This window comes from Rhincodon typus, chromosome 8, assembly GCF_021869965.1.
Source record: "Rhincodon typus isolate 14 chromosome 8, sRhiTyp1.1, whole genome shotgun sequence".
Lineage (NCBI taxonomy): Eukaryota > Metazoa > Chordata > Chondrichthyes > Orectolobiformes > Rhincodontidae > Rhincodon > Rhincodon typus.
Genome location: NC_063339.1, coordinates 27,862,744 through 27,920,454, shown reverse-complemented (window position 1 = coordinate 27,920,454; position 57,711 = coordinate 27,862,744). Strand labels below are relative to the sequence as shown.

General features: G+C 38.8%; 2 protein-coding genes across 7 annotated transcripts in view; one reads left to right on the top strand and one right to left on the bottom strand.

Annotated features, from left to right (window-relative positions):
- The window catches only part of dhrs7 (dehydrogenase/reductase (SDR family) member 7), a 45,904-nt gene extending 35,747 nt beyond the window's left edge, over nucleotides 1-10,157 (bottom strand). The window contains exons 1-2 of the mRNA XM_048599681.1: nucleotides 10,088-10,157; nucleotides 8,853-9,003 (exon numbers count right to left, since the gene is read on the bottom strand). Of these exons, the coding sequence (XP_048455638.1) occupies nucleotides 8,853-8,952 (100 nt within the window). The 5' untranslated portion in view covers nucleotides 8,953-9,003; nucleotides 10,088-10,157. The remainder of the gene's footprint in view (nucleotides 1-8,852; nucleotides 9,004-10,087) is intronic.
- An 8,140-nt stretch (nucleotides 10,158-18,297) lies between these two features.
- On the top strand, nucleotides 18,298-45,170 carry ppm1aa (protein phosphatase, Mg2+/Mn2+ dependent, 1Aa). 6 transcript variants are annotated; one of them, XM_048599677.1, is made up of 6 exons: nucleotides 18,298-18,479; nucleotides 23,198-24,056; nucleotides 28,188-28,251; nucleotides 32,380-32,491; nucleotides 35,599-35,653; nucleotides 43,657-45,170. In XM_048599677.1, exons 2-6 carry the CDS (start codon nucleotides 23,220-23,222, stop codon nucleotides 43,738-43,740), a joined length of 1,152 nt encoding a protein of 383 aa, XP_048455634.1. In that variant the 5' UTR covers nucleotides 18,298-18,479; nucleotides 23,198-23,219; the 3' UTR covers nucleotides 43,741-45,170. The 6 variants fall into 6 exon arrangements, with proteins under 6 accessions (XP_048455634.1, XP_048455632.1, XP_048455631.1 ...); XM_048599675.1 differs by having other exon boundaries at nucleotides 18,299-18,479; nucleotides 28,134-28,251; nucleotides 44,783-45,170; XM_048599674.1 differs by having other exon boundaries at nucleotides 18,299-18,479; nucleotides 28,134-28,251.
- The last annotated feature ends 12,541 nt before the right edge of the window (nucleotides 45,171-57,711 follow it).

Sequence of the window (57,711 nt, the reverse complement as noted above, 5' to 3'; positions counted from 1 at the left end):
TTTCCCTGCAACCGCAGGAAGTGCTACACCTGCCCCTACACCTCGCCCCTCACCCCCATCCCAGGCCCCAAGGAGACCTTCCACATCACGCAGATGTTCACCTGCACATCTGCTAATGTGGTATACTGTATCCGCTGTTCCCGATGTGGCCTCCTCTACATCAAGAAAACCAAGTGGAGGCTTGGAGACCACTTTGTGGAACACCCATGCTCGGTTCGCGACAAACAACTGCACCTCCCAGTCGCAAACCATTTCAACTCCCCCTCCCACTCCTTGGACGACATGTCCATCCTGGGCCTCCTCCAGTGCCACAACGATGCTACCCGAAGGTTGCAGGAACAGCACCTCATATTTCGCTTGGGAACCCTGCAGCCCAATGGTATCAATGTGGACTTCACAAGCTTCAAAATCTCCCCTCCCCCGACCGCATCCCAAAACCAGCCTAGCTTGTCCCCGCCTCAGTAACCTATCCATCCACTCCTTCCACCTCAAGCTCCATCCCCACCTCCTACCTACCAGCCTCATCCCGCCTCCTTGACCTGTCCATCCTCCCTGGACTGACCTATCCCCACTCTAACTCCCCACCTACACTCACCTTTACTGGCTCCATCCCCACCTCTTTGACCTGTCTATCTCCTCTCCACCTCTCTGCTCCTTTATCCATCTTCTATCCGCCTCCCCTCTCTCTCTATTTATTTCAGAATCCCCTTCCCCTCCCCTATTTCTGAAGAAGGGTCCAGACCCGAAACGTCAGCTTTCCTGCTCCTCTGATGCTGCTTGGCCTGCTGTGTTCATCCAGCTCTACACCTTGTTATCACAAATATGATGGCGTTTCTTTCACACTCTATAAATGTTTTTACCAAGATCTATCGAGCATTCAGCACAATTTGCATTCCGTGCACTGTTTCTTCAATGACCATTCTGACTGCCTTCGTTTGTCTTTTGTATCTCAGCGTCAATTTTTCACACAGCGAATTTAAAAATCTGCCTTTGAAGGTCTGATGTTCTCTGTGTTATGGATTTTCCCTTTCCTGACCTTAGTTTGAATCTGGCGCCAAATCAGTACAATTTGTAGGTATCCAGTTAGCAGTGAAGTCATTAAGCAGAGATAGCCGTCAATGCCATTGAAGTATTCTCATAGACAACAAACTGGGAAAAGTCACCAGTCTGCAAGTTAACTGTATTTTTCTTTTCACAGTTACTGCTGTGCCTGCTGAGTTCGTGTAGCATTTTCTGCTGCTATAATAAAATGCACTTCTTATTCTTTCAGTTTAACTAATCTTAAAATAGATTATTGGATATACATGTGGCTTATGGTAGAAGCTTAAGTTTCATAAACTTTAAATAGTATTATTTTAAATAAAAAGGAATTTGGTAGATTTTCCACTCCCTTGAGCAGCCTAGGGAAAATATGGCAAATATGGGGAAATCAGATTCTTGACATTAAAAAAATTCCAGTTTTTCCCCTCAGTTTAAACAGTGAATTCTGATTTTCACTATTGAGCAGCAACTACCTTATTTCCATCTGCATTTGTATCTCATTATTAGCCAATCTGACCACACTTCTGTGCAGTTCCCAATTCTCTCCTTCCCCAATAAACTAGACAGCACCAACTTCTGAAATGAAAGTCATAAAAGTCATCTTGCAACAGCACTGCTTACTTCTCTGAGTCTATATCCAAGTCTGTCTTCATAGCAATGTAACCATATGCTCCATGGACATTGCCCTGTTCCACCCTTCCTCCATACAAGTGGGCATCTCCACATCATAATAGATGCTTTCAGAATAACTCATTACTTGTACTATCAGAACTTTATTTCAGAGGTCAGGGACACTTATGACTTACATGCTTCTTCCAGATTACTTTACTCACAGGGTAACACACACTTATCATGCATCTATACAGGATGCATCTTACAGCTCTTAGATTACTTTCTCAGTACTCACTCATATAGTGCTGAATTGGAGGTTCCCCCCCCCCCACAATGTGGTAAGCACTGCTTTTTAGTGCAGACGGAGAGGCAGGCAGGTTTTATTTGATTTGATTTCTTTGATTTATTTATTGTCACATGTATCTTGTTACAAAATACAGAGAAAAGTGTTGTTTAGTGTTGCCACGCTCCATTGTTATCTTAAAACAAAGAAAAATAAACCAAAACACAATAGAAAAATGAAGAAATAAAGAAAGTGTCCAACTTTACAGTCCTGCTTGTTAAGTGCTCTGTCATGGGCTATGGGCCTGGTGGCATGAGTCCCCTTGATCACGCTACCACTGTCACTGAAACAGAAGTCACCACTCTTTGGTGCCATCTCACCTCCACCAACACCCTCACCACTATGAGTCCTTGCTGGACCTTGCCAAGGCAGACACCAGATATTGCACCGGCCCAAACTCGACTCCACTACCATGAGTTTGCTTCAGGCCCACTCACCAATGCAGCCACTGCTGATGCCGCTGGATCTCTTACTGGGCCAAATCCATCTCTACTGCCACCTCCATGAATCTGCGCTAGAAGCCAATGTCGCCGGGAACCCAAACTTGCCTGTGCAGCACCAGAACTGGCTCAACAATGCAGAAGCTGCCAGGAACCCAGTTTGTGTTTGATGCCGCCGCCACAAGTCCACACTGCTGGGCCCACTTGCCACTGCTGTCGCCACAACTGAGCTCTTTACCAGAAGGTAAATAAAATAGAAAGAGGAAAAAGGAAGAGAAAAATAGAATGAAAAGAGAAGCGGATGGAGCAGACCAGCCCCAGGCACAGAAGCCTACACTACCCCCATCATGGTTGTCAACCTGTCATAGTTTGGAGCACTGAATAATCAAGGGAGTGAAAATATTACCTAATGTAACATTGGCATAGCATGGTGCCACCTTCAATATGTTCCGGCATCTTAAGTGGTAAATAAACATCATGTGCTTCAACCAAATGGTCATGTCTGAATTTCAAGGGGTGGAGGGGGCGGCAAGTCAGTCAAGAGCACAAGTGCAAGGAATTGCCCTATTTTTCTCCAATAACACAAAGAAATGGGATTTAGTTTGATGTATGAGTTATTTATGGTGATGCATGAACAGGACAGGACAGGGTGTTCCCCAGTAAGTTAGTTACAAGTGCAGAGGGTGGGAACATTAATAGCTTTGGACGATAACATGAGCAAGACACATTGAACAGACATGATGCAGGTAATAGTGAGCGTTGTAGTCCATGCGCCTTGGTGAGGTGTATATGCAGTTGCAGAGTTAGAATTAGTGCTGGCTCTGAGAGTGTGAAGTAGCAGAGATGATGATGGAATTATCTTCGCAGAGTACAGAAGATCATCAATCTTTCTCCTTGCACAGCTGTGCATTGCATTTCACCCAGAATGCAACTGACAGACCCCACCACCCCCCACCACTGACTTGGTGCAGATCGACTAAGTCCATTCACCTGGCCTTCTTTGCCAGTCAGCAGGATATAGGATGGCTCACCTTTCTACCAGAACCTCTCAATCTCTATTTATAACGTGATGTACTAACTTGCCTTCCTGGGCCATTTCCTCAGATGTAATGCTGGAATACCAGTGTGGAGGGCAGTTCCTGGCTTTCAGCATCTGAAGTGCTGTGAATGTGGGACTTAACCAATGGCATGAGCATTATAAATTCCTTACAGCCAGAGAACACTTCCACTTCTCCTGGTTCATGATTCCATGGTAGAGTGGCCAGTTGCACAATTAATAAGCTGAAGGAGGAAGATTGCACAAGAGAAGCTGATATGGGTCACGGTGGACCTCCTGCTGAGAATCTCACAGAAAAATACATTGCCAACAATGTAGGAAAATTCAGCTCACAGTTTTATTTTAAAAACAGTTGAACAAATTGATATTATGCAGATACCAAATTAGACTTTTTGGGATCAGAGGGTTTTTTCACCAGTTATTATGAATTCAGGGCACTGTTTAGAAATGATAATTTATTTTTCAACAAGCTCTTATTTTCAAAGTTTTTAGGAATGAGAGTAATGCTGTTATTACCATTACAAAATCCAGGCTATTGTATGCTTCAATAATACTTGGGAAATTTGCAGTTAGGACACCAGTGTCAAAAAGTAAGCAGTAACCAGCTGGTCCAAAAGTGTTGAGGGGATTGAATTCTGAATAATATAAGTAGTTAAACACTTTTCTCTTTCCCTATATTGCTAGAAATGTCCAGGTCTGAAATGTTGATTTCTATTTTTTCCCCAAAAGGTGTAGGATGACCTGGTTACTCCAGCATTTCCAATAACTTCAGTCTGTTTTTTTTTTCTCTTTTTACAATGATTCAAATTTAATTGTCTTATTTCAAGAGAAAACATGGCAAGTCGAATGTGAAGTTATTTTTTGCATCATTCCTAAACTTGCCTATCGTACACTCACTTTCCTCAAAGTCATTAATACATATTGTAAATAACTGCAGCCTCACTGATGCGGCACACCACTACTTGAAGGTTTCTCCCCTGAAAATGCCCCCCTTATCCGAACTTTTTGCCTTCTATTAGTTATTAGTTAGTCAATCCTCTATCCATATTAATATATTACCTCCAACTTCATGAGTCTTAAGTAGCCAATGTGTGATATCTCATCAAATGCCTTCTGGAAATCCAAATATATTAATTTCACTCGTTCCCTTTAACTATTTGGCTTGTTACCTCCTCAAAAGAATTCCAGCAAATGTGTCAGGCATGATTTCCCCTTCATGAAGTCATGCTGACTCTGCTTGATGATATTATGTATTTCTAAATGCTCTGCTATTAAATCCTTTATAATACTCTGAACATCTTCTCAATAACAGATGTTAAATCAACTAATCTAAAGTTACCTATTTTTAAATTTTTTTTTTAAACCAAAGGCATTACATTAGCAGTCTTCCAATCCTCTGGGACTTTTCCAGAATCTAAGGATTCCAGGAAGTTTACTACCAGTGCTTCAACTATCTCTGTGGCTACTTCCTTTAATATTGTAGGATGCATCCCATCAAGTCCAGGGGACTTTAAACATTAGATTCAACATAAAATGAGTCCAATTAATGCGGAGTAGTAATTGATGATGCCAAGAGAATGTTTACTGAAATAAGTAAACATCAAATTTAGCAGCAGCGAATGCTTTATTTAAGCTGTACTTAGGGTAGACTACAACTGAGTCATTTCAAACTTAAAACGTTAACTCTGTTTTTTCTTTCTACAGATGCTGCCAACTGCTGAGTTTCTCCACTGTTTTCTATGTTTATTACAACTTGAGTTAATGTCCTGAAGCAAAAGAGACATTCAAGCATTGTAGAAGCATTTTAAGAGGCTGACATCAGGTGTAAAGGGTTTGAGTTATAAGGAAAAGACTAGTGATAAGTGTGGCCTTTTCAGTGAAAAGTAAAATGAGAAAAACAAAGCTAGTACATGAATAAGTTTACATAAAATTAAGCAAAATATTTTAAGTCACGAGTAGAATGAGGAGACATAGATTTTCAGACTAATAAAGGTAAAATTGAAACTGATATCAAAAGGTTTGAGTGAATGAACAGGGGAACATGAAAGCTAATGCTGGATGTTGAATCAAGATCGGTCAAATGACCTTCCTCACCTGTATTTATATGGAGTCCCCAGTGTAATGCAGGGCTGGACTCAGTTCAGACATACATGATTGAACAACTGGCAGAAACTCTCATTTTAAAGTTTCAATTGGCAACAGAGGCAAAATAAAAGTGAGCGACTGGTGCCTGCAGAACTGGTTTTCCAACATGAATCAGCAAAAAGGAAAAAAAATTGAAGGAAAAGTTTTGACTTAGATGGCTTCTTTAAAAATGTCAAATATGCTTCGGATAAAATTAATGACTCTGAAGTAGGGGATTTTGTATCATTCCAAACTTCTAGAAAGGGTTTAACAAATTTATTGAAGTGTGACACCTCAGAAAATGAACCTTGCCTGAAGGTAGGCACTAAAGTGGGACATGAATAAAAAAATTGCTGATACTGGAAAAAAGCTCCAAATAAGCTATACTCACACTGGATTGGAAAATTTTTCTTGGTCAATAGGATGTTTACCGAAATAACTAAACAATAAAATTTAGCTGCAGAGAATATTATATTTAAGCTGTACTTAGGCCAGACTGCAAGTGAGTTATTTCAGACTAAAAGCTGTTTTTCTTTCTACAAATGCTGCCAACTGCTGAGTTTCTCCATCATTTTCTATTTTTATTACAACTTTAAGTTAGTAATAGGCATATATTAATAAAGGGAAATTTCTAAAACACAGGTTTTTTATTTTATAGAGTTGAAATATATTTGTATTAATACAATGAAATATAGTAATGAGTAGTTTTCATTATTATTTGATCATGAATAACTTTGCTTACAGAGCAAAGCAGATTTTCTGCACTGGTACAATGGGAGCAAGTAAAATAGCATAACATAGTTCAAGTGATCTGAATGTCAAGGAAGTGAGTGGCAGAAACCAATACAAACTGGTCTGACAGCATATACTGCTGCTGACAGCAAATTAGCGGCCTGCTTTTTGAAACCACAAAAGGTTTCAATCATTTTAAACAATATTGATGATTAAATGTACATTACATGATACATTGTAGAATGGGGTTGGTTTCTAGAAAGTGCTGAATTTAACAGGATTGGTGATGAAGTGCCATGATTGGCTTTTAAAAGCCTAAGCTAAGGGGAAGGAGGGAAAAGAATGGACCAAGATTCTGGCTATCTAAGCAGTTATCTCTGTTTGAAGTCTAGCAGTGTGAGCTAACAGGACCCAGCTCAGTTAGGATACCTTGTATAATTAAACATTGTTTTCATGATTGAGTGTGAAAAGTGGTTCATTAGCAAGAATACTGTGGATATGTGACATTGTCTACCCTGTCATAAGTTAATAATTTCAGGGGAAAAATATGCATTTGAAGAGTAGATATGAACATATGACAGAAATGGATAGAACATGAAACAGCAGGCTTTCAACTACTTTGAAATTAGATATCACTCTGACATCACCATCACCACCATAAAAATCTCCAAGACAAACAGTGGAAAAATATTAAATCAATTCAAGAAAAATCTGTTTTCCATCCTACTAAAGACCTTCCTTTTGCTTCTTTTTCTCTGCCTCCCTATCCCAACCTATTGTTTCATTGAAAAGCTGTTATATTTTCAGACTTTTCCCATTTCTGCTGAAAGTCCATTGACCTGGAATGTTGGGCTGGATATGTTTAAAATGGTATGCAGGACCCAGACGGAGAGGTCCTGCCTCTATTTCATTCAATCAAATTTTAGTTAAAACTCTTCAAAACCATTTGAACTTAATGCTGAGTTCAAACAAACAATTCCATGAATCTTAATCCAGCGAGTGTGTAAGGATTTGATGCAGTAAACGTCATGCTGTTGATGGGCAGATGAAGTAAACTGAAGTGTTGATTTTTTTAAAAAATCCCATACTCTTTAAACTTTGAAAAAAAAAGCCTAACCTGTTCATGAGAATAAAAAAAAAATCAGCCTGACAACTCTTACTGTCAAACCATCTGGTGTAGGTTAGCTATGTGTTTTTCTTACCTGTTCCACAGATTCAACAGGGTTATTTAGATCCGTTATATAGGGCACTGATGAGACCACATCTGGAATATTGTGTACAGTCTTAATCATCCTATTTAAAGAAGGCCAAAATGCATCGGAAGCAGTTCACAGGTTTACCAGACTAATACCTGAAAAAGCAGGTTGCCTGTAAGGTAAGGTTGTACAGACTAACCTGGTATCTCGAACAGCAAGAAGTGACTTGAGTGAAATACATCATCCTAAGGAGTCTTGGCAGGGTAGATGTATAGCGATGTTTCCTCTAATAGGAGAATCTAGAACTAGCAGTCAATATTTAAAAATAAGCATCACCAATTTAAGATAGAGATGAGGCAAAGTTTTAATCTTCTAGGTGGTTTTCAGTCTTTGAAACTTTATTCTTGAAAAGGCAATTGAAATGGAGTCTTTGAAACAGAGCTACATTCTTCTTAATAAACAGTGTAAAAGATTACCAGGGTAGGCAGCATGTGGATTTGAGCTTACAATTAGGTCAGCAATGATCTTATTAGATGACAGAGCAGTCTGGAAAGGCTGAACACTTGCTCCTTGTTCATATGTCTGTGTGTTCATTTCCAGTGTTTTGCTTTTATTTCAAGGAAAATAACATTTGAAAATTCTTCTTCAATCCCCAAGACAATCAAAAAATATTTTCGGAAGATAAAAATAATCCAACATCCTACCTTCTGAATACAGCTCTATCAGCTTCTTCCAGAAATTTGTCCAGTTCCCTTATGAGCATTTTCTGTAAACCAGTAGCAGCTGCTAATGCCAGCAGCATTTTCCAAAAAGTGAATAACCCTCTGGGAAAAGAAGAATCTCCTGACATCTGATGTAAAGCTATATTTACATAATTTGTAAGCATGTGCTCTTTATTTCTACCTGACTTATCTAATTCCAATAACCCATCCAGATGAATATTCTTCTAGAGTAAAACAAACTAAGTCCCTGAACTTATTGTGATAATTTAGGATTTTTAAGCTAGTCATTAGTGAACCCCTAAGAATCTTTTCCAGCATCTTCAAGCATGTGCTAAAATGAACACTGTATTCCACATAGGAATTAACTAGGGTCTAGTATACAAACATGGTGGTGATCTGACCTGGTTTATTTTAAACAAGTAGCTTAAGACTATTTATTGTTGCCACTGGCTGTTGTCAGTAGTTTTGGAAACTCCGTAACATCCATTTTTTTTTTGCTTCATAGGTACGGGAGTAAATTATTCAGCCTCTTGAGCCTTTGGCACCATTTAAGTAGAAGCTGGCTGATCAACTCCAGCTGCTCACCTTTGTACTTAATCTCTTGATGTTGATAACTCAATGTATTGTATTTTGTTATGTCTTCTTGTTGTTCTTCTTGTAAGAATTCACTCCTAAATTTAAACATTATGACTTGTCCTGAATTCCTTCATTAGAGGAAATTGTTTATCTTTATCTACTGTAAAATGAACATAATAAAATCGGTCAATAATAAGATAATATATAATACTAACCTGTTAGTATAGTATTAGAGTTATTATTATTATTAGGGTTAGGTAACCAGTGTTGGCCTTGGCAGTGATGCCCAAATCCCAAGAAAGAATTAAAAACAAAAAGTAGTGACATGTACCTCTGCCTTTTTAATCAGCACAATAAAACATAATTTTTATTTTCCTAAATCAATAAGTCTTTAAGAATATGACAATAAATAGTAACTTAAAGGCAAGAGAGCAGTAAAGATGCATTCTCAAATTGGATTAAAATCTCTATTTGGAACTTTTTGTTGCAAGTTTAAAGAAACTTTATAATGTACAGTAAGAAGTATCCAATAGAAATAAATCTTCATCATTCAGTGCAACTTAGATACAAATAGCTTTCAATGCCTTGGAGATATTTTAAAATGGAAACTTGTTGCATTGAGATAGGGAGCTAATGTAAGTCAGCAGGAACAAATGTTAATGGTGTATGGGACTAAATGTAGGACAAGTTAGAGATGGCTGCGTTTCAGCCAGGCTAGTATTCATAGCAGATAGGAGAGGGGATACAAAAACAGAATATTTGAAATAATTGGTTCTAAAGAAGGCAGGCACACTTGAGGGCTTCAGTGGTGGGAAGTTTGAGTTAGGAGCAAAGACAACTCACATTGTAAAAGTGGAAATGTAGTAGTTAATGTGAGGATATAGGAAAATTAAGACAGATGACATCTTGCATTTAAATAATGCTTTTGACAACTAATATAGTACCTCTGAAATGTAGTCCCTGATGTAATATAGTGAAATTTGTGTACAGCAAGGACTTTCAAACAGTGATGTGATAAATGGCCAAATAAACTCTGAGCTCCAGAGATATGAATTTATTCCCTGTTAAGCATAGCACTAATTTGATTTAAAACTTTAATATGTTATTTTCTACCATAATCCCAATGTGCATTTATTGTTTTAAATTGGCTGCTCATTCAAAACATAAAATAAGTCTTAGTTTCAGTGTCAGTGTCAAAGCAATTAAATTATTTTAGATGTATTGACCAGAAGATAAATATTTACCAGGACTCCAGAACATTTCTCCTTTCTCTTCCCCCTCTGAGTAGTCAAATGATTACAATCCATGGCATCTAGATCGGATATTAAGGCTAAGATAATGAATCAGACAATTTTTTGAAATTTGACTTATTGTAGTACATGCACCTAAGTACAGTGAAAAATTGTTTTGGGAGTAGTACAGGGACGTCATAGTAATTAAGGACATACAGATCATAGGGTGCTTAGATTTACATTACTTCAGCCACAGATTTTACTGGATGCTTCTTACCTTTGAAATACATTATAGAAACTCCTACATTGAAATATAATTTACTTTAAATGCTAAGCAAGTTTATTAAAATGTAAACCAAAAATTTCAAAACAGAAAGTAACTCTTGCAGTAGTTTTGTGCTAAAACTGTGTAGAGAAGAGAAAAAAGTTCATAACTCAAACTAACTTATGGCCATAATTATGTTTTTATGCAGTTGCTTTTGAAACACTTTCTTCATGAATTATGAAAGTTGTCCATGTTATATTTACCTCTTCAAACATATTAGTCAAGTAGCCTTTCTTCAAAGAATCAAAAGCAAAATTAAAGATCTGAAAAGTCAGGGTCAATAAGTAACCCCAACGACAGTAACCAGACATAAGGAATTATTTATTTAATGTTTTGTTCAATTAAAATGCAACTGTCAACAGCACAGATATATTGAAACAGATCACTTAGCATTTTTATACTTGAATCAAGTCTGTCACCTCCTCTTCAGCTATTTGGTAACCAACTGAATGATAGCTGCAACACTAAGTTTAGTTAAACTGGGACATGATTTTGGTAAGTAAAATTTGTTTTCCTTTATTAAGAAATGTTATGACAGAACTGAAGAGATTAAGATCTTTCAGAATAAAAGTCTCACCTAAGAGATTAAGATCTTGAGAGAGGAAAAAAAAAAATCACATGCCTTATTATTCAGATGCTTTTCTGAACTGGGTATACTTTACTAAATTAGTTAATAATTCAGATATGAACTTTTATAATTACTTCAAACTAAAATCTTGCAAACTAAAGAAAAAGCAATGCCATTATCCTTCCTGCATTTCTACACAAGATATTGGAGCAGGCAAAGGCCAACTACGACTTTAAGTGTGCTCCTCCACTCTATAAGATCATGGCTGATCTTGAACCTCTATTCTATTTTCCAACCTATGTCTATATCCATTGTTTCCTTTAATGCTGAAAGTTTATCAATCTCAACCTTAAATGTACTCACTGACTGAGCATCTACAGCCCTCTGAACTTATCCTTTCAAATTCCAGAGAAGATAAACTCACTCTACTCAATCTTTCTTCATAGGACAACAATATCATCCCAGGAATCACTAGCGAGTCTTTTTTACACCACCTCTAAAGCAAATGCATCCTTCCCTAAGTACAAAATCCAAAACTATACACTTTTCCAAATGTAGTCTCACCAAAGTCCTATAAAAATAGCAGCAAATTTTCTGTCATATTCCAAGTCCTTTACATTAAAGACTAACATTGCAGCTGCCTTCCTTCTGCTTGCTGTACCTCCATGATAACTTTCTGAAAGTTTCTGAAATTCCTTTGCAAATCAACAGGTAATCTTTCATCATTTTTAAAAAATGCTTATTTTGCTCTCCCTATAAAAGTGAAAAATTTCACATTTCTCAGCATTATACCTATTTGCCACTCTTTTGCCCAATCTCTTATTTATATTGTTTCACACTACATTCTCCTCACTGTTTCTGTTCCTTTCCACAATCCATAACCTGCTACAAACTGTTTTCTCTACAGAAAATATACAAAACCAAAAGCTTACCCACTGCCCCTTCCCCGCCTCTGCAATGAGGATGGGTTCAGCAGGCTGCAAATCAAAATGAGTACTAATATTGATAACATCAAATGGCATAACAGATTGATATAATTAATTCAAATTGATTCAAGAAATTTACCAGATATTTAATTCAGTTATGTAGGAAACAAACTTGTCACCTGATGTGAGCTGATCATTTCTCTATTTTAACAAAGCTGCATGCCTCACATTTTTGTATGTGTTTAACATAACTTTTGTGTTTTTCAATTCTACTTCTCATTAAATGAACCATAATTCTCTGGTTTCCATTTCTGAGATAATTAATCTGGACTACTCTTCATGATTTTGTATGTTTGTTTGCATCCCCAAATCACGCTATTCCTCTTGTTCCGTTGAAATTAATTGTTTAATTAGGACACAGCCAAATTATTCTTCCTATCAAAAAGTACTACCGCACACCAATCTATATTTAAGTAAATTTGCCAATTGCACGATTCTGCATAGTTCAGATTGTTTCCTGTATTTTGTCACTGTCTTCCACTGTACTTCCCAATTTGGTTTATCTGCATATTTTGAAATTGTGCTTCTAATTCTAGACTGCAAATCTTTTACATAAATGGTTAACAATAAGAGGCCCAGCACCAATCCTTGTGGGATATCATTTTCCACTTTTAACTCTGTGTTGAGATTTCAATTTTATACAGGCCTCAAAGAATTGCTTCTCTATAGGACAAAGCATAAATCAGGAAATAATTAAGTAGTATAACAAAAATATTACAACTGTCATGGGTGATTTTAATCTGCATATCGACTGGACATGGGTATGGGTAATATGTAAGTTGAATTTCTCAAGTACATCAGGGATTATTTGTTAAAATAGTATGTTGCAGAACAATACCCAAGAACAGGCGTATTTTAGATCTGGTACTGAGTAATGAGGTAGAATTAATAAGCAATCTCATACCTATTGATCCTCAAGGTGGGGTAATGATTATGTCATGGTAGAATTTCAAATTCACTTTGAAGGAGAGTAAATTGTGTCTCAAACCAATATTCTCAACTTAAATAAAAGCAATTATGGAAGCATGAAAATAGAATTATTTAAAGTAGGCTAGGAAAATAGACTAAGTGGAAAGTCAGTGGATAACCAGCAACAGACATTTAAGCAATTATTTCATAATGCTCAGCAAACAGTTAATCCAGTCAAAAAGAAGGACTTGATGAGAAGGATGAACCGCTGTGATTAACAAAGATGGTCAAGGAGATTATTCAATCAAAAACTAAGTCTTAGAAAGCGGTGATAACTGGTAGTGGGCCAGAAGATTGGGATTTATTTTCAGAACCACCAGTGGAATGACTAAAAAAGCTAATAAAGGAGAAAATTGATTAAAGTAAATAGGCAAAAAATATTTTAAAAACAGTAAGAACCCCTACAGATATTTAAAAAGCACTGCAGCCAAAGTAAATGTTGGACCCTCAGAGAATGCAATTGGGGAATTGATCATGGGGAACACCGAAATAGCAGATAATGTAAAAGCAATATTTTACATCATTGTCACAGTGGAATATAAACATTCCAAAGATAACAGAGAAGCAAGGTGCTAATGAGAGGAACAATTTTGTAACAGTCTTTACAGGAGGTACAAAAGTATTTGACAAATTAATGGGACTAAAGGCAGTAGAGTCACCAGGAATTGAAGGCCTGCATCCAAGGGTTTTAAAGGAAGTGACTGCAAAGATAGTGGAGGCATTGGTCAAAATATTCCAGAACTCACTGGATTCAGAGAGGGTTCCAGTGCCTTGGAGAACTGCTAATCTGATGAAACCGGTACAAGAGAGGAGCGAGTCAGAAAACAGGAAACCGTAGGCCAGTTAGCCTAACATCTGTCATCAGAAAAATGCTGGAAGAAATTGCAGGACATGTAGAAGATCTTAATGCAATCAAACAGAGTCAACATGATTTGTGAAAGGGAAGTTATGTTTCACAAAATTGAGAGAGTTCTTTGAGGATATAATAAGTAGAGTTTAAAAAGGGGAACCAGTGGATGTAATGCACATGGATTTTCAGAAAGCATTCAATAACGTCTACATAAAAGGTTATTGCACAGATAGGAGCTCATGGTGTTGGGGCTAACATGTGTGCATGGAGTGAGGATTAATTAACACAGAGGACAGATGTGGGATTAATGGGTCTTTTTTAAGCTGGGAAGATGTAACTAGTGGAGGCAGAGGATCAGTCCTATGGTGTCAATTATTTACTAGCTATGAAAATGATACAGAAGAGGGGGGCAAAGTGTAATGTATCTAAATTTGCTGATGATAAATAATAGGTTGGTGGATATGTTGTGATGAGGGCATAAGGAATTTGAAAAGGGTTACAATCAGATTGAGTGAGTGTCAAAAATGTGGCAGATGGAGCAAAACATAGGAAAATGCAGGGTCATGCTTTGGCAAGAGGAATCAAAAGGTAAACTATTATTTAAGTGGAGAAAGATGCCAAAACTTGCAGTGCAGAGGATTTGGGTGTTCCTGCGTGTAAGGCACAAAAAGTTAGCATGCAGTTGCAGCAAGCAATTAAGAAAGCAAATGGAATTTTTACCTTTATTGCTCAGGGGTTAGAGTTTAAAGACAGGGAAATTTTGTTACAACTTTAAGGGTGTTGGTAAGGCCACATCTGGAGTACTGTACCACAATTTTGGTCATCTTATTTAAAAAAACTATATAGTGGCATTGGAGGGTGTCCAAAGGAGATTCACGAAGTTGATTACTGGGAAGAGGGGGTTGACTTAACAAGAATGGCTAAACAGGTTAGGTTTTTATTCATTAGAGTTTAACAAGAATGTGGGGTGATTTTATTGAAACAGACAAGATTCTAAGGTGGCTTCACAGGGTAGATGTTGTTTCCACTAGTAGGGGAGTCTCAAACTAGGGAACATAGTTACAAAATAAGGAGGACAGTAATATAGAAATGAGATGTGAAGGAATTTCTTCTCCCAGACCGTAGTGCATGTCTGGAATTCTCAACCCTAGAGAATTATTGAGGCCAGATCACTTAAAATATTTAAAAAGCAGATGGGCAGCTGTTTGAAATATCAGAGAGTTGACAGCTATGATGAACTGGCATGAACGATGAGTTGAGATCTGGGGCAGATCATGGTTGAATGGCTGGCAGGCTTGATAGGCCAAATGGTCTACTCCAGCTCCTATTTCTTATATACAGTGCACGTATCCATTCTACTACCTAGTTCTTGTTTCCACAATGTCTGTCTTTGTCATCTTCAGAACCAAATACTTCAATAATGTCTAGTTCCTATCCTTAACCTCCTTAAACTACTTTTTTTATTCACTCTTGGGAGGTGGGCGTTGCTGGCCAGCACTTATTGCCTGTTCTTACTTGCCCTTGAGAAGGTGGTGGTGAGCTGCCACCTTGAACCACTGTGGTTCAAATAGTGTAGGCTGACTCACAATACCCTTTAGGTAGAGAATTCCAGGATTTTGACCCAGTGTCAGTGAAGGATTGGCGATATATTTCCAAGTCAGGATGGTGAGTAGCTTGGAAGGGAACTTGCAGGTGGTGTTCCCATGTATCTGCTGCTCTTGTCCTTCTCGTGGGTTTGAAAGGATCTGTCTAAGGATCATTTGGTGAATTGCTGCAATGCAGCTTGGAACAGTAACAGCAATCTCTACCAAGCATCAGTGGGAAAAAGAGTGGATGCTTGTGGATGTGGTGCCAATCAAGTGGGCTGCTTTGTCCTGGATGGTGTCACGCATCTTGAGTGTTGTTGGAGCTGCACCCAGGTAGGCAAGTGCAGAGTATTTCATCACACTCCCCATTTGTACCTTGTAGATGATGGATGGGTTTTACGAACTCAAGTGTTGAGTTTTTTTAAACTACAGTATTTCTAGCCCCTGACTTTGCTCTTCTAGTCACTGTGTTTATGTGGCGAATCCAGTGGAGTTTCTCATAGTCAATCACATCCAATCCTTCCTTCTTACTGAACCCATTTAATCTTGAGGATATGTTTTTAAAAAGTCTTACCCCCTAAAAAGGTAGCGAAGCACAATTTACAGAATATCTAACATTTCCCATTTATTCCACATATTTGCATGGATCAAAACTTTTAGATTATATCCAACATTTCCTTTCTGTATCTGTACCATCCTCTTAACCTTGAATTTTATAGATTGAAATTTTGTTACCTATATCCTATCCCAAACTATGCTTAGTCAATCTCACCATGTCCTGGAGTGCGAGATTCAGCTCACGGTTAACGTTTCAGGTTGACGATCTTCCTTCTTATTCTCATATTGCCTCACAAGGTAACTCAATGTAGGATGTAATCAACTAATGTGACCTTAACTTCAAAATGTAGTTTTTAATAATGTCTTCTAAAATTGCTAACTAATGTAAAATGGCACAAAAATAATAAAACCTTTCTGAGATGGGGAAAAAAATGCACTATAAGAAAAGGTAACTTGCCATAGATTTACCAGACCATGGGACTACTCTCTCAGTAGAGAAAGATAACTGATGGTAGTTGAACTTGAGGGTCAGCACACCTCAGGTGAAGGGAAAAGTTGAAATGGACAGTTCTTCACGGTAACCTCAGATGGTCTGGCAATTTAACCCACTGAGTTCGCATTACTCTGCATCACACACCACTGTTCAGCCAACTGAACTATAATAACAATGAAAACTCCATTTCTGCAAATATCTGTGAACTACCAACCCTTCTTCAGAACTGATTGTAGCTAGGAAAAGGTTGGTATACGTGCTAAAGATGAAGTGTGGTGAGAGGGGAGGAGTCAATGATGGGTGGATATTGGAGCCCAGAAAGACAGAGAGAAACACAGTTGGGCAAACAAAGGAATGGGTAAAGATCAACCTGGGAGAATCTATTGCTGCTAATGAGGACCATTGTAGTCAGCAATGTGTTGTTTGTGGTGGTATCCCACGTGATAACAAGACCCAGTGTGTGAAGGTTGGGGTATAGGCAAGGACATGAGACACTAAAATTGTTAAACCTGATATTGAGAAGGCTTCAGGGTTCCCAAGTGGAAAACGAGGTTCTCTTCTTCCAGCCAACACTGAACTTTGCTGCAGCAAACTGAGACAGAAACGTTGGCCACGTAACATGGCGGTATGTTGCAGTGGCATGCAACTGGAAGCTCAGGTTCATTTTTGCAGATAGAATTTAGGTGTTCTGCAAAGTGGTCACCTAGTCTGCACTTCATCTCCCCAATGTAGAGGAGACCACATTGTGAGCAGCAGATACAGTACACGAGATTGGGTGAAGTGCAGGTAAATTGCTGCTTCACCTGGAAGGTGTGTCTGGGGCCTTGGATAGTGAGGAGGGAGGAACTAAACAGACAGGTGTCACATCCTTTGTAATTGTAACAGAAGGTGCCATGGGGCTGTGGTGAGGTGTTGGGAGAAGAGGAGGAGTGGACCAAGGTGTCCCAAAGGGAACAATCCCCACTGAAGGCTGACAAGGGAGAGGAGGTAAATGCGTGTCTGGTGATGGCAGAAATGGTGGTGAATGATCCTATGGATATGGATGCTCCGGGTTGGTAGGTAAGGACAAGGGAACCCTATTGCAGTTGTGGGAGGCAAGGGAGAGGGTGAGGGCCAAAGTGTGGGAGATGCGTCAGATATGGCTGAGAGCCCTGACAACCACAATGGTGAGGAATCCTTGGTTGAGGAAGAAGGTGAACATGTTGGAGGCCCCCTTGTCAAAGTTACCATCGTCGGAACATGAGGCAGAGATAAAGCAACTGGGAGAATGGAACAATCTTTATAGGAAGCAGGGTGTGAGGATGAATAGTCAAGGTAATGTGGGAGTCAGCACATTTGTGGTGGATATTTGTGGCCAGCCTATCCCAGTCGAGGAAAGGAAGGGTAGAGTCAGATGGTCGAGGTGAAGGTAACAGCAGGGTATAAACTGAAAACAAAATATGTAAAATTTTCCAAATCCAGATGCGAGAGGGAAGCAACACCAACGAAGTCATTTGATGTACAAAGAGAGTTGTGGGTGGAGAGTGGAGTAAAGTTGGAACAAAGAAACGTGCAGGTGGAAAAACACAGCAGGTCAGGCAGCATCAAAGGAGAAGGAAAGTCGACATCCTAATGTCTGACTTGTTATGTTCCTCCAGCTCCACACCTTATTGACTCTGACTCCAAATCTGCAGTTCTTGCTGTCTCCTTAGAACAAAGAATGTTCCATGTACCCCAAAAAGAGACAAGCATAATTGGGACCTGCGAGAGTACCCATACCTATACCTTTAACGTGAAGCAAGTGAGATGAGTTAAATGAAAACTTCAGGAGCAGTCTTCCTAAGATCACTTACTGTTCCGCACAGCCGCAGTTTTGCGCAGGTCACCGGCCAACCCGCGCAACCGCAGTTGTAGCCAGGAAGCCGGCAGTTTAGCGCAACCGCAGTTGTGATCAGGGAGACGGGAGTATGTTGCCGTGATTCTGTCGATTGGGCAATGCATTGGCTTCTTTTTGTCACTCTAGATAGGGTCTCGGCTTCGTGTTGAATGTGTTCACGGTGAAGGCCGTTCTGCTGTCTGCCTTAGGGTTGGTGAGTGTTCGAGTCTGCGCCACACATGCCGCGATTATCGCAGAGTCGCAGGAGGCGAAAGAGGGCGCCATGTCCAAACATAGGCCTCAGCTCTGAAATTTCGGGTTGAGGCTGTCATTTTTCCTGGTTTTTCTGTCTCTCACGCTGATCCGAGACACCCAGAATCATTGTAGTTCTTCTAACTATTATTTGTTCATAGTGTTTTTGTTTTTAAAGATGGGTTGTTCCTGTGCATGATATTTGATTATTATTGGATTAGGAAAGGGGAGATGTTTCATGGGTGTGTGTGTTTAGTGTTATGTAACTGCGTTTTTTTTTGAGCGAAAATGCTTTGCCCCTTGAACTCGACTGGAAATCGCATATTTGTTATCGTACCATTTCTACGATGACTTCATTCAATGTATTAATGTTCACCGGGTTATCAAAATTCAAGCTGTATATGATTGTAAATGTTATTATTGGGTTTTTTAAAGCTACTCAAGATTTTTAAGTACATTTAAAACAGTGCTGAAGGTTAAGTGATATAACAATGTCTTCAGATGCTCGGAAGATGCGTTCATACATTATTGCCATTTTCAGCTGCTAAAGTAATTAAAATAGTCCTTATGTTGTAGTTCACTATTGGAAAAATATCTGAAAGAGGTCAGACAGACTTAAAAAAGATGAGTATAATATTGTACATTTTTGTTTTCCTCAGCATCTTTGCATGCTCTGGATGGGCAGAGGGATTTTAATTCTCTCCACTTATAGTGAAGGTGTTAATTAATCTGTTCCTTTTTCTTTGCGTTTTCATGTCCAAAGATGTGCAGGTTAGGTGGAATGGCCAAGCTAAATTGTCCATAGTGTCGAGGTTGGGAAATGCAGGGATAGCATAAGGGTCTGGGTGGGATGCTTCTTGGAGGGCTGGAATGGACTCGATGGGCTGAATGCCCTGCTTCCACACCATGGGGATTCTATGTTATCATTTTACCAATTATTTAAACTTCTATTCTGGCTTTGAAATGGTATTTATTTCAATTAATAGACCAGTGAGTTTTTGTGATCAAAATGAATTTAATCTTTGGGGTGAGGGGGAAGAAGCTTGGGTCACTTTTAAAACAGAACATAGGTGTTCTGTAAAGCACTCACCAGAACTGTTTTGTCTCCCCAACATAGAGGAGACTGCATTAATTGCTCCCAACACCTGACCACACACCCATGGCACTTCACTATGCAATCACAGAAGGAGCAACACTTGTTTTTTGCTTCCTCCCACTAAGGCCACAGACACATCCTTCAGTTGAAACAGCAGTTTATATGCATTCCATTCAATCTTGTCTACTGTATTTGCTGCTCAATATGGTTTCTTCTACATCAGGGAGATGAAATACAGTTTGGGTGATCACTTTGCAGAACAGCTGCAGTGTGTCCGTATAAATGACCCTGAACTTCCAAGTGCTTGCCACTTCAGTACACCATTGTTTTCTTGTGCCTGCATTTCTGTCTCAAGTTCTTTGCAGTAGTCCAGTGAAACTCCATGCAAGCTGGAGAAGGAACACCTCATTTTCTGCTTAGATGCCTTACAGCCTTCAAGACTCAACATTGGCTTTAATAATTTTAGAGCGTGACCAACCCCTTCCTTGTCTATTACCTAACGCCACTACCCCAGATTCTGTCATGAGATGGGTTGCTTTCAGTACAGCCAATCCATTTTAAACTACTCTTTTCCCCATTATCATCTATTTAGCTTCTGCTTCCCTGGCCAGCTATTCACAATCTCTTTGTCTGCCTACCACTTTTCTGTCTTTCTGGGTTCCCTCTCCACCTGTCTGCTCAATGCCCACTCTATCTTCAGCTTAAATACTACCTTTTCTGAGTTGCTTCTAGTTCTGAAGGAGGGTCACAGGACTTGAAATATGTTTTCTTGCCATAGATGCTAGTGGACCTGCCGAGTTTCCAGCAATTCTGTTTTTGTTTGTTACCAAGTATGATCCTGTTTTTGAAGAGGAGTAATGTTAACATCTATATATCAAATATTTATGTCTGAAAAGACAGTATGTTACTGTTTGCACTAGGTAAGTTAGGTTTTAGTCTACTTATATTTGCTCTTCTGAACTGCTTTGTAAATTAGCTAGTCAAATTCCACAGATTAGTAGAATTTGGCACTGGTAGTATTCATCAATTGATTCAAAGGTAGTGAGTTCAAGTCCTACTTCAGAGATATGAATACATAATCTAGCCTAATACTTAAACGTAATACTGAGGAAATACTGTGCTGTCAGACGTTTCTATTTGCATTGTCAGTGAGCATTAAAAATCTGTGGCAGTACTCAAAGTACAGGATAGCTCTTCTGGCAACCTGGCCAATATTTACTCCTCAATCAACATCACTAAAAACAAATTAGCTGGTTAATCATCACTTTGCTATTTGTGAGGCCTTCTGTATGAAAATTAGCTGTTTTCTCTAACATTACAACACTGACTCATCAAAAGTAATTAGTTGGCTGTAAGTGCTTTTGGATATCCTGAAATTCTAAATAAAGCTGTATATGCAAGATGAGGATAAAAAATGCTAATAAAATATTTGTGCATTTGCTAATCGAACTATCTCCTTCCTGTACATGCATACTAATTATCTCTGCATTTGTCCTTTCTGGCTGAGTCATCACATTCTATAAATAAACTGGGGTGATGGTGGGATAGTGATAATGTCTCTGAACTCGTAATCCAGAGTCCACGAGATTTCATACCATGTGGCCTGGCTAAGAGCTATTTGGATTGTAGATTAGAGTCTATGACAGCCAGTGCCAAGACATAAACTTTGTATGATCACCTTTGTGTTTAATCTTAAATACTTTGAAGTATTCCTAATCCTAAAAGTCCCTAACAAATTTTTGTTTAAATTAGGGTGAGCTTTTAAAAATACAAATAGATTTCCTTCACTCCAGTTTATGCGGATGTAGTGTTGACCTTATTGTGTCTACTAGATTCACAGGCAGTGCCTGGTACAAGTCAGTCAGCGGAGAAGAGTAATATCAGGACTGGATTGCTGAAATTCATTTTTTTAAAAACTTTGTCAGCTTATTTTTTTGTTTGGAAAATTACAGTGATATTAGATATTCTACCTCAATCTATTGCCAGTTAACGGCATACATTTTTTCGGAAATGTTGTCTCTTTCCTATTTTATTTCCTCCCTTCCTCTTTATCTTCATCAGTTCCTGGCATGGTAATAAAGTCTCATTTCCTATTAATCAAATATTCCATGGAAGTAAAACTAAGATTAACAAAATAACTCAAAGAACTGTGGATGCTGAAGATCTGAAACAAAAACAGAAGGTGCTGTAGAAACTCAGCAGCTCTGGCAGCACCTGTTGAGAAAAAACATTCTGAAAATGATCATTCTGATGAAGGTCACTGGACTTGAAACGTTTTTCCCTCCACAGATGCTGCCAGACCTGCTGCATTTTCTGTTTTTGTTTAAGATTACCAAAACTGGCTTGTTAAAGGACTATCTGATCAAGTTAGCACGTATTGTGCAATAAAATGGATAGTTCCGTTAACTGTGTAAAGTGCCAATGTTTATTGTTGGGTTGGGGGGGGTGGTGGTGGGGTTGGTGGGTGGTGGGTGTGGTCGGTTAGTTCAGTTGGCTGGATGGCCAGTTTACAATACAGAATAATGCCAACACCATAATTTCAATCCCCACACCGTCTGAGGTTCCCACGAAGGCCTCTTCTTCTCAACCCCTGTCCTTGCCTGAGTCATGGTGACTTTCAGGTTAAACCACCACCAGTCATCTCTCTGAGCGAGCAGCCCTATGGTCCAGATAACTTTATCTTTTTATGACTGTATTGAGCAGTCAAACATTTGTTTTTGTAACAGTTCCTTTACAATGAATATGGGTAATTCTGCTGTATTTCTGATTCCAAAATGTGTAAATACTTAGGCAAATCTGCCAACATTTGCACGGAAAGGTGATTGTTCATGTTTTAGAAATTACCATGAAAATGCAAATCCAAAAATAACTCCAAGAATTTCCCTTTGTTGCCCAGTGAGGATATATTTCAACAGTTACTAGTAAGGAAAAAGGTGAAAGACAGCAGAGAACAGCTTCTTTCTAAAGATGCTTGAGAGATGTTATATTGACCTTTAACAATCAAGTTGTTTTGTACCACATCCTGTGTAGAAAGCTTTTTACTGAAGTGACACTTTAATGGATGATCTTTTGATGTTTTAAAAATAAAAACAACAATTGTTCTAAGCGTATATCAGATTTTTCTGAATATGAAAGAAAGCTTAACATTTAAGGGATGTTCCTTTGGAACAGTTCAGGTTAAATTCTAGTATTTACATTTTGCCACCAATGATGCTTGTGAATAAAGAAAGAATGCACCACACTATATTTGTACTGTATTTTCACTACTGTCTTATTTTTATATCATGTTTTTATGGTTATGCAGATTAACCAGTAAATTAATATCTCATCAGTTATCTAAATGGATCACTTATCTGTACAGACTATTTGGATAAGCTGTATTCATTCAGAAATTGTTAAAGATGAGACTGCCTTTCAAAGGTGTCCTGCTTTAACCTTGTTTGGGAATGTTTTTTTTACTGAAAAAGTTTCTTCTAAGTGATCCACTTTTCATGAGCTGCTGGTCAACTGTAAGAGAGATTATACTCATGTTTCTGCTGTTGTAAGTACATTCATTCAAAAAAAATTCTGTTTACTTTTTTCAGTGCTGAACATATTGGCTGAAAAATGGGAGCATTTCTGGATAAGCCAAAGATGGAAAAACATAATGCCTGTGGTGCGGGAAATGACCTACATTATGGACTGAGCAGTATGCAAGGTTGGCGAATTGAAATGGAGGATGCGCATACAGCTGTCATTGGACTACCACATGGACTTGAAGCATGGTCTTTCTTTGCAGTCTACGATGGGCATGCTGGATCCCAAGTTGCCAGATATTGCTGTGAGCATTTGTTAGATCACATCACCAACACCCAAGATTTCAAAGTTACTGATGGTATGACCGAGCCCACAGTAGAGAAAGTAAAAAGCGGAATCCGAACAGGTTTCTTGCAGATAGATGAGCATATGCGAACAATCTCTGAGAAGCGCCATGGATCAGACAGAAGTGGGTCAACGGCAGTGGGTGTCATGGTTTCACCCAAGCATATTTATTTTATCAACTGTGGAGACTCTCGAGGTTTGCTGTGTCGGAATGGGAAGGTTCATTTCTTTACGCAAGATCACAAACCAAGTAATCCACAGGAGAAAGAACGCATCCAGAATGCTGGTGGCTCAGTCATGATTCAGCGTGTGAATGGTTCCCTTGCTGTTTCAAGGGCTCTTGGAGACTTTGATTACAAGTGTGTCCATGGGAAGGGTCCAACAGAGCAGCTTGTCTCACCAGAACCTGAGGTTTATGAAATTGAGAGATCGGCGGATGATCAGTTTATTATCCTAGCGTGTGATGGTATTTGGGATGTCATGGGGAATGAAGAGATCTGTGAATTTGTTAAATCCAGATTAGAAGTTAGCAATGACCTTGAGAAAGTGTGTAACCAGATTGTTGACACGTGCTTGTACAAGGTATATCTGAAGTCCTTCCCATTTTTACTATACTTGATCTTTTCTTTCGTCTTTTATCCATTGGTTAAAGGGTCATCGAGTAAAGCATTTGTTACCCTGCAGTCCTAAATTACACCTTCCTATGCAAGTAACCCAGTTGGTATTATGTTGTATGTGCCAGGAAAGTTCTCTTTGCAGTTGTATATGAAGTTGTATTCTCCTTAGTCTAGTTATGTACTACAAAAGAACACTGACTGGGGCACATCAGGACCAGGTAGCTGAAATTACTTATTGGCCGATTGCTAAATCTTTAAGAAAGGATCCATACTTTCTGTTGAAATAGACCTCAAAATTAATCTGAATTATTCCGAGCATCAGTGAATATAAATTTTATGTCTACTAGCTCAATGTGTTGGAGTGACTTGCATCAGTATGCAGTGAATGTGAAACTGTAGTCATTCTTTTTCAACTAGCAAGTTAGGAGCTTGGACAGGTCATTAATGGGGCATATTGTACGGATTCTCAATTCAAAGGAGTGGAAGGAAATGCTAATTGTCTTTGAAGGCAATCTGCACAGTGTTGTATTTCTTTATAAAGCTGCATATTTATAAGACTAGATTTTATTTATAAAATGAGATTTTAAAAAGCTACAGTTGCTGTGCAATCACTGATCATACATCTTGTTTCAAATGAGCAGGTTAACTGCTGACAGCACATTTTATGGAGTAAAGGTACAGTAAATGGCTACATTTACATTTGGGTGGTAGCCAAGATTTTCCATGGGCTTAGCTAGAACTTTAAAGTTGTTACCTAGTGTGCTGATCATACTGAAACTGGAATATTTAATCAGTTACATTACTAATAGACTGCAACCTTATTTGAACTGGAACTGGTTGCCGTTGATATAGGATTTCAACAAATGTAAACTGGGGCGTTGCTTTAAAATCTTTTAACAGATACTTCTTTTTAAAGAAGTAAAAGACATGTAGTAGAAGCAAAGTCAAAAAAGCACAGAAGAGCCTCTTCAGCACATTAATCCCATGCCAGTGCATCTGTAGAATAATCTGGTCAGTCCTGGTCACTCGCTGTATCCTTGTGAACATAGAACATAGAATCCCTACAGTGTGGAAACAGGCCCTTCGGCCCAACGAGTCCACACCGACCCTTGGAGCATCCCACCCAGACCCATCCCCTTATAACCCACCTAAGCTATGCAACCCTGAACACTACGGGCAATTTAGCATGGCCAATCCACCTAACCTGCACATCTTTGGACTGTGGGAGGAAACCGGAGTACCTGGAGGAAACCCACCCAGATACGGGGAGAATGTGCAAACTCCACGCAGTCAGTCACCCAAGGGTGGAATTGAATCCGGGTCCCTGGTGCTGTGAGGCAACAGTGCTAACCATTGAGCCACCGTGCCGCCCCGAACAGATATCAGAGGCTCTGTTAGTAAAGCTTAAAATCCCTGGTGGTCTGCAGAAACTTTGAAATAGAACATAGTTTAAGTGAAAATGTTCTTCACTATGTGAAAGAAATGTTTACCTTTTTGTTTTGAATAATCAACCTGTTCAGAGATGTTATTACACCCTCTGGAGAAGGTGGGACTTGAACCTAGGCTTCCCAGTCCAGGGGTAGGAACACTACCACTGTGCCATAAGTGGGCCCCCTTGCCACAAGTGGTCTTACTAGTTTATTTCCCTTGAGTACATACGCAATCTAGTTTTAAAATTATTCATCGTCTCCCCTTAAACCATGCTTGGAAGCATGTTGTTGAAGATAACTACCATGTGCTGCATAAAACTAGTACTTTCTCTCATTCCCTTCTGCATTTCTTGCTCAGAACCTTAAATTAGTGTTCCACAATATTTGTACATGATAGGAACTGTTTTTCATTGTCTCTCTTACTTAAGCGTGTCATAATCTTGTACACCTTTGACGCATCTCCTTCAACCTCCTTCACTCAGTGGAAAACAGCCCCCAATTATTTGTTATTTCATGCCAGCTTAGAATGGATCAAGATGTTACTCACAGTCAGTTTTAATGAATCTTTAAAGCAAACCAAACCTTTATTTAGAGATAACACAATGTGGAGCTGGAGGAACACAGGAGATCAGGCAGCATCAGAGGAGCAGGAAAGTTGACATTTTGGGTTGGGATCCTTCTTCAGAAAAAACCCATGTAGCAAACCTTTGTGTTATGTCTTTAATTATTTTTGATTTAGAAATTCATAAAAGATCAAATTTCAGCTATCCTACTTTTTAAAAAAAAGTGTATAATTAGTGAAGCCAATGACACATTAAAAAAAAAGAACTTGCAATTACTTAAGGAAAATACAGCAGAAACTGGAAGTTTGAAGTTCAAACCCAAAGATGGAAATGGCCAGTGAGTCAGACACGATGTCTTGAAGGAAAGTTACCATTTCAAATTGATAACCTTTCATCAGAACCTTGAGTTTTTAATATCTTTAAGGCAGAATTAGCTCCTTGATTAGCAGTGGAATCAAGTGATACCGGGAATAGGCCACAATATGGTCAGCCTTGATCATATCGTGACAGAGCAGGCTCGAGGGACCGAATGGTTTACTCCTCCTGCTTTGCCTATTCATTATATATGCAGACAATTGAGCTATGCTGGAGTGTCATTTAAACCAGCAAACATCGACTTGGGCAAGAGTGGTACCGTTGAATCAATAATGATATTAAATGCTTATAATCTGAGTGCCATATGATTAGTGTAGTTTTAGGATTCATAATAAACACACCAATTTATATCCAAACATTGTGAACTCCATAGCACCAAATTTTCTTCGAATCGGGTATTTCTTTAGTTGAAGGAAGTGCAGAATGAGAAACTGCATTCCTCATTTGTTTAGTGCACATTTTTTTTTTTCATTACTGTCACAAGCATGAACTTTGCCCAGAATTTTGAAAGAAGGAAGACTAATAGGATACAGTTGGATTTGAGCAATTGTTGTATTAATGTAATAGGGGAAACTGAAGCGAAGTGGATAAGAAATGGGTTAAAAAGTAGATTCTCAAAAGATTGAGAAAAGGGCAAAGATGACAATTGAATATAGAAGTTAGAGTAAAGGTAAAGGATAACGGAGCTATCCATTGTAGTCTTTTCTCATCTGTCTTAAAATGTTATTTGAAGTTATTAGTCTGGCTGGTAAATGTTTGGACATGCTATACTGTGCAACAAGCATTACCTCCCATAAAGATCCGATCACTTTAAATGTTTTGCTTTTCTAACTTGAGTGCTGTGTATAGTCCATGTGTAAATTTGAACGTTTATCAACCGTGAAAACTATCTATTAATATTCCTGTCCTTCTGCACACATTTACATTTAGTTATGGAAACTGCCTGCTTAAGTATATGATAGCATAGATGAATGTTGCTGGAGAAGTTTATAATGGATAAAAGAAATAGGATAGAAAGTTTCAATTTAAAATGGAACTACATCATGTTTGATTCTTGTGGTCCAATTAGTTTGCACCCTTCAATTCAAATACATCTGAAGACAGCAGTTAGTGTTACCCACTCGGGTAACATCAAGGTGGATTGACTGGCATTCTTTAAATTTACAGCAGCTGTCAGACTAAAGGCTAGTGTGGGTTAGGAATGGTAAATGCGTGGTAACAGGGAAAGGGTTAGGGGGCTGGCTGTAGGTAGGATGTTCTTCGGAAGGTTAGTGCGGTCAATGGGTCGAATGGACTCTTTCTGCACTGTAGGAATTCTGTGACTCTACGGTTCAGAAGTGTTCATTTTTTAAAACTCTTTCATTTTAGCAAAAATGAAATGGGAGTAACTGGGTCCTTGGTTGTATTCCCAAAACAGGTGCCCAGAATTTTCTTATTCTTTATGAATATATGTTCCTCTGTTTATTAATATTAGCAAAAGTCTTTACTATGAGCATAAAACACATTGAAGGGAAACTTGCTTTCTACCCGAATTTACTCATTCCACTGAACAGCAAAAGTAGACAAAAACCCTTCATACAAACGATTCAATTGGAGCTTGCTATATATCTTGCAGTTTGTGCTTTTATAAAATAATTAGTATATAACTGACATTGTTTTCTCCCCTTCAAACAGGGGAGTCGAGACAATATGAGTGTCGTGTTGATTTGTTTTCCAAATGCACCAAAGGTATCGCCTGAAGCAGTGAAGAGAGAGGCTGAGCTGGACAACTACCTGGAGAGCAAAGTGGAAGGTGGAGCATCTAAAAAAACACTTGCTACTAAGTAAAATAGCTTAAATTAAGGTGTTAACCCTCTAAGTTCATTAATATGAACTAGCCAACTAAATTCCATAAATCTTTAACTTCAAGGAGCAACTGAAGATGTGATCCTGTCTTTCATTACATTATTGGATATGATGTCAAATATCTGAGATTTTATTACAATGGTATAGTTTTAAAATTGTGCTTTTGTATAAAACATAATCCCCTGTAGTCATAAATACAAGTCTGAGCTTAGAGGGGTAACTTCTACAAAAGTACTATGCTTTCAGTTGCATATCTTTTAGCATATGTTGTAGATTAATCTGAGCTCTTGACATTTTGGTTGTGGGGACCACATCACTTGCAGGACAACCAAACCCCAATAATTCAAATCTGCAAGGTTATGTGCCAATGTGCATTGTTAAATTAACTACAGAAAGCTATGGTGCTGCTAGTGTGATGATTTATTGGTCATTTGTTCAAGGTTTTTATTTGAAAACTGCCTTGATAAAGTGTAGCTCTGCCCAAGAAATGGTACTGCTTTGGTTCTGCCAGCCAAAAAATGGAACTGTCTCTTGTTTGTCTATATACTGTATAATTCTACAGCAGAATGTTGTATGAGGTTGAAATAGAACACCCTCTCTGTAATAGAAGTTTATGAATTAAGGTGTCTGGGTACAAGTCTGCCATTTTGAAAAAGGTTTGTGTTTCTATTTCAAGTTTTCAAGAGCTCGAGTTACATGCAGTATCTACAATCTACAAATCTACAAGTTGCTCAGCTAGACAGTAATAAGGAATGACTATAAACAATATTTATCCATAGCTAATAATTCCAATACTACTTTATGAAAAATGTTGAAAGGAAAGATGCCAAATAACCAGATACCATTTGGCACTGAATCTTAACTACGCCTACACATCATTTTACTTGAATTCACTACCCGCAGATCCATATAATTGCAAAGTTGGCCCCAGAGCCAGGTTTTTTTTTCTTTTCTCTCTTCCCTAATTGACTGGTCACTACAGCTTGTGATCCTTCATGTAGGTAGGGGATTTTGATTATTGAGCTATCCATGTTTTAATATTTTTGTGATAGGTTTGTTTCCCAAGCCCTGTGGATAACAGGAATTTGGTTTATTAAAAGTGCAATCAAAAATGTAAAATTTCAGACTATCTGATAGCTGCAATCAAATTTCAGATTACTAGATTTAAATCCTAGTCTGTACTGTTTTCCCACTAGATTGTGCACATCATGCGCAATTGAAGGGGAGACGAAGCAGGTGTAGAGGTGCTTGCATAATACAGATTGCTGTGGTTTCGGTATGTAGTTTGTCACCATCTTCTCAAGGGCATTTTGGTATGGACATTAAATGCTAGTCTTGCCACAAAAACCCTCATCTCATGAAATTCGAAATAATTAAAAAATGATGAGACATTATGCCCTTCAAAAAGCTTTTTCTAAAAGTTAGTGTGAAATGTGTTAAATATGAAATCTGCATCCATGAGTCCGTGAGGTTATCCGACTTAGTTTATACTCTCAGGGCAGCTATATACTAAATAGGAGGCATGGCAATACTTGACAGCAGTGTACCAATTCTACAGCACACTACAATCTGACAGGCTGTAACTAAAATGATGAACTTTAGGTTTGAACTTTTGCCTCAATTGATGCCTGCATAAATCTATGATTAGGTTTATATTGACGTCAGTTCAGATAGTACATATCAGCCTAATAAGAGAATACTTCAAAGGTCAAATTTCCTGCAGTTTCAGGCTCAATTCTGATTTCTGAAACTTGCCTCAGGGTTGTTAGATAGCTTTATTCACTGAATGACATCTGAACATTTGAGAATGGTTAATATGTGTGCAGTTAACCAATGTATGTGCAAGCCATATTCTATTTTTGTAAGTATTCAGTTTTAAAAATGTATGCATCATTTTTTTGGAGATGTTATTTTCATCTTGAAATATGTTGGCAGTGTTATCTCTATGTTGCAATCCCTGTTAACTACATTTTATACATTACATTCCAAGTGACACTTATTTTCCTTTTTGATACAAGAAGAATGCTATTTATTTACTGAATAGAAAATAAGCCTATTTGAATTCTGGGTGGATGATGTATTTGGAGTTGCTGGGATCTGTCATTTTTAATATACCTGGTGAAGGCCTTAGGTAAAGCAATAATGAACAAAGGTGTGTATTGAAAAATGATGCACAATACATAATGTATTATTTAAAGTAAGATCAAATGTATGCTAATAACTGGGTTACCTTCTGATAAACTGCATTGTGCACCAATAACAACACATTTTAATTGGTTACTTCTATTACATAATGCCTGATTTTTTTATCTTGAAATACTAACTTTGCTTAATTTCATGAAGAATCTGTCTCTCTTATATTCTGGAAAATGTATTTAAAATGTTTTATGCTACAGTTATAAAGTCATCCAGTTCCTAGAAACCATAAGACCACAAGATGTAAGAGCACAAGTAAACTATTCAGCCCATGAAATCTGTTCTGCAATTTACTGAGCTCATGGCTGATCTGCTAATCCTCAACTGCATTTTCCTGCCATTTTCCCATAACCCTCTGTAACAACTTGATTTGGCTATTCAGTTCTTTCACTTTATCTTGACCATACCCACTCTTGCCTCAACTATTCAGCTACATCTGAAAATTAGTGTGGCGGAGCAGCAAATGAATCTTTGAACTCATACAAAATGAAATGTAAATAGTACACCATTTAATTCACCTTCATTTTGGGGAAGGTTTATGAATAGAAAATTGATGCCTACCTTCCTGTGCTTCCTAGTTATCTGCATTTTTTAAAAGAAATTTTCTTTAAGTTAATTATTTCTCACCCTGTTTTCACCCCTCCCTCCTCCCCAGAGTGTGAATAGCAGGAATGATTTGTATTTAATAAACTCACGGATTTTAAGACAGCAAAAGGCATTATGTATGCTTTGGAGTAGGTGATTTTAACAGCAATTTTTCCATAGCAGTGATACTTTAGGTAACATTGAAACATACAATTGGTTAGCACACTGCAGATAGATAGGTACAATGGACATACACCTAGGAATAAATTAAATGATGATGATTATTTGCTAAAATTCATGCCTGTTATATTGAACTTCATTCTGTGGAAGTACATTTTGATCACCCTTGCCTGTGCCTCGTAAAGGCTGTTTGTTTTGAATTGATTACAGAAGAAAGGATGAGGTACTAAGTTTATCAACTTGTTGGCATTTTTGTCTCAGCATTAGTCAAATTAGAACTGTAAGAAGGGTGTTTAAGGAAATACTTTGTGACAAAAGTTATTAATGTAATGCAGTCACATGCTTAATGTTTGCACACAAACTCTAGTGTCACTATTATCTGATGTGCATAATATCAAGTAATTTAGTTATGGTTTAAAATATATGGGTAGTAAGTGGCTGTAAATCTTTTATTTTTGTATAGTAAATTATACATATAGGATGATTAAAATTCAACATACTGATGTAGATAATATGTTAGCCATATTTATAAAAATATGTTAAAAGCTTCTAATAAAGTCGTTTACTGAATCAATTCTGACATCTTTGATTTTTCATTTGGCTAAGTCTTAGGAGGCATTTATGGACTATTACGCTAAATTTGTTCTGCTGTCAGTTAGTCTCATTAGAGCTGAAGTCTTCAGATTGTTCCCAAATTAAAAACTGTACTGTAACTAGTATTTTTTTTCTTTTCTATTTATATTGTTCTTCATGTTAAGGAGCCCCAATAAATGTGGGATAGCGATACTAAATCCAATCTAAAACATTCAAATTGCAATGCAGTATTTAAAATGTTAATTAACCATTTGTTATCTGTGTACAGATCTGATCAGAATTAAAATATTTTTTCTACTGACAGAATGTTGCACATATGCAGCTGATAATTGTTAAACAAGAATATTGCAATTATAGTTAGCTTATGCAAAACTACATTAAATTTTGTTTTGACACAATGTGTTCATGTTTCACAGTTGCTGCTTGTTTGTTTTAGTGTTTACATTTCTGAAATTCTGATATATGCATACAACTTTGATATGCATGTCCCACTGACCTGGAAGTCCTTCTGATTCCCCAGAAATCTTTGAGAAGCAGGGTGCTGAGGGGGTACCAGGTCTAGTCCAGGTGATGCGTGCTTTGTCGTCGGAGAGCATCCCAAACCTCCCACCAGGAGGTGAACTAGCCAGCAAGTGAGTGTACAATGTATGGAAATAATCTTTAACTAAAAATGTATTTGCACTGTTGAAAGGACCTTAGTGGGGGCTGCTAATCACTTGCAAATATGTTTTTCTTTCCAGCCCAACACTTGGCTCTTTAACTGACTTTTTTTTTAACAGTAAGAGTGAACACTTACTTGAGCCAAGCAAATAAACTTTGACTCAGCATTTCAGTACAGCATCTTTGTTGAAAAGTGGTGATGAATAAATTGTAGGTGATATGAAAGCATAAGATGGAGTATGTTAATTGGATGATATAACTAGTTACGTTTTGTACGTAGTGATTAACAGTCCCATTTTAGCTCCTTGCAGTGCGAAATGAAATGAATTGTCTTTTATTGCAGTGTTGATGCTGAACATTATAGGTGCCACAATTGGTGTTCAAAACATGAAAATAACACCGAGACTAGCATACACACAAATATGCCAAACAGAACTAATAAATTTTGACTCAGGTGATTTTTGATCCATTGCATCCTTAAAATTGGGAATTATGATTTTAAAACTGTAATATCCTTTTTTTGTTTTGTGCTTCTTGAGTTGTATTGAATGCTTTCAAATTAAACCTATTGTTTGTCTTCATAAATATATGGCCTTTTTTCATTTAAGTTCCATGTGCATTTTTGTTCATAAGACCATACAATTCCTGTCCAAATGGAATAAAATTCCATGTAAGATATGAAAAGATATTTAAATGAGATTTTGCCTGGTTATGGTTGGGTACTAGTTTCATTTCTGTTTGTAACCTTTGATTAATAGTACAGTGTAAATATACTTTAAAACTAACTAATGACACTAAAGCAGTTTTTTTTTGTATAAGGTTTTCAAAATTGGGTAATATATTTCTAATGCAGTCAGGAACTTCCTGACATTGCCACACTTGGCCATGTAATAGCCTCGAATGCAGGGTTATCACTTTTCAATTTTTTTCTTATCTGGTATTGTTGTGGGACACAATGAGAAAATTTCAGAGAAGTAAGATTTAGCACAACACTAAATGTGAATTTAAGAAAAAAAATTTCCAAAGCAATCATGATTAATTTAAGTGAGTGATTAAAAATGACCATTAAAACTTGCCAGACAACAGTTAACAAATAAAACTGCTTTTGCATTTTTGGTTAAGAAGCAGAGATGGAGAGAGAAAAACACCAGGGCCCCACGCCCTGGATATGAGGAAGTGGGTGGAGATTGGGGGAGGACTAAGGAGTTAGATTTAACTAATGCTGAAATTAGCTCATCTCTGGTGGTACACACTTCAAGCTGGCCTATACAGAATTCTTACAAAAGCCAGACATTTCAGCCTGAAATTTCCTCCTCCCCACAGCATGCTTTATGAATAGATTTTTGCAGAAGGAAGAGGGCAAGGCTGGGTGTGTATCTGCCTTTGTTATTCTCTGGGTTCACATACACACACACTCTTGCATGCATACTTTGCCCCACTCACATCCCCACATCTGTCCCTTTCTCCCAGCTGCACAGCCTGTTACTCTTATTTCCTTAATGTAAAGTCAGTTAGGACGTAGGTCATGGTTTGTAGAGTGTGGAAGGTGAGAAGCAAGCTGAAAGAGCATTAAACAATTAAGACTGTAGATGGCAAAATCATGGGTAGAGTTTTGGCAGCACATGAGTGAGCTATAGGTGAAGCTGAGCCACAGGTGGAATAGGCAGTGTCATGGAGTTGAAGTAAGTGGTCTTAGTGATGAAGTGGATGTGTCATGAGAAATTTAGCTCCTTGTTGATATAACAGCAAGGTTGCAAGTGGTCTGCTTCAGCCTTGTGTTTGCCAGGGAGAGGGATGGAGTCATTTGTGAGAGAATTGCATTTATGGTGGGAACTGAAGACAATGACTTTGGGCTCCCAATATTTGAAGAAAATTCTGCTCATCCATTACTAAATGTTGAGCAAGCAGTTGACAGTGGAAGAGCCAAGTGAAGTGAAGGTGAAGTAGAGATTTTTTTTTCTATGTACACATAAAAGCTGGTTTTGCATTTTGGATGATGTCTCTGAGCAGCAGCCTGTAGTTGAGAAATGGGTAGGGCTAGGAGTAGATTTTTTAAGGACCCCAGAGGTAATGAAGTTGGAACTGAAGCCATTGCAGATGATTCTTTGGCTATATATGTAAGGGATTCAGGGAAGGGTAGGCCCACTTAGTTGAACAAAAGCAGCCTTGACAAATATTCAGTAAAAGAATATTTTAGTTTAAATTGGAAAATAGTGTTATAAAGTAAGAATGATTTTGGCTAAAATAGTTTGTGCTGTAAACCCAAATGATGTTTGCTTGAATGAACTTTGCTGAAAACCAGTTTTCCTTTGTACATCAATTTTGTGAAGCACTTAAACATAAGTCATATTCCATTGACAACTAACTTACTGTTGCAATTTATGATGGTTTTTTAAAAAAATCAATAAAATTCTGAAATAGATTTGGTTTGCCACACAAAGGCAACAAAAGTGAAGCGGTACACATCGGTTCTCCCATGGCAATCAAAAGTAAGTGTCATTTTCAATTGCTATCGTAATGTTTTTTTCACAAACATTTGATAGTTCAGTCATCTGGCGTTCTATTATAATTACTGAATGACTCTGCAGTGTGAATTTTGGAAAACTGCTCTTACAAGTAAAGAACCATCAAAAACTTTTTGAATGTTGCACACTTACAATTCACTTTAACAATATTAGTATGTGTGAATCAAATGAAGAGTTCTGGATGATTTGTTGAAGCTTTAATGTTGAGAAAAGCTGCCCTAATGGTAACCTTTAACTATTTGATTGTCATAAAAACCCATCTGGTTCACTGATATCTTTCAGGAAAGAAAGTCTGCCATCCTTACCTGGTCTGGTCTTGTAACTCCAGATTCACAGTAGTTCAGTTGACTTTTAACTGCTGTCAGGGCATTTAGGGGTGGGCAAATAAATTCTAACCTATCCAGTGATGCTCACATCCATGTATGAATTTTAAAAAAGGTGACTGATGCATTTTACAACTTCAGAAGCATTTAATAATCTATTTTGTATCAATGTCAACTCGAATATGCTATGAGAAATCAATGTTCAATTTTAATTTCTGTTTCCATTTTTAGGCAGAGTGTTATTGAAGCAGTTTACAGTAGACTGAGTCCTTACCAGGCTGACACAGTGAGTAATCACACATCTAATGCAAATGCCTTAATACTCATCATTTCTATCCCAGAAACTTGTATAGGGTAATTGAATTAGTGAACCCCTTCTATGATTAGAACCAATAGATGTCATTTTGATAGAAATGCTTTCTGCTTCAGGTAAAATTGTTTCCAAGCTGAGAACTTACTGTTATTAGCAATGACACTTGTATTACAACAGATCTCCTTTTCACGTTACCAATCGTCTCAATAAAACAAAACTGTTAAATGATAGAATAGTGCAGTGCAGAAGGAGGCCATTTTGTGTGCTTGTTCTTTGAACTAGCAATTCAGTTTACTCCCAAATCCCAGCTTTTCTTTCCCAAGCCTTGCAAATTATTCTTCAAGTACTTGCCTTTTGAAACTAATGAATTAATTTGACTTGTCTAAATTTCAGGTATTGTGTTCCAGATCTTTAAAACCTTCTGTGCAAAAAAAAATTCTCATTTCCCCACTGAACTCTTTCCCTATCTGACATCCAGCGCCAGACCTACTTGCAAAGGATCAAGGAGCTATTAAAACCTCTCAGAATTTTGTCTCCTAGTATATTTTTCTACTGAGATGAAGAATCCCAGATTTCCCAAAATAAATTGTTGAAATGACCCAGCAGGATTGGCAGTGTCTGTGCAGAGTGAAATGAAATTAATGTTATGAGTTAAATGATTCTTCTTTGAAACTGACGGTTCACGGAAGTGTTCTGAAACAAATATGGCACTAAGTCATGCGAGGACATAATGACTGGAAGCTTGTTTAGAGAAGTAGGTTTTGAGGAGGATAAAGAGTTAGAGAGACCTTGGGAGAGAATTTCAGAGTTTGGGATTTGGCAGTTAAAGGTACATATTAGCTGATGGGAACTGACTAAATTAGGGAATGCTTTAAAGGAGATAATTGGAGGAGTGTATTCTTTTTGGAGCATTGTTGGGCTGAAGACAGTTACAGAGATGGAGAGAAACACAACCACGAAAAGATTTGAAAATGAGAATGTCTGTGGTCTCATTAGTTATCAGTGTGTGCAGCTGGTTAAGGATTGGATCTAGTTTACTGAAAGGACTATCATCTTAGAAATAACAAAGCAAAACCACTTCTCCTGCACAATCCCTTAGTGTAATATTAATCCCTGAAGCATGGTCATTCTCAGTCATTCAGCATCCTTAGGAAAAATTATTGGGTCTGAGATGAGAGATTTCTTCACCTGAGTCTGTGGAATTGCACTACCACAGAAGGTAGTTGAGGCCAAAACATTATTTTAGTGAACAAGGTAGTTATAGCTCTTGCCCCTAAAGAGTTTAAGGGATTGGGGCTGGGGGAGGTGGGGATGCGGCATTTTCCTGTTACTTCCTTACATGGCTTAGTATCATACTTGTTTGGAAACACTTCTGTGGGGTATTCCGCTTGATAATTAGCCATGATCATACTGAATGGTAGGGCAGGCTCCAGGGGTCAAATGGCCTACTCCTCCTATCTTCCATGCTTCTATGAAAAGAAAGCACACTAGAGAATACTGTTTTATCTTGGTCTATGACTCTTCTTTGATCCTATTAAATGCTTAATGCATTTGTCCACATAAACGCATCTGTGTTAGGTGCAATATTGTACTTGAAATGTTACTCTGCTGTGTGAAGCTGACTGAATTAGAATAATAGCTAAATTATAAGATTCTAAAAATGCTTCTAAAAGGATATAGCAATTGAAATTACCCTTTTATTACACTTAGATTGTAATGTCAATTTCTGTAATTTGCAGAAACCAGTAACAACTCTAATAATTGTGGCCAATTTATTTTTAAAACGTTGGTATATCTAATACAGAATTTCTTAATCTTTGTCACTCTACACAGATTGCATTCCCATAGTAAAAGGAGGCATGACACAGTTATCAATCACTATGGCGCCCTTCAAATGATATGCTTCCTCCCTGAACAATAGCCTCAGTCCCACTATCCTCATTTGCTTGTTGACACTTGTTTTTACATTCATTTATCTCCTCCAAGTAAAAGACCGGTTTAACATGTGACTTGAATTCTGCCTCCCAATCTGATCTCTGCAGAGTCTGAATAAACCAATGCTTTTGCTTAATTTCTCCAATCAGCACCAAGTATGTTAATATGTACCTGCAATATATTCTGCTGTTCTGCACAGTTTTTAATATACTGTGCCACCATAGGGAGTATTATGTTGAATAAGCCACCTTCTCTTGAAGGGGAATAACCTTGTTCAATCTCTCAGATCATAGCTTAGTTAAGGAGCAGAATTTTCTGCCCCATATGGAGGCAGGCAGGAGCCAGAATGAATGAAAATTCCAGTCTACCAGCTCCATCCCAACCTTGCTTCACCTTCCCTAAGGAGGACAGGAACATCAGCCAGGGAGGTAGCCTATTAAAACCCATTGACTTTTCCAATTGGTTTTCAGACCTATAAAACTTGTTGGGGCAAATGGGGTGGCACAATGGTTAGTACTGCTGCTTCACAGCACCAGGGATCTGGGTTTGATTCCAGCCTCTGGTGATTTGTCTGCATGTTCTCCCTGTGCCTGTGTGGTTTTCCAACGGGTGCTCAGTTTCATCCCACAGTACAAAGATGTACAGTTTAGGTGGATTGGCTGTGCTAAATTGCCAGTGGTGTCCAAGGAGATGTAGGCTAGGTGGATTATCCATGGTAAATGCGGGTTTACAGAGATGGGGTGAGTTTAGGTGGGCTTCTTCTCAGAGGGTTGATGCAGACTTGATAGGTCGAATGGCCTGTATCTGTGCTGTAGGGATTCCTTAACTAAAAGATAAAGGAGCAGAATTAGGCCGTTTGGCCCATCAAGGCATCTCTGTCATTCGATCATGGCTGCTATGCTTCTCAACCCTATCCTTCTTCCTTCTCCCATAACCCTTAATTCCCTTAATAATCAAAACCTTATCTATCTCTTATTTAAATACACCCAATGATTTGTCCTCCACAGCCTTCTGCAGTAATTAGTTTCACAGATTAGCCGCTATTCTGCTGAAGAAATGCGTCCTCATATCAGTTCTTCACTGAGGCTGTACCTGCAGGTTCTAGTTTCTCCTACTAGTGAAAACATTTTCTCCACTCCGTCCAGGCCCCTCGCTATTCTGTCAGTTTCAATGAGATTTTGCCCCCCCAACCCAACAGTCCTTTTCAGCTCCATCGAGCATTGACCACTCCTCATCCAACAAGCCATTCATCACTGAGATCATGCTTGTAAATGTCCTCTGGACCCCCACCTTAGAAACAGGGCCCGAAATAGCTCTCAGCATTCCAAATGTGGTCTGACTGGACCCTTTTACGACCTCAGCAGTACACCCCTGCTATTATGTTCTAGCCTTCTTAAATGAATGCTAATGTCACATTTCCTAGCTGCTAACTGAATCTGCATGAGAACCCTGAACTAAGACTGCTAAGCCCTTTTGTGTTTCAGATTTCCGGAGCCTGTCCCTATTTGGAAATAGTCTGTGCCTCTGTTCTTCTTACCAAAGTGCATAACCTCACATTTTCCCACATTGTGTTCCATCTGCCACTAATTTGACAATCTTCTAACCAGTTCAAGTCCTCCTGGAGTCTCCATGCTTCCTCAACACTACTTCTTCCTCCACCTATCTTTGTATCTACTGCAAACTTAGCAATAATACCTCCGTTCCCCACTGAGTCATTGGAACCTAGGCCAGCTGCCGGAGTTGGCCAGCCCTGTTTGCCTGGCCACAATGGCAGCCAGGGGCTTTCACAACAGTGACTCAGCAGCTGATGTATTTTAAAATTCCAAGTTTCTAAAAGTTGAACAAAAGGTGTTTCAAATAGAGATTCTGCACTTCAACTGCAGATTTCATCTGATCTGGAGAACCTCCAAATTGAGAGCCTGGCCTACTGTCCTTACTCGGCTTTCTCTCTGGCCAAACTGGGGAAAATCATTGCCGTGTGATTGTTTCCCACAGTGCAGGTTTCAACCAACATTTTTGACCTTGACATCAGATCTCAAAGAAAAGAGAGAAATCTTACTGAAATCAGCAAAACTAGAAATTGAAGCCATTGTAAAGTAGCATAAGAAAAGTTTGTTTGAAGCCAACTCAATTTTGAAACCAAGGTGTAAAAGCTATGACTTGACCTTAATTTAATGATCTCACCATAAAAATATGAAAGTAGAGGATAAATGAACTTAATTTACGGTTGATTTTAGGATTGGGGCATAAAGTTTTGGCTGTCTTTTCTTTCAGGGAATAGAAAAGTACAGATGACATCATGAGCTGAGTCTGAAAATTAGGAAAAGTTTGAAGCAGCATCAAAACTTGCAGTTCTAAATAATAAAGCCTAGGTTCCTCAACTAACCATTTATCAAGTAGAAATATTGGCACCTGAGGTTTGACTTTGTTTCATCACCATTATTACAGTTCCTTGTTCTTATTCTTTAGTCTCCTTTCCTTTTCCGGTTCTTCTTGCACATAATTGGCAATCTGAGAATAAGTCCACTACAGGGTCTTGCATCAAACCTTGGCATGCATCACTGTTCCTCACTTTAGCATATGAAATATATATTGTATTCATGAAGCTAAACACTCCATAAATTATTTCCAATTTGGAATGGAGCAAAGAAGGATTGAGGTGGGAAAATAAATGTTGCTACTGTTGGTGGATAGCTCCTGGAAAAGAGACCCGCCTCAAATGATGTGAATAAAAATTTTCATGACTTACCTGGCACCTATGTATTACAGCATGCTATCTTTATACTGTACTTTTTGCACTGAGAGTTTTAAAAACAGTGGAAAATAATCTACGTGGGATAGGATTGTTGCATTTCATTTCAAATAACCAATTTTCTTTTAAACGGTGCTTTCAATCAACAAAAATTACCTTGGTGGTTTTGACCAGAAATCAATATTTGTTTATGCATACACTCACCTCTGCTAGCTCCTATCCTCATTGATCTGAGTAAATATTTATAGTTTTAACATCCTCCAAAGTAAGTGGTAGATATGGTATAAAAGAAGAATAAAACTTCAGGCTTTTTCTGAAGAAGGGTCTAGGCCCGAAACGTCAGCTTTCCTGCCTCGGATGCTGCTTGGCCTGCTGTGTTCATCCAGCGCTACACCTTGTTATCTCTAAAACTTCAGGCTCTTGCTTTCAGGTGTTTTCAAAAATTCAGAGACTATGCACCCAGTATACTTCGGGATTGGTTAGCCTTACACCCAACGGGAGAACAAAATTATTTATATCAGTTATCTGTTTATAATCTTCTTGAAAGTTTTAAGTTAAGTCACTGTATTGCAAGTGATAGGGCCATAGTCATGAGCAGTCAGTTCTCACTTTGGATTAAGTTGATGCAATGTGAGGTAGTCAGATGTATTATATACTTTCCCCTCAGGCCCTATGCTGTCCTCTTTCACTGTTATACTGTTGACTTCCGTTAATGTGCAATTATAGCTGTCTCAGGCACTCCCCTGAGTGCCCACTGCTTTAACTGGAAGGATTGTCTCAACCATGGGCTCTGTTGTGTGATCGATTTCCAACTCTTAATATTAATTTCATTAGTCATATACTTTTAATTCTCTTTCCATTTCGTTCCCTTTTGTCTGTCACTCCAAGGACATTTTCTGCTAGTGTGATGCCCCAACAGAACTGAGAAGTATTGTTTGATTAGAGTTGCTATGCTGTCCAAGCGTCATAATTCTGTTTTGCCAGAAAATAACACTGTGAAATCTGGAATTTAGAATGGCTCTTAACTCAATGTTTATTAGGCTGTACTTGATAACAGTGGTGTGAACAAAGTGATATGAATGGACAGGTTGATTTTGACTGACTGAGATTGTTAAAATCCAAAACTACTGGAAGACTGGTAATTTTACATCAAAAATCCACCACAGAAACTTTACATATTGCATGTTGTCTTAATAAAAACTATAAATCCAGTCAGTTATTTTGGTTCTTAACTCTTTACAGTCTGGGTTGTCTAGATATTTCTGCACTTTTTGGCACTCCAGACTTTAAAGGGTTATGCTTTTTTTTTTAACAAGGAACCTTCATCTCCTGATGATATGTGGTAATAGCTAACCAGGAGCATGCTTATATCCACGATCAAGGCCATCACATATCTACGAATCAGAAGTCTGCAAAATATTGTTGATTTTGCGAAGGAAATTCAAAAAGGGTGTGAATACAATACCGGAATTCAGTAACCAGCAATGATTCACGAAAGATCTGATTTATTTACGGTGGCTGAAAATACGAAGATCGAACAATTTCCTCTATAAATTGGGCATTGTTTAGTTTAATTATGTTGACTGATACAAGTGCAATTCTGTTGTTTTTTTAAAAGAACAAACTTCTATTTAATGGAATATGACCTCCTTACAAAATGTACTGGGTAGAAAAACTAACCAGTATTCTTTTGGTAAAGACGTTGCGGTAGAAGTGGTTTATCAAAAGTAAAATCCTCTCCATCCATAGAAGTTTTGTTCCAATCTTTAAATTGAGTCTTGGGAAACTATTCTTTTAATTATGCCCCAATAACTGAGATTATGAATGTTCTGCAAAATTTTAATTTTGGGTTTGGCAGGGCAAGGTGTTGTATAATAAATGCTCACTTAGTGAGCATGTCACAGATTAAACTTGAATGATAGCATTCACATTATTGTAGGCATTTTAAAAACTGACTTTGCAGTGCTGGTGCAAGTGATTTATTTGGAATTATATAATGCCCTGTCTCTTATTTTGAAAAATTCTCAGAGGATTTGCATTGTTAAATGGCCCTGTGTTATTGCTGTTAAAAGGAACATCTGCCAGATTCTAAATTTTCTCACCATTGTACTCAACAGCTAGTTATAATTGTACATTTTAATGCTGCCTCTCCAGGTCCAAAAAATAAAATGTTCCTTATTTATCTTCCTGGGTTTATGCCTTCATTTTTCTATCATCACCTAGACAGACAGATAAGCAGACCACATATATTTAAGTTGAGCATCAGTATTGCTGTGTCACCTGCTAGCTGTGTTGTCTGTAATGGTGAAGAGCATTAGGTTAAGTTTTTTTTCTATCCAGAAGATGGCGATGTTTCACTGAGTCATTCCACTTAAACAATTCACCAAGAATGATGCTAGATTCTTCTTCCAGCATTGAAATTTGTGACCACAGATAGGAATTGAGTTGCATCATTGTCATGATTTGGAACGCCAAAATACTTCCATCATAGATCATATACAAGGCTTTTATATGCTATATTCAGCCAAATTTTTACTTGTTCTTTTTCAGTTGTGTGTGAATGATATAACAGGTAGAATTCCTTAATAAAATCATGAATAAGAGACATGGATGCATTATTGTAATTCATTAGCAATCGTTAGTTCTTTTTTGATATTCGACAATCCGTGGCATTATATAATAACCTCTAAATGTATTCTTCAACGATAAATAGTGCACTTCAGGATTAATTTGGCCTGACACTTTATTCTAAATGATTCAAATTTGCAAATTTTTCAAAATTGCTTTCAATGTTTACTTGTGTGTAAGATTTTATTGAATATCGCCAACAGGATTACTTTCTCATTAGACTAAATATTTCAATAATTGGAGTTAACAGTGGAGGATCAAACAAAGAAAAAGGTCTATTTCAGGGTGGGAAAGTTTATTTAATGTGTTCAAAGGACATGTGGATTCATGGTACAGCATTAGATCTACATGTTTAATAGGATTAGATTCATCGAAAGGAATTGGTTATGACACTGGATCAGGCTTCTATATACTACTATAAACAGACAGTTTTATACAAGAGACTGTTGAATAAGCTTCCAGCTGTTTCATGTTTTGAACTAAAAACGAAGTAGCTTCTGATGTTGGATTTTCTTTCAATTTCATCGGAGCAAAAATTTTGTTTTCATCATAATGGTTTAAAATTGCATTGTACAGAGCTTCAACATAATGGAATTCTAGCCACGATAAATTGGTGCTTTTTTAATGGATTTTGATATTGTGTTATCTGGTTATAAAACAGATTCCATTTTTGATGATAATGCCCAAGTTATTTTTAATTAAACTGGCTATAATTCCCAACCCAAAAGCAAGAAAAAAAAGGTAAAGTGTTCTAGATAATGAAGCAATGTATTTTTGCTTACATGTTGCTACTTCACAGTATTTTTCATGATGCTTAAAATCTGAAGCTGCTTTAGGTGCAACTGTATTTAAATTCTCTCCCATGTTCGCTGTCGAGCATAATTCTGTTATGCAGTCCTGACTTAATGAATTTATCATGTCAGCAAGGTGAATTTCAACAGGGAGTTGAACTCCAATCTTCTGGTCGAGACATGCAGCCGCTCAATGGAATTCAGTGCTATACCTTTTGAACAACTGATATAATTTAAGGAACAAAAGAATATTGTGAATATTGTGAAGTTCCACAGGATAGCATTATGAATTCTGGCCCATATCTACGTTTTTGAAATTTGCAGTTATAGATTGCTTTTTACAATCCATAATGAAATTTACATTACTGGCAAAATAAAATAGTGACTAATTTTTAAAAAAGCATTATTCCCAAGTGGATTTTTTAATTTAAATTGTTCGGAAGGAATTCTTGTGCTCTAGACAATTGACTGCAATTTTTATACAGATTTAAATTTAAATGAAGAATATATTTTAGGTAATTTTTGAGTGAGGCTGACGAGATAACTAGTCACTTGTGAGTAGTGGAAATTCTGATCAGTTTTAAATGTAGATATTCAGATGATTACTGGACTGTTCTACATTGAATGTCTGTTATTTTTAAAACAAAAATTAGTTTTAATGTATTTTGAATAATTGATTAGAAATACAATTTCTGTTGGACTACCATAATGACAAAATTGCATAATTAATTCAGTACAAAAGTGTTGGAGCAATAGGTGAAATGTAGGAGGGCAATTCAGTTCTGAAATTGGCTCATTCTTTGTTGGTTTTGTGAACAACCATTGATTTAATCGAAAGCATTTGTTGTCTTTTGTATAAATTGTCAAATGCAAATTTATTTTACACATCATTGTGGAATAATGTCAGATAAATGAACTTTCCCACCCACTGTTGCTTATGCTGTGTTGTCAGAAAATATAACTGTAATCAAACCAGTTTGCCTCTCTTTGTTCTAGAATAGCATTTGTCCCAGCACATTGCAAAAGAAGGGATTATATGCCACTTCAGTCTAAAATTTGCTGTGCCTATCTTGGAAGAAAACCTTTTGAATTACCATAGATATTCATCCTCTACAGAAATATTGATTGTTTATGATGTTTGTTATCAGGTTGCATCTACATACTGCTGAACTTCACTTACAATTGATATATATTTTTACAGATCAAAAATAATGGCATTGGAAAATATTTTAATTTCGCATAGAAAATAATTCCACTATCAGTGAGAAGTAATTTAAATTTTATATTCAGTTTATTTCACACTAGAATGCATTGTCTGACATGTAGAATATGTAACAAAACTTGGTACATTTGTTTGCGGCAATTAAACTGTTATTGGAAATGATTGTGTTTACAGAAAGCTTGTTTATTGTATATTTTGTATTATGTACTGATCCCAACTCCAAAGGAAATAGTGTGAATTTAGTTCCTAACTGTGAGATTGTTTTATTTGTTTGGAATCAGTTGAACAAATTGCATATGCCTGTGTATTATGTTTGCACACTGTGGTGGTTTTGAAATACATTTATGGTTGAAGATACCATAAATTAAAGTGTCAGGCAATTGCATAATATTTTTGTGTTTTTACTAGAACTGAATCTTGAAGATTGCATGAATATGCAGATGAACTATTTTGTTTGTGGTATGGAATCTTCATAGACTATTTAAACTAGGCAAAAATTTAAAATTGTGCCTTTAGAAAATGCACTCCTCCTTCATCTGAATTTAAAGCAAAGTGTGCAAAACATTTTGGTATTTAGAAAAATAATCATTGGAAAGATTAACTATGTTCATTGGCTTTCAATATACCACAGGATAAGACCATATTTTGCGGCCTATATTCATGAACTGTTAATTCTCAGTGTAGGAACTGAAGGATAAGCATTGAACCCACCTGAAGGGAAGAAAAATTGCAGTCACAATGGGCAGTGTTCTATGGCATCTCAATTAGTGAATTAAGAGCAATCATCGATTTTGGTGTATATGGCCTACCTGTACTTCATTAGTAAAGGTTTACGACCAAAGGTGCGTAATTTCTTTAGTGTGCAAATTGTAAAATCTGTTGCTGGCAATTTGCTTATGATGGCTATCGGCATGCAAATTGTTATCACTCCTGCACCTGTTTTCCCTTATCTGCTGATCATGCTATACGAAAAGGGTACGTAGTAACTGGCTGGTAGCCAATCCCCAATTGTTAAATGCTAAAAAGAAATTTAAAGTGGTCTATCAGCAGCACATACATTTAAAAATAGGGACTTATTAAATTGCACAAAATATTTTTTGGAATTCTTAATACTGTCTTTACTTTTCTGAGTTGATCACTAGGCACGTATATAAAACACAAACTTTACATTTTGTTGTTTTATCCAGTGACTGTCAAATGCCAAGTTTCTAGCTGTATAACTAGGCTTTTTACTGAAGCGCCATGCAAGGAACCATTAATAAAACAAAGTCATGATATACCCTTAACTTTTATATTCAGAGTACACCACACCTGCTTTAATGTAGCCCATCTTGTGGAAAGTTTTTGAAACAAGATGCTCAGAAATAGAATTTTTGAATACGAGGGAATTTGGAAAAATCTTGGGTCCAAATCAGTTTCTTGTATATTTTGTTCTTGTATATTTTTGTCACCAACCTTTACTCTCTGGATCAAATTAATTAATTTTTTGAAAGTTGCACAGAAGTAATTTTACACTGGTTTGACACACATCAATTGTGGATAAAGAATTGGAATGCACATCAGAGCCAATTAAAATTGAGTTTATCTGCTGTCATTGGTAATAATCATTGGCTGTACTTTCTCTTTTAAAGACTGATTTCTATGATGAATGCAGTGTGCAGCTTGAAACTAATTTCACCTTGTTTGATATGTTGTATCTCATGTTTATAACACTAACATTATCTTTCAGTAAGCAAAATATCTTCAGCTTCATTGAGTAGTGAAACACTGTATTGCATGGATCTGCTTGTAGTGATCAAACTGATGTAATAATTGAACAGAAGATTGATTTTTCTATTAAAATACATTATTAAAGCAAAAACTCAACTTTTTTCCAAAGTAATGTTGAAAAGTGTGCATACTACTAGCTCTTATTGTGCAGCTGCAATTATCAAGTTCATTAAAGGAGCTGAACACAACTTGTGCAGGTGAAAGGAAAACCGGTGAGTAGGAAATGTCCTTGTGTATGTCTTTGTATTGCACTATAAATGGTTATAGCAGCTGCTTCTACTTGATTTTATATAAGCTATGATGCTGGAAGTTCTTTTTTCAAATACGGATGGCAATTGGAATAAAAGTACTGAATTTAAAACATTTTTACCAAAATGTTTTGCTTAAGCTATTTTAAGAACTATTTAAAAGATAGCAGATGCAAATAAATGGACAGAAAGCAAGAAAGTGCATGCCCTCACCATCTTAAAGTACATCACAACCATCAAAAATCATTACCTATGTTATCAATATTGTAGGAAAATGACAGTCAAGATTCCATAAACAGCATTGAGATAAAAGATATGCTCAAGGAAATGTTGGTCTGGATACTGGGAGAACAAAAACCAAACCATAGGTTCTTTTATATTCACCTGAGGAGCCAGACAGTTGATTTAATGTCTCCTGAAAGATAGCACCTCTGACAAGGCAATACTCCCTACTCCACTGAAATGTCAGTGTAGGTTGTGCTGAAGTGCTTGAAGTGAAGCTAGACTCTCAACTTTCAAATGCTGTGATGAATGTGCTATAAATGAGCCAAGGCTGACATCAAAAAGTACACTAATTAGAAAATGCTAAAGAAAAATTTTAATTTTAACCTTCACTTTGAAAGGTTGCATGTTAGCTGGGTGCACAGTCAAGGTAGAAAGTTGCTACTGTACACCAATGTTTACAAAGTATTTCTGTGCCTTTTAATCCCAAGCCTGCTATGTGAAGAGTAAACTTCATAATTGCCTTGTTCAGCACCTTAATGAGAAATCTTTTTCTCTTCCTCCCTTCCCCTTCCCTCTGATTTCATCTATTCTTCCAATCCAGCCTCTTGTGTATTCACTACATCCTCTGACCTTCCAATCTGTGCTCAGCAAACGACTTAGTTTTATATTTTTATGTTCACACTTCAGCGAATTTTGGGCTTGTCAATTTGTTGAACTGTTCTCCCATCACATTTGTCTCCATGAACCAGGACTTGTTTCCACATGGACCCTTTCACACATCAAATACACTCCTTTCACCTGGACCCCTCCCTTGGTCTCTTGCCTGGACTTGATTTCTTCACTGAGAATTGTTAGTGTGACATTGGCCACTGTAATTTCTCTGCCCTCACTCAGCCTAACCTACCTGCTTCTGAACTTGCTGTTCTCCAGTCTCTCAGGTCAAACCTGACTTTATGAATCGTGTGGATGAGTGACACTGACATCAACTGACATACCAAAGTCTTCCTTGCAGAGGCTGGGCACCAAATCCAAGAGACATTTCCTCTTGTCACCCCTGGACCATGACCCCAATGCTGAATTCCTGTTGGTTCCAGGACTATCACTAATCTTATCTCCTCTGGACATCTCCCTACCACAACTTCCGAGCTCCCAACCCTACAAAGTTCGTTTCTACCTTCTCAAAACCCACAAATTAGTGAACCCATCATTTTGACCTGTTCCTGCCCAACAGAATGTATTTGTCCTCTCCTGACTTTTTTTTTTAATCTCTCATTGTTCAGTCTCTTCCAAATTAGACTCATGGTTCTTCCAATCCTTTATTTCTGTTTCTCAGTTTCCAGCTTCCTGGTCCTCGCTACCACGTCTTCACCATGCAAGTGTAATTCCTCTACATGTCCATCCCCAAAAGACCGTCTGAAGGGTCTCATTTTCTTCTTTGAAAGGGGACCTTATAGTCCCTATCCACAACCACCTTCCTTTGCCTGTCTGAACTCGTTTTTGCTTTGAACAATTTCTCCTTTAACATCTTATCCAATTCAAAAATGCTACTATCAGTACACATGGGTCCCGATTTTGCCTGTCTCTTGAAGTATGCGGAACTGTCCTTGTTTGAGTCCTACTCTGTCCCCTCACCCCACAACTTTTTCTCGAGTACATCAGTGATCTAAGTGGAAAATTAATCAACTTTTTGCTTCCAATTTTCTTCCTCTCCATACCTGGTCTATCACGGATTTTTCCCTGCCTTAACTTCTTTTTCTACTGCCATGGATGGGGTGTCCAACATTACGAACCCACCAGTTATCTTCACAACAATTCCTCATGCATTGCTTCCTGTAAGAACTCTATTCCATTTTCCCAGTTCTCTGTCTCTGTCCCATCTCTTCCTTTCACAGGAATGCCTCCAGTATGTCCTTTTTCCTTTATTGATGACTCCCCTCACCGTAGTTTACAGGTGCCTCAGCAATGTCCGACCTACTTCCCACACCTCTGCCCTCCCCTTTCCTGTTTCCCTCCCAGAACAACAATAGAGTTCCCCCTTATCTTCATTTCCCACCTCAACACCCTCTGCATTTAAAGGATTGTCCTCCACTTCTGAATTCTGCATGACAACACTTGCTACTCCCTGGTCCACTCTATTGCCATGCCCAACAGTTTTACATCTGTGCTCATCAAATGGATCTTCCCATGGAATCACAGAAGGTGTCACACTTGTCCTTTTACCTCTTCCTCGCCCCCCACCCCCCGTCACTATGTAAAGCCCCAAACCTTCCAGGCGAAAGTGATTTACTTGCATGTCTTTCAATCTAGACTGCTGTATTTGCTGTTCACAATGCAATCTCCTCTGCATTTGTGAGACCAAATGCAGGCAGGGTAACTGCTTTGCAGAACATCTCCCCTCCCTCCACAAGAACGACCCCAACCTTCTAGCTGTTGCCATTTCAAGCACTATCATACTCTGAGGCTAGTATTTACATCCTTGGCCTGCTGCAGTATTCCAGCAAAGCCCAATGCAAGCTGGAGGAACCGCATCTAATTTTCTATTTAGGCACTTTACAGCCTTTAAGACTCAACATTGAATTCAACAACTTCAGAACATGACCACCATCCTCTGATTTTGATTACACTCCCCTGTCTCCCTAGTATCATTTTGCATGGGTTTGCTCTGAGCAAGCCAACCTGTTTTCAACTATTCACAGTACCATCAGCATCTATTTTTCACATGCATCTCTACTACCATTGACATTCTCATTGTCTTTGTGGTGGGCACCCTCAACATTAGTCCTACTCATTCTTCCTCATCTTTTGTCAACAGCATAAACCCATGATTTTCCAACCCCCGTCAGTTCTGAAGAAGTCATTAGACTTGATGTTAACTTTGTTTCTCTTTCCACAGATGCTGTCAGGCCTGTGTTTCTCTGGCAATTTCTGTTCTTTTTATTTCAGATGTCCAGCATTCCGTGTGTTTTGCTTTTATTCATAATAGTCTATCAACAGTAGTTGAGGAATACTAATTTCTAATCAAAAATTATTTCCCTCACAGGTAAGATTTTTGAAAATTCTTTCAGTACTAACAAAAACACAGTTGCTGGAAAAGCTCAGCAGGTCTGACAGCATCTGTGAAGGAATAAACAGAGTTAACTCTGTTCTGAGGAAGGTTTACCGGACCCAAAACGTTAACTCTGTTTTTTTCCTTCACAGATGCTGCCAGACCTGCTGAGCTTTTCCAGCAACTGTGTTTTTGTTCCTGATTTACAGTATCCGCAGTTCTTTCAGTCTTTCAATACTAACTCTGTCTCCACTCCACAATACAATATGTCTTAGTCTGGCTTGAGAGATTTTCTGGGATACCATGCAAAATTAGAAATTGAGAAGTCATTATGAATTGAGGCCTCCAAATTTGCCAGCCTATTAATTATAGATAAGAATTAATAGTGAGAACATATTTGTTGCATGTATACATTGTCATGACAGCATTAACAAAAGCCAGTCATACTTTGAGGCTAGACATCCATGGTAGAATGTATGATTGAATTTGAGAAATATAAATGCAGCACACCAATGAAATTAGCAAAGGAAGAAAGGAAAATTTCTTTAAAAGAATGCAGTCTTGGAAAAAAGGTGTCCCTATGGCTTTTTAAAATCAATTGTGGAGAAAATAGAGTATCTACTATCCTCTTGAACAGAGATGAATAAAAACTTCTTCAGCCCAGAAGTGGCGAATCTGTGGAATTTATTGCTACGGAAGGCTGTGGAGGCCAGGTCATCGAGTATATTTAAGATAGAGATTGGTTTTTGATTGTTAAGGGGATCAAAGATTACGGGGAGATGGTGGGACAATGAAGTTGACAGACTTATCAGCCATGATTGAACAGCGGAGCAGACTCAATGGGCTGAATGGCCTAAATTCTGCTCCTATGTTTTATGATTGAAGTCCGTTTTTGAACAGTATTCCAATGTGCTAAATGGTTTAATGTCTGTGTAAACATTGTCTTCATAGAAACTTAAACATGTTAGTACATGAATATGGGTGACTGGAAGATGTTCTCTCGTTACACCTTACAAAGGAGGCTAAAAACTATCTTTGCACAATGAGAACGTAGGACATAGAACAGTACAGGCTCTTTGGCTCACGATGTTGTGCCGGACCTTTAACCTAAACCTCCACCCCTACCTTATACTATCATCTATATGCCTATCTAATAACCGCTTAAATGCCCCTAATGAGGCCGGCTCCACTACCCTCTCCAGCAATGCATTCCATGCCCATACCACTCTCTGAGTAAAGAACCTACCTCTGACTTCTCCCCTATATCTACCTCCACTCACTTTAATGCCCCCTCGTAATAGCTACCTCCACCCGAGGAAAAAGTCTCTGGCTGACCACTCTATCTATACCTATGATCATTTTGTACACCTCTATCAAGTCACCTCTCATCCTTCGTTGTTCTAAAGAGAAAAGCCCTAACTCTCTCAACCTTTCCTCGTAAGACCTTCCCTCCATTCCAGGCAACATCCTGGTAAATCTCCTCTGCACTTTTTCCAATGCTTCCACATCTTTCGTGTAATGAGGCGACCAGAACTGGACACAATACTCCAGATGTGGCCTATCCAGGGTTTTGTACAGCTGGTGCATAACTTCACGGCTCTTGAACTTAATCCCTCTATTAATGAAAGCTAACACACCATACGCCTTCTTAACAACTCTATCCACCTAGGTAGCAGCTTTCAGGGACTTGTGGACATGAACCCCGAGATCCCTCTGCTCCTCCACACTGCCAAGAATCTTTCTGTTAACCCTGTGTTCTCCTTTCAAGTTTGTCCTTCCAAAATGAATCACCTCACACTTTTCATGGTTGAACTCCATCTGCCACTTCTCAGCCCAGCTCTGCATCCTATCAATGTCCCTTTGTAACCTAGAACAGCCCTTTGCACTATCCACAACTGGACCCACCTTCGTATCGTCCGCGAACTTACTAATCCACCCTTCCACTCCTACGTTGAAATCATTTACAAAATTCACAAATAGAAGAGGACCCAGAACATATCCTTGTGGTGCACCATGTTGAATATTTTCCATCCACTACCACCTTTGCCTTCTAAGCGTCAGCCAATTCTGAATCCAATCTGCCACATTTCCCCCTATCCCATGCCTCCTTACTTTCTGCATGAGCCTACCATGGGGAACCTTATCAAACACCTTACTTAAATCCATGTATAACACATCCACTGCTCTACCTTCATCCACGTGTTTGGTCACCTCTTCAAAGAATTCAATAAGGTTTGTGATCTACCCCTCACAAATCCATGCTGACTATCACGAATCAAACTGTGCCTTTCCAAGTAATCATAAATCGTATCTCTCAGTGCCCTTTCCAATAATTTGCCCACCACTGAAGTAAGACTAACTGGCCTGTAATTTCCGGGGTTATCCCTATTCCCTTTTTTTGAACAAGGGAATGACGTTTGCCACTCTCCAGTCTTCTGGCACTTATACCTGTGGACAGTGAGGACGAAAAGATCATCACCAAAGGCCCTGCGATCTCTTCCCTCGCTTCCCATAGAATCCTTGGATAAATCCCATCAGGCCTGGGGGATTTATCTGTCTTCAAGTTCCTCAAAATTCCTAGTACATCTTCCTTACTAACATCCACCTCCTCTAGCCTACCAGACTGTTTCACAATGTCTTCCTCTACAACCAGGTCTCCCTCAGTTGTGAATACAGAAGAAAAGTATTCATTAAGGACCTCTCCTATCTAAATAGGCTCCATGCACAAATTCCCTTTACAATCCTTGATTGGCCCTACCCTTTCTCTGGTCATTGTCTTATTCTTCACGTACGTGTAAAAAGCCTTGGAGTTTTCCTTGATCCTATCTACCAAGATTTTCTCATGCCCCTTTAGATCTCCTAAGCCCTTTCTTCAACTCTTTCCTGGCTAACTTGTATCCCTCTAGAACCTTTTCCGATCCTTGTTTCCTAAACCTTATATAAGCATCCTTCTTCCTCTTAACTAGTTGTTCGACCTCTCTCGAGAACCAAGGCTCCCTCACTTGACCACATCTCCCCTGCCTGCTAGGGACAAACATATCAATCACATGCAGTATGCGTTCCTTAAACAATGTTCACATTTCTATAGTGCTCTTCCCTGACAGCATCTGTTCCCATTTTATGTTACCCAGTTCTTGCCTAACAGAATTATAATTACCCTTCCCCCAATTATAAACCTTACCTGCTGTATGTAACTATCCTTTTCCATGACTATTGTAAAAGTAACAGCGTTATGATCACTACCACCAAAATGCTGTCCTACCAACAGGTCTAACACTTGGCCCGGTTCATTGCCAAGCACCAAATCCAAAGTGGCCTCTCCTCTTGTTGGTCTATCTACATACTGTGTCAGGAATCCGTCCTGATTGCACTGGACAAAATCCACTCCATCTAAACTATTACAACTAAAAAGTTTCCAATCGATATTTGGAAAGTTGAAGTCACCCATGACTACAGTCCTGTGATTTCTGCACCTTTCCAGTATCTGCCTCCCAATCCGCTCCTCCACTTCTCTGCAACTATTAGGGGGTCTGTTTTTAAAAAAAACCCCAACAAAGTGACTGCTCCTTTCTTGTTCCTGACCTCAACCCAAACTGACTCTGTAGACATATCATTCTCGAACTGCCTTTCAGTAGCGCTTTACTAGCCCTGACTAGCAATGCCACTCCACCGCCTCTTTTACCGCCCTCCCTATATCTTTTAAAGCATCTGAATCCCAGAACTTCCAACAATCATTCCTGTCCCCGAGTTACCCAAGTTCCTGTAATGGCCACAACATCGTAGTTCCAAGTACTGACCCATGCTCTAAGTTCATCCATCTTATTTCTGATACTTCTAGCATTGAAGTATACCCACTTCAAACCATCCCGGTGTCCACAATTATGCTCCATCGACCGCATTTCTTTATTAACAACCTCACTCCCTGTTGTGTCTGTTGGAAAGCTGAATACCTCATCCTCTGAATTACAAATCCGGTTCCCCACCCCCTGCCAATCTAGTTTTAACCATCCCGTATAGCTCGAGCAAACCTCCCTCCCAGGATATTTGTACCCTTTCAGTTCAGGTGCAACCCATCCTTCCTGTACAGGTCCCACCTTCCCCAGAATATGCTCCAATTATCCACATAATGGAAGCCCTCCCTCCTACACCAGCCCTGTAGTTACGTGTTTAGCTGCACTCTCTCCCTATTTCTTACCTTGTTATCATGTGGCACTGGTGGTAATCCAGAGATAACTACCCTGTTTGTCCTGGACTTCAGCTTCCAGAAAACTAACTCCCTGTACTCGTTTTTCACATTCTCAGTCCTTTTTCTACCTCTGTCATTGGTACCGATGTGTACCATGACTGCTGGTTGCTCACCCTCCCCCTTGAGGATCTTGAAGACACGATCTGAGATGTCACGGACCCTGGCATCTGGGAGGCAACATACCATCCGTTTGTCTCATTTGCATCCACAAAACCGCCTGTCTGTGCCTCTTACTATTGAATCCCCCACTAAAATTGCTCTCCTATTCTCCCTCCATCTCTTCTGTGCTACAGGACCAGGCTCAGTGCCAGAGACCTGTACGCTATGGCCTTCCCTTGGTAGGTTGTCCCCCTCAACAGTATCTAGAATGGTGTACTTATTATTGAGGGGAACAGCCACAGGGGATCCCTGCATTCTCTGCCTATTACCTTTTCCCCTCCTGACAGTCACCCAGCTACCTTTTTCCTGCACCTTCGATGTGACCACCTCCTTGTAACTCTTCTCTATCACCCCCTCAGCCTCCTGAATGATCCGGAGTTCATCTAGCTCCAGCTCCAGTTGCCTAACATGGTTTTTGAGGAGCTGGAGTTGGGTGCACTGCTCGCAGGTGAAGTCAGAGGGGACACCAGCAGTGACCCTCACCTTCCACATCCTGCAAGAGGAGCGTGCAACTGCCCTCGCTTCCATTCCCTCTACTCTAGATTTCCAAAAGAATTTAAAAAAGCCTTACCTTACCGACGATCCACACTTTTTTGTCTGGTTAGAGAAGGAGGTTGGGTGGGAGACACTACACGTGTAGTGTTTCGGGTTTAGCCAATGCCCGAATATATTAGTTCACTTACTGGCTCGCGTCCTCACCACTCCCGCCGCTGAAAGCAAGAAGGCTGCCGCTGCACGAAGTTTTTATACAGAATAGCCTTACCTTCCCGTCTGCACTCTGGCTCGTGTCCTCACCACTCCCGCCGTTGAAAGCAAGAAGACCTGTATGTTAGGATACCTTGGGTGCATTATAACTCTTTATTTTCAGTCTCCCCTTATTGAGAGTACTTTTTTCAGCATTTGATAATATTTAATATAGGAATACATGGCCCAAATTAATTGACTTGCAAGTGCAAAATTTGTTGGATATGAAAGTTAATCGTGCACCCATATCGCAGCAATGACCATTCGGAATGGAACTGACTATACGTAAGTTGTAAATTCTACGGGGGTGACCTCAAAATAGTAGAGAGAGATTTGTTTTCATTATTAAGAATAAATTCACTTTAATGGTATGAGGATGTTATAAAAGGTAAACAGGCAGTGAGGATTTCTGTTATGATTCAGGCTGGAGAAGTGCACCATCACTTTAGTCCTAACTCTCCAGGATCACACTATAAAAAATACTTTTGTCAATTACCAAAATAACCAATGAAATGTATTCCCTAAAAAAAGAGTTTAAACAAAAATATCTGTCGTGTGTTTATTAAAAACATAATTAGGTTATTGTAAAATAATTTTTTTCAGTAAAGTGCAATAATTGGTTAATATTAGTCTGCAATGTAGAAATATGAATACCTATCCCTTCAATATCCTCAAACACAAATACACACTCTCCTCAGGAAAAGAGAAAACAAATTTCTGTAGAGAGAGCTTTCTTGAAAATAAAAGGAGTCTTGAGGTGACAAGATAAAAATGTAGGATGTTGTGAAGTCGACTGCTGTGATATTCTGGCATGTATGGTCAAGTTGCTAGTCTTGCACGATTGTCTGGTATCACACTGAGGAAATCAATTTTGAGATGTTATTTCAATCCCTGCTTGTTTGAAGTCCTGTCCGGAGCCGACACCGACGCAACTCCGCCCACAGCCGACGTCGCTCCGCCCACAGGCTCCACAGCCAGTAGCTCCAGAGGGGACAATAGCACCCAGCCCTGCCGAGTCTTCACCATCCCCCGAGACCTACCCCTTACTGAGGACGAACAGTCAGTCCTCAGTAAAGGGCTCACCTTTGTCCCCCTCCACCCACAGATCAACGAATACCGCTCACGCTTGGACATAGAGCAGTTTTTCTGCCGCCTCCGCCTCCACGCTTACTTCTTCAACCGTGAACCTAACCCTCTCTCTACTGACTCCTTCTCCCGCCTCCAACACACCCCCTCCTCCTGGACACCACCCCAAGGCCTCCTACCCTCCCTCGACCTCTTCATCTCCAACTGCCGTCGAGACATCAATTGCCTCAACCTCTCCCCCGCAGAACGTGCAGCCCTCCGCTCCAATCCCAACCTCACCATAAAACCCGCGGACAAGGGAGGCGCAGTTGTAGTATGGCGCACTGACCTCTACATCGCCGAGGCCAGACGCCAACTCTCCGACACCTCCTCCTACCGCCCCCTTGATCATGACCCCACCCCTGAGCACCAAACCATCATCTCCCAAACCATCCAGAACCTCATCACCTCAGGTGACCTCCCACCCACGGCCTCCAACCTCATCATTCCCCAACCTCGCACTGCCCGCTTCTATCTCCTTCCCAAAATCCACAAACCTGAATGCCCTGGTCGACCCATTGTCTCCACCTGCTCCTGCCCCACCAAACTTATCTCCAACTGTCTTGACTCCATTTTCTCCCCCTTGGTCCAGGAACTCCCTACCTATGTCCGTGATACCACTCACGCCCTCCACCTCCTCCAGAACTTCCAATTCCCCGGTCCCCAACACCTCATATTTACCATGGACGTCCAGTCCCTCTACACCTGCATTCCCCATGCAGATGGCCTAAAGGCCCTCTGCTTCTTCCTGTCCCGCAGGCCCAACCAGTTCCCCTCCACTGACACCCTCATCCGCTTAGCCGAACTCGTCCTCACCCTCAACAACTTCTCTTTCAATTCCTCCCACTTCCTACAGACAAAGGGGGTGGCCATGGGTACCCGCATGGGCCCAAGCTACGCCTGCCTCTTTGTAGGTTACGTGGAACAATCCCTCTTCCGTACCTACACCGGCCCCAAACCCCACCTCTTCCTCCGTTACATTGATGACTGTATCGACGCCGCCTCGTGCTCCCACGAGGAGCTCGAACAGTTCATCCACTTCACTAACACCTTCCACCCCAACCTTAAGTTTACCTGGACCATCTCTAACACCTCTCTCCCCTTCCTGGACCTCTCTGTCTCCATATCGGGCAACCACCT

Coding starts and splice junctions, on each gene's coding strand:
- ppm1aa (XM_048599674.1), top strand. CDS start 23,220: ATGGGAGCATTTCTGGATAAGCCAAAGATGGAAAAACATAATGCCTGT. Junction 24,057..28,133: donor TTGACACGTGCTTGTACAAG/GTATATCTGAAG, acceptor CCCTTCAAACAG/GGGAGTCGAGACAATATGAG. Junction 35,654..43,656: donor GTCCTTACCAGGCTGACACA/GTGAGTAATCAC, acceptor GTTATAAAACAG/ATTCCATTTTTGATGATAAT.